The 72,089-nt window shown below is 33.9% G+C and overlaps 6 protein-coding genes and 1 non-coding gene across 7 annotated transcripts in view; all 7 read left to right on the forward strand.

The window, feature by feature from the left end:
* Nucleotides 1-698, forward strand: part of LOC115720541 (uncharacterized) — a 1,281-nt gene extending 583 nt beyond the window's left edge. The window contains exons 3-4 of the mRNA XM_061109440.1: nucleotides 1-255; nucleotides 364-698. The exon at nucleotides 1-255 is cut by the window's left edge and continues 66 nt beyond it. Coding sequence (XP_060965423.1) covers nucleotides 1-255; nucleotides 364-474 — 366 coding nt within the window. The 3' untranslated portion in view covers nucleotides 475-698. The remainder of the gene's footprint in view (nucleotides 256-363) is intronic.
* Nucleotides 699-13,571: 12,873 nt separating this feature from the next.
* On the forward strand, nucleotides 13,572-14,429 carry LOC133034369 (uncharacterized). Its single transcript, XM_061109441.1, has 2 exons — nucleotides 13,572-13,897; nucleotides 13,964-14,429. The coding sequence occupies exons 1-2, from the start codon at nucleotides 13,572-13,574 to the stop codon at nucleotides 14,427-14,429; spliced, it is 792 nt and encodes a 263-aa protein (XP_060965424.1).
* A 983-nt stretch (nucleotides 14,430-15,412) lies between these two features.
* Nucleotides 15,413-16,326, forward strand: LOC133034995 (uncharacterized). Its single transcript, XM_061110614.1, has 2 exons — nucleotides 15,413-15,902; nucleotides 15,999-16,326. Exons 1-2 carry the CDS (start codon nucleotides 15,439-15,441, stop codon nucleotides 16,093-16,095), a joined length of 561 nt encoding a protein of 186 aa, XP_060966597.1. The 5' UTR covers nucleotides 15,413-15,438; the 3' UTR covers nucleotides 16,096-16,326.
* Nucleotides 16,327-17,063: 737 nt separating this feature from the next.
* LOC133034370 (uncharacterized) lies at nucleotides 17,064-19,149 on the forward strand. Its single transcript, XM_061109442.1, has 5 exons — nucleotides 17,064-17,154; nucleotides 17,249-17,493; nucleotides 17,582-17,655; nucleotides 18,013-18,112; nucleotides 18,191-19,149. Exons 1-5 carry the CDS (start codon nucleotides 17,064-17,066, stop codon nucleotides 19,022-19,024), a joined length of 1,344 nt encoding a protein of 447 aa, XP_060965425.1. The 3' UTR covers nucleotides 19,025-19,149.
* A 20,030-nt stretch (nucleotides 19,150-39,179) lies between these two features.
* On the forward strand, nucleotides 39,180-40,828 carry LOC115720542 (spermidine coumaroyl-CoA acyltransferase-like). The gene has a single exon (XM_061110615.1). The coding sequence runs from the start codon at nucleotides 39,218-39,220 to the stop codon at nucleotides 40,550-40,552; it is 1,335 nt and encodes a 444-aa protein (XP_060966598.1). The 5' UTR covers nucleotides 39,180-39,217; the 3' UTR covers nucleotides 40,553-40,828.
* A 1,984-nt stretch (nucleotides 40,829-42,812) lies between these two features.
* LOC115718775 (spermidine coumaroyl-CoA acyltransferase-like) lies at nucleotides 42,813-44,315 on the forward strand. The gene has a single exon (XM_030647602.2). It carries the CDS (start codon nucleotides 42,837-42,839, stop codon nucleotides 44,127-44,129), a length of 1,293 nt encoding a protein of 430 aa, XP_030503462.2. The 5' UTR covers nucleotides 42,813-42,836; the 3' UTR covers nucleotides 44,130-44,315.
* Nucleotides 44,316-58,728: 14,413 nt separating this feature from the next.
* On the forward strand, nucleotides 58,729-58,835 carry LOC133035228 (small nucleolar RNA R71). The gene has a single exon (XR_009686506.1). It is a non-coding gene; the product is annotated as a small nucleolar RNA R71 (small nucleolar RNA).
* Nucleotides 58,836-72,089: the final 13,254 nt, after the last annotated feature.

Genomic DNA, 72,089 nt, shown 5'->3' on the forward strand with positions numbered 1-72,089 from the left:
GCGGAGCGGTATAGTGAGCGAAAGACGCTCAGACACAAGCATTTCAAACAACATTACAAAAAACCAGAAGATTGGGACACAGTTCTCAAATTCCCCCCTGACTACTTGAATACCGAGACTTGGAAACCGGTTTGCGAATTGTTCGTTAGCGAGGCATTTTTGAATCGTTCAACTAAAAATAAATCGAATCGGCAACTAATGAAATATCCAACAACGCAAGGCACAAAATCGTTGGCGTCCATACGCCACGGAATGGTATGTATTAATTCTTTAATTGTTAAATGTTTCATAAAAAAAATTCTTTAATAGTTAATAATATTTTTTTCTTATAATAAACTAATTTAATTGTTTATATTTGTATAGGGGGGTACTCCTGGAGAGCATGTAGTTGACGCATGGAAGGAGATCCATGTGAAAAAACCGTCTGGAACTTTCGTTAATGAATTAGCTGCAAAAGATTATGTAAGTGATTAAAATGATTTATTATTAAAATTTATATTTTATATTAATTACATAGTCTAATAATTTTGATTTAAATAGGAGGAATTGATCAAGGAGCTTGATAGGAAGCGACTGGAACGACAATCCCAGAGCGATACTGGAACTGAATCTGAATCTGATACTGGTTATCAGTTTGACGTTATGGAAACAGTTCTAGGCCAAAGATCTGACTATCAGAGAGGCGTGGGTAAAAGGCTCAAGGGCAAAGGAAAGAAACCAATCCCCCAAACTCAATCAACGGTGCCTCCCCAACCGACTACTGAAATGATGAGCACCATGGCAGATATATTCTCAGCTATGCGTGCCACTTGGGGGGGTAATTTGACGCCTGAACAACGTGCCCTAATATTTAACCCACGCTTTGACAATTTCGTTCAAACGTATAGTCAATCGCAGTCTCCTGGTGGTTCGTCTTCTCAGAGTCATGCCGCTCCTCCGGAACAGCAACAACAACCTCCTACGCAACCACAATTTCAGCCTTCCTCGCAACAACAATTCCAAAATTTGTCACAGCAGCAATTTGAAAATTTTTTGCAGCAGCAACCCCAATCTTTTCCTCAGCAATTTCCTCGAAGAATAACAACGGTACGCTCCGCCAATGGGAAATCAGTTCTTATACCGAACACCGTCAGAGTCTCCTCCGCTCGGCTCAAACTTTGCTGATTTTGGATTATTTGGGAGTTCATCGCAGGAGAACCAATTTTTTTCAACTCCCATTTTCAACCAAGCTGAGCTCGGTAATTTGACGCTGGGTTTATCATCAGACCAAGCGTATGTGCCTTCTCCGCCACAGGCTTCGGGGACTCGTACCGAAAATAATCCAGATCAAGACTTCATAATTAGAGACTTGAATGAAGATGTTAATGAATAATTTATTTATGTTTTGTAATAATTTAGTTTAATTTTGAGACAATATTTTATTAAGATTAATATGTTAAAGTTAATTACTTTGGAGACAATTTTAAATTATTAATAATATTTAATTATTAATGAAGATTAATATTTAGTTTAATTATATTAATTAGATTTATTTATTAAATATTTAATTATTTATATATATAATATAAATAAATTTATATATAATATAAATAAATTTTTAAAAATAATTATTATTTTTTTTTATTCTGGTGTGCTGTAGCGGCGGAGCAATAGCGGCGGGACCCCGCCGCTATTGCTCTGTGTCAGTCTCGAAACACGAAGTCTGACACAGGGCAATAGCGGCGGGGTCCCGCCGCTATTGCTCCGCCGCTATTAATAGTATTAGCGGCGGAACCAGTTTTTGGCCGCTAATACTATTAATAGCGGCCAAGCAATAGCGGCGGACCAATAGCGGCCGAGGTCCGCCGCTATTGCCCTTTAGCGGCCAAAAAATGGAGCAATAGCGGCCGAGGGGCCCGCCGCTATTGCTCCTGAATGTTGTAGTGTGTTGCAATCTAATATTCTTTCGTGTTTTGTACTTCTCGGCCATCTCAGCTATCGAAATAGCTACTAACTTTGGATGACTGTCCAACTGGTAATAATGCTGCATATGACAAAAATAAATTAAAATAACATGGTAATAATCACATTTATTAGTGTAGATAAATTAATAATTATTTACCCGAAGCTTGGTTAAGATGAGGTGTTCGTACTGCTCCGGGACATTTGCCCAACTTGGATGATGTCCAGGCACATGCAGTGCAACCTCTCGCCCTACCAATCGAGGAAAAGCTTTACTCTCCAAGTCTACTATTTTGTTCGAGACACTGTCAACTTCTAATGGCAACGGGCCAGTAGAGTTTTTTCTTCTCTCTTCTAACTTTACTAAAACATTCCTCCCACGGCCTTTTCTCGCGTCACCACCTATGTTATTTATAATTATTTAATTATTTATTATTATTTTTAATAAATATACAAAAAATCTTTTAAATTCAATTACTTAATTGTAGGATTTATTTCACAAATTTTGTTAAATAAATATTAATTTAAATAATTGTCTATTTAAAAAAAAAAACTTGTTATGTTAATAAATACTTTTAGCTAATAAGTCGGCTTTAACTTGATATTTATTAATTGGATAGAGTAAAAATGTTATGTTTTGTATTTGGTTTAATTTAGTTAATATAGTTATGATAGAAAATAAGTAGGTGTGATGATGTTAATTAGTACTGTTCAGTTGATAATTTGATGAGACAAGTTAGAAGAGTTATATTGGGCTTTTTTTTTTTTTTTTTTTTTTTTTGTATTAAGGTATTGGAAGGTTAGATTAGTATATTATGGAATAGTAGTAAGAGGTAGTGAAGGCTTGGCTTTTAGTTATTGTTTGAAGTGATTGATTCCTCGTTACATATCATTTTGGATACATTGAGAGCTACTTATTATGTGATAGCTAGAATAGGTGGTATATACCAATCCGACATTACACTAGTAGTAGATATTACATTTTTTGTAGATCATTCTAATCAACATTTTTAATATATACAACTAGAAGTTTCTACAATGAAAAAGTTCTAGAAATTCTATTACTATTCAACATATTTCCAAGAAATATTTAAATGTGTACAAATTTTAATACTTTTTTTTGGTACATATTTTTGTAATTCTCATCATATCTCGTAATAGTTTAAATTTGTTTCTTGATAATGTTTTTGTGAGTATGTCTATTAACTGCTCTTCAATGTAATACTTGAGTTACATTTTTTATTTGCTTCAAAGTTCAAAAATCTTTAATAAAGTGATACTTGATGCTATTATATGCTTAGTCTTTAGAAAAAATCTTTATTGATTCAAAAAAAAAATAAAAATTAATTATTAAATATTTAATTATTTATTATTATTTTTTAAACAAAATACAAATTTCATTTACTTAAATTACTTAATTTTAACATTAATTTTTATGAATAATTATTAACTTATAATTTTTCTTTCTAAATATCACTTTAATATTTTTTTTAAAAAAAATTACTAATTTATTAAAATTTATTAAGTTAACCTATTTTTTTTTATTATCTCAAAATTTTGTTAAAATTTGGGCAGAATAACATTTATACTTTAAACTATACCCAAAAATTTAATAACCTAATTTATACAATCTTAACAACTTTTAAATACATTACAAATTTTTAAATATTACTAATTTTCAAAATAAATCAAAAATTTATAACAATACAAAAAATAACAAAAAAAAAACACATATAAACACACATACTTTTTTCGGAATATTATCTAAAAAAAAATTCAGATTATTCACATAAATATTAAAAAGAAAAAAAAAAAGTTACAATCACTTATAACAACAAAATACATACATTGTTAAAAATACATACACATATCTCAAATACATATATCTAAAAAAAAAAGTTAAACATAAACAAAGAATATTGAACCTCAATACAAACGAAGATACTTTTTAGAAAAATTAAAAATAAATACAATGGCAGAAATAGAATAAACATTGGGAACGAAATTAAATTACATATTTCTTTTCACATACTTATATTATATAAAAGACAGAATTTTTATTGATTAAAAACATTATTACAAATAGGACATTAAAAACATTATTGATTAAAAACAAAGAATATTGGCAGTCATTTTAAATTACATAACACATTATAAAAATATTTACACAATAAAATTATATCTAAACATATAAAAACATATATAAATATAGAATAAACTATACATATTTAAAATGGAGTATATACCTCAAAAATGGCTGCCGGAGGTGTTCTGACGAACGGTGCTGGGCTGACGCGCGTGGCTTCAGGCAGAGGGAGGTGGCCGGACTGCCACCACATTCACAAACAAACACATAAAATTTATTATAATCACAACTTCACAATAATAAATAAAAAAAAAATAACACAATCTGTTAAAAAAAATTAAAAAACAAAATATATTTATTTTTTTTTTTGTAAAAAACCGTAAATGACAGATTATTTTTCTTTTTTTCTTTATCATATAATATATATTTAAACTAAAAATGTGGATTATTATTGTATTATAATATAAAATATGGTATGAATAAATTAATAAAAGAAGAACAAACACCTCAAACACAAATATAATCACACAACTTCTCATATAAATATATATATATAGATCTAGCAGTCCAGTCCACTCAGCCAAACAAACAAATTACAAAAAAAACAAACACCTCAAACACAAATATAATCACACAACTTCTCTTTATACAAATATTTTCAATCTTTTTAAACTAAAAATAATTTAAAGAAATTACCACTCCAGTCGAAGGTTGTGGTGACGACGACGACGACGACCTGCTCCACTCCAGTCGACGACGACGACCGGTGACGACGGGCGGCTGACGATGGGCGGAGAGGATGACTGATTAGGGGAAGAGGAATATGAGGGTTTCAGCTGGGGAAGAGAGGCTGATGAAATGAGGGTTTCGTGTGAATTTTTTTTTTTTTATACAAAACTGTCCCCAACGACATACCCCCAACGACTATGTCGTTGGTGACAGACTGACACGTTGCAGTGTCAGTCTGCCACCAACGACATAGTCGTTAGGGTATGTCGTTGGGGACAGTTTTGGGGGGAAAATTACCGCCTAATTCAACGGCTTCTTTTCAAAAACCTCTCCCACATTCCCAACGACAATGTCGTTATTGAATAGTTTTTCAATAACGACATTGTCGTTATTGAAAAAAATATTCGTTTTTAATAAATATTTTTTTTTAAAAAAAAAAAATTTAATTGCTTTCCCAACGACATTAAAATGTCGTTATTGATACCTTTATTTTTAATGAGGACTTTTAGGCGTTGGTAATAGTGGCGTTGGTATTGCCCATAATTCTTGTAGTGGATTATTTTTAGTACTTTTTGTTAGGGGTGTTCATCAAACTGCTCAAAGTGCTTAAATTGTCCGCACCGCAAAAAAAAATGCGGTTTGAAATTCTTTTTGGTCGCAGTTTGAAATTTTCTTAAATCGCGCGGTGTGGTTTTCGATTTTGAATTGTTAATATGCGGTTCAAACCGCACTGCACCGCACATTATAAAAATACCAATTTTTATATTTATTTAGGTCTAATATGTGAATGTCCAACCCAAAGCCCACTAATTATTGTATTATTAAAATTTCATTTTTTTTTCTATATTTATTTTCAAGCCTTATGATATTTATGATAAGTGTTGCTCAAACTTTGTTGTATTTGTGATAGTTTAATTATTAGTGATAGTCCAAACCGTAAAAACCACACCGCATTGCACTATTTTTTGCGGTGCGGTTTCCGCCGTTTTTTAGTTTCGAGGTGCGAGTGTGGTTTGAGAAATTGAAAAAACTACATGTGCGGGTTGGTTTGAAATGGTCAAAAACTACACCACTCCCACTGCGAACACCCCTGCTTTTTGTTATAAAATGTTCTAATAATAAATATTTTTAAAAATTATTAAAATAATATCATATCATTATTTAATATATATAATATATATTAAATGATTAAATTTTAAGAAAATTACTCCATATACTATTTTTTTATTCAAATTTACGGCTAGAGTTTCTAAAGTGGTTTCTCCGGTGATTTCTATGTGGGTTGCTATACGATTTTTTGTAGCGATTTAGGTTGCTCTGTTAATTGCAATAGGAGTTTTTATGTAAAATTTTGTAAAAATGCAAAAAAAAAAAAAAAAAAAAAAAAAAAAAAACACTATTTTAAAGTGTGAAAATGAAAAAGCCCTTAAATTGAGAAATGTTAAAAGATACTTCTAGTGTTTAATATTTCTTTTAGTGTCATATTACTATTAGTGTAAGTAAATATTTCTTTTAGAAAGTATCAGTAATGCTCGTTCATAATAAAAGGATGTTAGAGCATCTCTAATACTAGCATCCTTTAAGGATACTAAAAATTTACACATCATTTAAAAATATAATATTTTATTTTATCTATTTTTCACATTATTTTTGGCACTCTTACTTCTAAAAATACTCAAATGTATAGCACTCTTTAAAAATGTTATAATTATGATCTCACTCATTATTATTTAATATATATCTAATTTTTAAGTACAATAACTTTTTAGCCTTAATTTTTTATTTTAAAAAATGAATAGCATCAATGTTGGAAAAATTCTCATTACAAGAGAGAATAGGAGGATTACAATCAAAATACTCAAAATACAAATAAAAGTATTTCATCAAGATTACAAGAAATCTAGAGAAGAAGAAGGATAACACACAAAAAGCTTGACCAAGGCTCAAGGACCTTTGTCCTAAAAGTCATTTCCTCCCTCATATAAACACTTAGGGAAACTCTAGAAATGCTCTTAAGGATTTATCAAGTCTCATATGCTCAGCCTAGTGTCTAAGGATGAGCATATCCTCACAAGGTTCTAACCACAACAAATGGTTTCAACCACTTCTTTTTACAAGTGAACAATATGGCATCTATTTATAGAGTTTTCACTCTCATATGAACATGAATGACCACCATAAAGCCCTTGGATGTTACCAATCATAAATTGGGCATTTATGTTATTAATTTGGTGATTTGGAGGAGTTTTGGGCTGTTACAAAGGCTCTCAAACTTTCAAAAACGTGGGCAATAATATGCTGAAAAAAACAGTAACTAGTTACTAGTTACCATTTTTTCAGCTTTGGCCAATTCTTTTCCAAAGTGTTCCAAATCATTCCCACTTGATTTTGAACCATTTATACACCTTATAAATGAATAAATCAAGTCTCCAACAACAATATTTTCAATAACTATCATTCATTCACATTCATAAACAATTAGTAACATCTTTTACTAATTTAAGAGTGAAAAAGAGATGAGAGTTACATATTCAAGTGATCATCAATTTAAAGGATTTGCAACTCCTATTTTGTGATCATTCTACATACATTTTGTAACTCCATAATGTATGTTACAATTTGACAAAATTAATACTGTGTCATACTTAATTATTTACAACTTAATTATTTAATCTAAATATTATATTATATAAAATAATATAACATTCCCCCACTAGATTAAATAATATCTCATCAAATAATTTTGTAACACAACATTTTATTTAATCAATCAAACATTATATTATGGAGTAATATAATATTCCCCCACTTGATTAAATAACTTCACTCTAATAGAAACCATTGCATTTGTGCATAGTGTAAAATGTCTTTCGACTTGAATTTTACCTTAGTGTATTTACCACAAAGTTTATCGAAATTTTGGTTGCCGTAGCATTGAACCACTATTTCTTGATAACAAACCGGTGATAACACACACACATTTGCTATGCTCACTCAAGAACCTTATGGATTGCTTTTGCACCGTTAATGGCCATGTGCACAAATCCAATTCATGGACTTTCTAGAAAATAATTCCCAACTCTCATAAGAGGCGGCACCACCCCTAGTCCATATAGGTGGAGTTTTAGTGTCTCACAATACTTACACTTTCTTAAGCTTAAGTGAGTTTTCTTAAGCTTAAGCTCCATTAAAAAATCTTTCAGTTTTAACCCTCAATTTTCACCACATGTACTCATCCATAGATGGGACAATTGAGTACCACATTCACTCTATTGATTTGTTATTACCTATTGAACTTAAGACTAGATTTTTACTAGTGTTAAGATAGGTTACCATCAACGAGCAAATTACTAAGGGAGTTTAGGTCCCATCCCTCGAAATTCATGCTTTAATCTTGTATGAAGATTAAGCGATTTGTTAACCTCACACTTTTGATTCCAAACGAATCATGCTAGCCAAATATATAGTGTTCACTTTGTGACCACTTTTCTCCTTAAGTACTTAAGCTTGAAAATTCAATCATAAAAGATTAATTTTCACACAACTCAAATTCTCAATAATTTTGATATCAAGCATATCAAAATTAAACATTAATTTAGACACCAAGCATGTCTAAATTACACACTTAACTTTATACATCAAACATGTCAAAGTTATACTATATTTAAGACATCAAGCATATATCTCAAATATATACATTTTTAGTTTTAGACACTCAATATGTCTAAACTTCTCATATTGGAGTATGCACCCCCACTATCTTAAATTTAATTTCCTTCTTGAAATTATTACCACCAAATTTTGACACTAAATATGTCAAAATTTCACATATGCACATAGCAAAATATTAATTTAGAATATTAAATTCAAAACCACATATATATAATCAATAATTTCTCAATAAATTTGATTAAATTCAAATCTCACCCCCACATTTAACCATAAAGTTAAAATACCACATATCACTTTAAAATAAATCTCTTTATTTTATTTTGTTCTCTACACATTATCTTTCAAAATAATGTGCACTCAAAATTATCATGAACCTTTCGATATCACATGATAATCTCTCCAAATACCACTTACAAATTAATAGAATTATTTTATCCATTATTTGTCCTTTATTAACAAAATTATACTTAAAATTTGTTAATAGATAACACAAAATTCACATAATGATAAATTTGCTTCTTCAATTTTATGGTTATCTCCTCATTGAGATTAGTCCAAAGTTAATAAAATTACTTCTCATCAATTTTATTTCACCACTTTACTTTTTAAGATTCAAAATTGCTTCTCCAATTTTATAATCTTTTATCTCATTATTTGAATCCACAATGATCCACTTTCTTTGAGTCTAAAATTGTCCTTCCAATTGTATGAGCTCATTTCACAATATAGATCCACTTTGATCACTATGCTCTTGCTATAAAATGAACAAACACAAAAAAGTGTAACTCACATAGTTCACTTTTTCTTATCTCATAAAATGAGATGATTATCACCAAAATGGAACTTCATTTCCAAGTAACTATCTTTAATCATAATTTAGTTTCACAATAATAATGATAGAATGAACACATTTTTCTTATCATCATCTCCATTATCATACCATATAGTACATATATTAATATGATAATCTATATACATATATTAATACACAAAATTAATATATCTCCCATAAAATTATAACTCTCAAATAATTTTATATTAATTAATATTGTATATATGTTACCATACTATCATAAATAACATATACAAAATATCAATATTAATTCCACAATTAAATATATATATGTTACATATTATATATATTAACATACAAATACATTAATATGCATATACACAATATATATCATGTATGCATGTATATAGAAATCACTATTTCTACATATTTATTCTCACAAATATATATATGTAATTATATCTCATGCTCATCATATAATATACATATAACTCACATATGTCACATATTATATGATATATATATCTCTCACACATAAATACATATAATAATATGTTATAATCTCAATTATAATATTATATATCACTATACATAATAATATAATATACATATATCATATATATTAACATGTAAAAACTTTATACCAAAATATCATATCTCATCATATGAATATGTTAATATATATTACTATTAAATAAATAAGATATCACAAAATAAATCCACCACGCTTACCCATGGATGGCTTGAATCTCTTACCACATTATTTTTCTTCTCATGATCTTGATTGATGCTCTCCCTCATGGATAATTTTCTTTGATTGTTTGACCTCCATGGCATGTCTTTAAGAAAGAAGAATATGCCACATAAATGACTTTTAGATTGTTGGAAAAATTCTCATTACAAGAGAGAATAGGAGGATTACAATCAAAATACTCAAAATACAAATAAAAGTATTTCATCAAGATTACAAGAAATCTAGAGAAGAAGAAGGATAACACACAAAAAGCTTGACCAAGGCTCAAGGACCTTTGTCTTAAAAGTCATTTCCTCCCTCATATAAACACTTAGGGAAACTCTAGAAATGCTCTTAAGGATTTATCAAGTCTCATATGCTCAGCCTAGTGTCTAAGGATGAGCATATCCTCACAAGGTTCTAACCACAACAAATGGTTTCAACCACTTCTTTTTACAAGTGAACAATATGGCATCTATTTATAGAGTTTTTACTCTCATATGAACATGAATGACCACCATAAAGCCCTTGGATGTTACCAATCATAAATTGGGCATTTATGTTATTAATTTGGTGATTTGGAGGAGTTTTGGGCTGTTACAAAGGCTCTCAAACTTTCAAAAACGTGGGCAATAATATGCTGAAAAAAACAGTAACTAGTTACTAGTTACCATTTTTCAGCTTTGGCCAATTCTTTTCCAAAGTGTTCCAAATCATTCCCACTTGATTTTGAACCATTTATACACCTTATAAATGAATAAATCAAGTCTCCAACAACAATATTTTCAATAACTATCATTCATTCACATTCATAAATAATTAGTAACATCTTTTACTAATTTAAGAGTGAAAAAGAGATGAGAGTTACATATTCAAGTGATCATCAATGTAAAGGATTTGCAACGCCTATTTTGTGATCATTCTACATACATTTTGTAACTCCATAATGTATGTTACAATTTGACAAAATTAATACTTTGTCACACTTAATTATTTACAACTTAATTATTTAATCTAAATATTATATTATATAAAATAATATAACAATCAATGCTACAACATAGCATCCATGCAAATTTTTAAGATCACACACTACAAGAATTCCCCCCAATAGCGGCGGAGCTCCTCCGCCGCTAATAATGGGGCTATTAGCGGCGGAGCCCCTGCTTGGCCGCTATTCGGGGGCAGAATTTTTTTTTTAAAAAAAAAAATTAATAGCGGCGGGCTGTCCGCCGCTAATGCCCGCCGCTATTACTATTAGCGGCGGGGTCCGCCGCTAATACCCCGCCGCTAATAGATTGTGATTCAAACTATTAGCGGCGGGGTATTAGCGAGCGGACCCCGCCGCTAATAGTATTTTATTTAAAAAATAAAATAAAAAAAATAATTAAATGTTATTAGCGGCGGGGTCCGCCGCTAATACCCCACTGCTAGTAACACTATATATACCCCATCAGACCCCTCTTCCCCATTTTCCCATTTTCTCTCAATTTTAAAACCCTAACCGCCTCCTCCTTACCCTTCTCCTTTGCTGAAAATTCCCACCGCCTCCATCTCCGACGCACCACCACTCCGACGGACCACCACACCGACGCACCACCACCCCGACGTACCACCATCCCGACGCACCACCGGTTATTTTAGGTAAGTATTGTTTTTTTTTTATTATTTTATATTTGTTATTATATAGTTTTAGGTTTTAGATTGGTTTATATAATGTATATTTAAATTTCGAATGTTATATATGTTAGGTTTTAAATAATTTTTGAGTTTATAAATGTAGGTTTTTATATAGAAAAATCTGTGTGTATATATATTTTTGTATATAAAATTGGGTATATTTATATATAAAAATATGTTTATCTATATTTGTGTATATATAATTGGGTATATATATAAGTTTTGATTTTTTTTTATGTGTATATATACTTTATAAAAACTGTATATTATATATATATATTTGTATATAACAGATTATATATATATGTATATAACAGTGTAGTATATATATTGTATTGTATTATTATGTAAAGTATAAAAACTGTACATTATATATATATATATATTATACATAACAGTGTAGTGTATGTATTGTATATATTAATCTGTATATATATTATATTTATATAACAGTTTAAACATAATAGTGTAGTGTATATTTTGTATATATTTATTTTTTTTATTTATATATTTGTGTATATAAAATATATAGTATATGGTTTTTTTTTTGAAGAAAATATATAGTATATGTTAATGTATATATAATTTATATATTGTAACAATGTTGTATATTGTATTGTTGTTATTTGTAGGTTTTTTAATTAATTTTAGTAATTAGTAATATGTTATACTTTTTGTTTTCAGATTGGTATTATTAGTAATTTGTATTTATTTGTATTTGTTTATTTTATGTTAGATTTTATTGAAATTAAATTAATTTGTTGTTAAGTTTGCTAAAATTTGAAAAGTAAATTTAGCAAATTTAGAATATTGAAAAAAATTTAAAAAATTAGAAAAAAAAATATTAGTTTATAGCTTAATATATATATAAAATGATTTTTTTAATAATAATAATTAGTTTTTTAGTAACTTAATAAATAATATAAATATTAAAAGTTAAAAAGATTAATTAGAAGATTTGATTTATTTTTTTAATTTAAATTAAATGGATTAACTTTTATTTGAATTTTAAAAAATAATTTTTTTTGTATTTTTAAGGTGGTAAAAATTAATTATTTTATATTTATTTTAATTTAGAAAATAAATTTATTTTTATATAAATGATAAATAATTCAAAATTTTAGAAATTAAAAATTTAAAATTTAGTAATTTAATGAATTTTTATAGTGTAATATGCAAAATGAATTTTTTTTATAATATAATTAGTTTAAATTTTGATAACTAATTTTAAGTTTCAAAAAATAATAATTCATTTAATATTTAATTATTTTATATTTATTTAAATTTAGAAAATAAATTTATTTTTTTTATAAATAATAAAAATAACACAAAAAATTAAAAATTAATAATAAAGAACAATAATAGTTCATATTTATAATTATATTAAAAATATATCATAACTTTTGTACTCATAAAATTTCATAAGACTTTACAAAAATTTAAAAATTAATAATAAAGAACAATAATAATTCATATTTATAATTATATTTAAAAATATATCATAAAATTTGTATTCATAAAATTTCATAATACTTTACAAAATTCATATTTATAATTCTATTTAAAAATATATCATAACTTTTGTACTCATAAAATTTCATAAGACTTTACAAAAATTTAAAAATTAATAATAAAGAACAATAATAATTCATATTTATAATTATATTTAAAAATATATCATAACTTTTGTACTTATAAAATTTCATAAGACTTTACAAAAATTTAAAAATTAATAATAAAGAACAATAATAATTCATATTTAAAAATATATCATAAAATTTGTACTCATAAAATTTCATAAGACTTTACAAAAATTTAAATATTTAATACTTCATTTGTCGTCTAAATTGTAGATGGCGACAATCGATAAGTCTTGGACCAAAATCAGAAATCGTGGTTGCCATGAATTTTGGAATGGTCTACAAGCCTTTTTAGCAATGGCATCAGAACATAAGGATTGTGATGGACGAATACGATGTCCTTGTGTGAGATGTATAAATAGTAGGTTTGAAAAAATAGATAGGGTTAGAGCACACGTATTTGATCGAGGTTTTATGCAAGGATATGAGAAGTGGATTTATCACGGGGAGCCTGAGGATGCCGTCGTTGATGTAGCATTTGCCGATGTTGAATCAGAGGATGAAATGATTCTTATTTTAGAAGACTTCTTTCCCTCGACAACTGAGGAACCACAAGGAGAAGATGAACAACCAACCACAAACCCACAATTTGATGACTTATTTGAGGAAATTGAAGCTGAATTGTATCCCGATTGTGATTGAATTTCATCTCTTAACTTTTTAGCAAAGCTATTGCATTTAAAAGTTAGGGGAAAAATTCCTAATAACATCTTTGAAGAATTATTGAAGCTCTTAAAGTTTGCGTTTCCGAAGGAAAATAATATTCCATCAACTTACTACGAGGAAAAAAAGAGATTGAAGAAATTAGGCTTGGGTTATGATAATATCGATGTCTGTTTGTATAATTGTTGCTTATTTTATAAGGAGAATGCATCCAAGGAGGCTTGTCCAGTTTGCGGAACTAGTCGTTGGGTTACTTCCGAGAACGGGAAAGGAAAAAAAGTTCCTTGCAAAGTCATGCGATACTTTCCGTTGACACCTCGACTTAAAAGATTATATAGTTCGAGGATTACAGCGAAAAGCATGATATGGCATCATACTAGAAAATCAAAAGATGATGGGGTGTTGCGACACCCAGTCGATGGTTTAGCTTGGAAAGACTTTGATACAAAACATCCCGAGTTTGCAAGGGACCCAAGAAATGTTCGACTTTGATGGATTTAATCCATTTGGCAACATGAGTCTTGCATACAGCATGTGGCCAGTGGTGTTGGCTAACTATAATCTAGCACCTTGGTTATGTATGAAAGATAATTATTTTTTGCTATCTACCCTAATTCCTGGTGCAAAATCTCCAGGTAAAGACATGGATATATTTTTAAGACCTTTGGTGGATGAATTAAAGGAGTTGTGGAATAATGGGGTAGCAACGAGAGATAGTTCGACCAACTCGATGTTCACCATGCGTGCTGCGCTTTTGTGGACAGTGAATGATTTCCCTGCTCGTAGTAGCTTGTCTGGGTGGAGTGGTCAAGGTTATAAAGCTTGCCCTACTTGTAATGAAGACACGACGTCCATTCGAGTGATCGGGAAGACATCATATGTTGGTCATCGAAGGTTCTTGCCAAGTAACCATGCAATGAGAAGGGATACTCGATTTGATGGTAAAGTTGAAAGAAGACCTCCTCCAAGACGATTTACTTGTGAAGAAATATTATCACAAGTTAATGCTCTCGAACCCCAAATTCCCGGACATCATGAAAATTTTGGGGGCGTGAAACGTAGAAGAGTTGCAGAAAATTGTAATTGGAGGAAAAAAAGTATTTTCTACGAGTTGGAGTATTGGAGCACGAATATTTTAAAACACAACATTGATGTCATGCATGTTGAGAAGAATGTGTGTGATAGTCTCCTAGGAACCATCAATGGGAGGCTAATGAAACCGCATGCTCCTTATGTTTTGACTCGTGAGAAAAGACAACTTTTTTGTCAGTTTGTTAAAGGAATAAAGTTTCCCGATGGCTTCTGTTCAAATTTAAAGAGCAAAGTTTCTCCAGATGAGTCTAACATTATTAGGTTAAAATCCCACGATTGTCATGTCATTATGCAGCGAGTACTAGCGGTTGGTGTCCGTAAATTTCTACCTCGTGACACTGCAACAACTATTACTCAGGTGTGTAATTTTTTTCGATAGTTATGCTCTAGAACTCTAAATGTAAAAGATATGGAGGATGCTCAAAATAATTTAATTCTGTTATTGTGCAAGATGGAATTGATTTTTCCTCCAGCTTTTTTTGACATAATGATACACTTGGTATTGCATTTGCCTGAAGAAGCGATATTGGGTGGCCCGGTCTTTATGAGATGGATGTATCCTTTTGAAAGGTACATGAAAAAATTGAAGAATTATGTGGGAAATAAGGCACGTCCTGAAGGGTCAATTGCAGAAGGTTATGTTGCTGATGAGGCAGTAACCTTTTGTTCAATGTACTTTAAAGGGTGTGAAACAAGATTTAATCGGCTTGATCGAAATGAAGATGCGCCTTCTGTTTGTCGCTATCTCTCAGTTTTTAATTCTCAATCTCGTCCTTTAACTAGCGGACTTATCAAGCCTCTTGATCATATCAGTCGTGAAAAAGCTGAGTGGTACATTCTTCAAAATTCTCCTGAAATCCAAGCTTACTTAGAGTAAGTTTGTTACATTTTTATAAATTATTTTATTAAATTTTTAGTTTTTATTTTCTATCTCCCTCTATTGTATCTTGACATTATCATACTTCACAGTGAACATTTGGACAAGATCAGGCATGAATATCCTAATGGTAATCACGATATCTTGCATAGGCAAACTTTCCGTTCGTGGTTTCATAAGAAGGTATAACGACAAAATTGTAAAGTTTTAATTCAATCATTTATATTCCTCTCATATTAATACATTTTATGTATTTAGATATATGAGTTGCACAAGCTTGGAACTTTACAAAATGGTGATGAGTTACTCGCTCTCGCTTCCGGGTCCGATTACTTAGCAACATTTTACGAAGGTTGTGTAGTGAATGGTGTTCGGTTTATTGCATCAAAGCGAGACCAAAAGCGGAAGACACAAAATAGTGGTGTTATTCTTGTTCTTTGGAACTGAAGGGTTTAATTATTACGGCACACTTGAAGATGTAATCACTATATCTTATACTGGTGCATATACAGTGTCATTGTTTGAATGTAAATGGTATAACACTAATCCAATAAGAAAGAAGACAATCACTGAAAATAATATAACTAGTATAAATACTCGTGGATATTGGTATTAAGATGAACCGTACATCCTTGCTAACCAGGCGAAGCAAGTTTTCTATCTTGAAGATCCACTCAGAGGTCGCGATTGGAAGGTTGTTGAAGATATTAGCCATCGACAAATTTGGGACATTACTGACAACGAAGATGAGACTGATGTAGATGTTGTTAGTGATTCTAACTCTGCCAATTTTGTGTTGACGGTTGATCTTGGAGAGTTGATTATGCAATCGAATGAACCTCCAGTAATTGTTGAATCGTCCGATCAGTTAGTGGATTCTGAGATAGAGAATAATGAACTTGATGAAAATTATGTTGCTGAAGAAGTAGATGATTTACTAGTTGAACATGTGGAGGATGAAAATATAAACTTAGTGAATGATGGAAATGATAGTGATTCTTCAGTGTAACTTTTATTTTGTAAACATTTGTTACTAAAATTTTTTACAATTAAAGGACTATTTAATTTCTTTCGCATTAACATTTGTGTGATATTTCAATTATGTGTTTCACATTTGTGAATTCTTACATTTTTTTCCGTCTTCAAAGTAAAGTAAAATGTCAGCTACGTTAGCGACATACCACGGTGGGGATGGTGATGGCAGGGATCCCCCTGATCCTTCTAGGGTACCGTCGTCTTGCGAAGCAGGTTTTCATATTTTTTCAAATCTACAATTGTTCTGAATATAAATAGTGAATGTATGATTTACTAATAAAATTATTTTTCCCTCGAATATATATAGTTCCACCTCCGGTCAGAAAGGGTCGTGGGGTTGCCGCAAACGCTAATCTCGAAAAAAAAAGGAGAGAAGCTGGTAAGCCCTTACCGGTGGAGGTAGATCTTGAAACAGGCAAAGTTGTTGGCACTGAAGCAAGCAATTATGTTCGATTTCTTGGCCAACAAGTAAGCATGTTGTGCCCGGGTGGTCATCTAAATTTTTCTGATGTACCCCAACAATACAAGGATCAAGTGCTCAATCGAATTAGAGTGAGTGATTTTTAATTATTAAAAGTTGTAATAATTTTATGTCCTCATTTATAAATTAACATAATTTTAAATTACTTTTATTACATAGTACTACTTTGATATCGATGGGAATCCCCATCGAGACCTACTTATGGGGACTTTATACTCGGTGATGGCGGAGCGGTATAGTGAGCGAAAGACACTCAGACACAAGCATTTCAAACAACATTACAAAAACCGTAAGATTGGGACACAGTTCTCAAATTCCCCCTGACTACTTGAATACCGAGACTTGGAAACCGGTTTGCGAATTGTTCGTTAGCGAGGCATTTTTGAATCGTTCAACTAAAAATAAATCGAATCGGCAACTAATGAAATATCCAACAACGCAAGGCACAAAATCGTTGGCGTCCATACGCCACGGAATGGTATGTATTAATTCTTTAATTGTTAAATATTTCATATAAAAAAAAATTCTTTAATAGTTAATAATATTTTTTTTCTTATAATAAACTAATTTAATTGTTTATATTTGTATAGGGGGGGTCCTCCTGGAGAGCATGTAGTTGAAGCATGGAAGGAGATCCATGTGAAAAAACCGTCTGGAACTTTCGTTAATGAATTAGCTGCAAAAGATTATGTAAGTGATTAAAATGATTTATTATTAAAATTTATATTTTATATTAATTACATATTCTAATAATTTTGATTTAAATAGGAGGAACTGATCAAGGAGCTTGATAGGAAGCGACTGGAACGACAATCCCAGAGCGATACTGGGACTGAATCTGAATCTGATACTGGTTATCAGTTTGACGTTATGGAAACAGTTCTAGGCCAAAGATCTGACTATCAAAGAGGCGTGGGTAAAAGGCTCAAGGGCAAAGGAAAGAAACCAATCCCTCAAACTCAATCAACGGTGCCTCCCCAACCAACTACTGAAATGATGAGCACTGTGGCAGATATATTCTCAGCTATGTGTGCCACTTGGGGGGGTAATTTGACGCCTGAACAACGTGCCCAAATATTTAACCCACGCTTTGACAATTTCATTCAAACGTATAGTCAGTCGCAGTCGCCTGGTGGTTCGTCTTCTCAGAGTCATGCCGCTCCTCCGGAACAGCAACAACAACCTCCTTCGCAACCACAATTTCAGCCTTCCTCGCAACAACAATTCCAAAATTTGTCACAGCAGCAATTTGAAAATTTTTTGCAGCAGCAACAACCCCAATCTTTTCCTCAGCAGTTTCCTCAGCAGCAACAACAGTCTGCTCCGCCAATGGGAAATCAGTTCTTATACCGAACACCGTCAGAGTCTCCTCCGCTCGGCTCAAACTTTGCTGATTTTGGATTATTTGGGAGTTCATCGCAGGAGAACCAATTTTATTCAACTCCCATTTTCAACCAAGCTGAGCTCGGTAATTTAACGCTGGGTTTATCATCAGACCAAGCGTATGTGCCTTCTCCGCCACGGGCTTCGGGGACTCGTACCGAAAATAATCCAGATCAAGACTTCATAATTAGAGACCTGAATGAAGATGTTAATGAATAATTTATTTATGTTTTGTAATAATTTAGTTTAATTTTGAGACAATATTTTATTAGGATTAATATGTTAAAGTTAATTACTTTGGAGACAATTTTAAATTATTAATGAATTTTATTAAATTGTTTTAATTATATTAATTAGATTTATTTATTAAATATTTAATTATTTATTTATATATATAGGATTAATATATAAATAAATTTTTAAAAATAATTATAATTTTTTTTTATTCTGGGGTGTTGTAGCGGCGGAGCAATAGCGGTGGGACCCGCCGCTATTGCCCTGTGTCAGTCTCGAAACACGAAACTGACACAGGGCAATAGCGGCGGGGTCCCGCCGTTATTGCTCCGCCGCTATTAATAGTATTAGCGGCGGACCCCGTTTTTGGCCGCCAATACTATTAATAGCGGCCAAGCAATAGCGGCGGACCAATAGCGGCCGAGGTCCGCCGCTATTGCCCTTTAGCGGCCAGTTTGTGGACCAATAGCGGCCGAGGGGCCGCCGCTATTGGTCCTTAATGTTGTAGTGACATTCTTTTCTCTTTAATGGTATAACATCTCAATATTTTGCCACATAAGAACATCTCTAATGATAAAATTTTAGAAGATAGATGTTTTTGGTGAGGTGGACATATTATGTGGTAAAATATTGAGATACACAGTTTACACTTTTTTTTTTCAACAATCCCTTAATTAAAGCATTATTATGTTTTTTTTTTCAAAAAAAAAAAAGCATTATTATGTTAATAAGAATAGTTAAAATGTAGTGTTGGACTTTTCGAAGTGATTGGTCAAACGGTGGACACATTATGAAAGGGAGAAACCTACAAGTGTTGGAGACAACACTTCAACAATTACTGCGCTCTCTCTTGTCGTTTTTTGTCACCCTCACGTGTAACATATCCAATATACACTTGCTTGTCTCTCCAATGAATTTTTTCAATTTTTTTTTTAAAACGGGTCTCTTGAACGAATTGAAACACAAAAATTCACTCACTTATACTTTCAACATATTTTTTTTTCTTTAGTAAACTAATATCTTTAATGTAGATTTTTTAGGTGACATCTAAAAGGGAAAAGAACTACAAAGATATTTAAAATTAAATATAACGGCAACTCTATTTTGAACTTAATTTAGAGATTTGGCATACAAGTTATAACGATTTTTATAATAAAAAAATTATATCATGAAAATATATTGTTTATTAATATGAAAATTTTCACATATTTTGATACTACATCCATTCTTTTTATTTATATTTTGAAGTGGGATTAATAAAATGAGTTTATAAGGGTTATCTTTTCAAATTTAGCTTTCGAATATAGTTCTTTTCTATGTAATAGTCACAACTTTTTGTTGCGGATTAAAATATATCAAAACGGCAAGTTTATGTGGCGTTTGGTCGGAAGAAATAAAAATATAAGAATAAGAATGAGAATAAGAATTGGAATAGGAATAAAATAAAATTTAAAATGTATAAAAAAAATTAATAAAAGAATTATTAATTTTTTTCAAATCTCGCATTAGAATGGTCTTTCTTTATATTTCAAAATAGTAGAAAAGTCATTCCATTAGAATGATATTCTAATAGTTTAAAATGCAATCAAATAAAAAAAATGAGATAAAAATTATTTCCTTTTTCATTCTATTACCACCAACTAAAAGCCACCTAATTTTTATTAAAATATGGAAGAAACTGTTACATAACATTACTTTTTAATTTTTATCTTATAGCGTAGTTTCTACAATAATTAATTTTTGTTTTGGACACAGAAAAGTTTACGCAGGTTATGTGTGTGCGCCTTTGTTCTCTAACCCCTTCTGATTATAGTATTATTATGCACCATTTTTCTTGAAAAAATAGGTGAAATACCTTCTTTGGTCTCCACGTGACCGCCCAAAGAGAGATTACGTACGAAGGGCTTTTACTTGCTTTATACTCCAACACAGACAGGCCTATGGATTTGGATTGTACAACCATGACAACTTGGATCTCTGCAAGTTCTCATTCCAACTGACTACTAGGACTAATTAATAGTCTAAACTCTAAACCATCTAAAATCTTGTTTTATATCCCTTTCATTTACTTTTTTTAAAAAAAAAAATTTAAAGGCTATACATCGTGAAAAATGACAGAATTATGATGAAAAATGATGGAGCCCAAGCCCAAATAAGGATGAGCTTAAGCTGTAGCAGTGAAAACTGGGATTAATGGGCCTGTGGGCCTAGCATTGAGCCCGTAGCCAAAAAAATTAAGATTTTACATAAATACTTATTTTTTTTTTGGTCATTTTTACACGTTTACTGTTCTTCTTCTTCTTCTTATTTTTTTTTGTTTACATTTTTACAAAATTATTTTTTTTTCAAAAATATTGATTTAAATTTTTAAAGTCTCAAATTATAAAAATACAGTGTTCCAATTAAAAAATTTTTAAAAAATAACAAAACGGCAGCTACAAAATAACAAGACATCAACTCAATTGCAATATGCAAATTAATATCATCTCCTCAACTTAATTTAGTACTACTGTTTTTTTACTAAGTTTTGACATTTTGACTATCCTTTTGTACTATTAGGTTAATTTTTCTTGAAAGTTATTTGTTTTAGCTTCATATTTCTCACCATCTTTGTTTTTTTGGAAGGGGGAGGAGGGGGGTTAGTGACAGCTAAAATAACAACTTGTATTGTACAAGTAAAATGAAAGATTACATTAATAGTATGTTACAATTTTAAAATGGGATAATATAATATAATAATAATAGATAATGAAAAGGAATATTTACAAAAAAATATGAGAAAATAAATAGCAATTTTGATATATATGGCATGTAAAGTTAATGCCACTAAATATGATATTTTATAACCAAATCAACTAAATATATCGGCATTTAAATAAAAAATACCATAAAAAAATATTAAAAAAGATACTCAATTTTCTAAAATAGAATCACACTCTCTCTAGCCACACAAGATTTTTTTTCTCTCTCCTACGATTCAAATTGCTTAATTTCTCATGCGATCAAAATCAATCACCAAAGTTCCTTCATCAAGAAACTGTTTTTTTCATCAAGAAATCAGTTTCTTCATTAAGAAACTGATTTCTTCATGAAAAAACTGATTTCTTCATGAAGAAACTGATTTTGATTATATAAAAGTAAAATTTATAAAAAAAATAAACTTATAAATCCAGTTTTGACCATGTAAAAAGATAATATGACAAATTTATAATAATAAAAAAAAGACAAAACTCAATAAAAAAATATAGCAACCCCATTACAGTAAACACAGAGGTGCTCAAAAAAACACAAAAATCAAACTACTCTCTCCAGCCACATAAGATTTTTTTTTCTCTCCCGCGATTCAAATTGCTTAGTTTCTCATGCGATCAAAATCAATCACCAAAGATCCTTCATCAAGAAACTGATTTTTTCATCAAGAAATTGGTTTCTTTATCAAAAAACTGGTTTTTAATTTCTTCATTAGGAAAGTGATTTTGATTATATAAAAGTAAAATTTATAATAAAAAAAAAGATAAAACACAAAAAAAAAAATCTTGAAAATATAAAAACAAATAAAAATACTATAAAAACAAATAAAAACATTAAATATGGGCTTTGAAAATCTAATTTACATATATATGACATATCAAATACTATAAAAATACCTAAAAATAAAAAAATGCTATATAAATTAGTCAAACTTAAAAGTGCCATATTTAAGTAAACAACTTTTAAAATTCTTAATTGAGTGTAAATTCCTCTAATTATAACAACAAAAAACCAATTAGACTACAATCCAATTTAATGTATCAATATTTATAGGGGAAATGACATTATATACCTATTTTATTTTATTTATTTAAATTTTTATTTTTATTTTCATATTTTTTAAATATACCAACTTTTATAGATGATGTCTTCACCCCTTAAGTTAATGTAAATTATGTACTAGACTTAGGTAAAGAGTGAGGGTATATTGGACAACTTCATTACTAAAAAATAACCTTTTAAAGACTTTTTTTTCTACAAGTTTTATAATAAGGAAAGCTAAAGGGTGTAAAAATACCTATCTATTGAAAATTGACATTTAGAGGCCTTTTTTTTTTTTTTTTTTTTTTTTTTTTTTTTTATAAAAACCGTAGGTATAGAATTGGACTATACCATTTAAAGTCAGTTCGGGGATTTTTATTTTTGAAGGTTTTTATATTACCCTATCCCGTCGGTTATTAGGAAATAAACGACGACATAGGGTTCACGCGATAATTGACACGTGTACCCTATGCCATCGGTTATTTCTTAATAACCAACAAGATAGGATTATATAAGAACTCTTTTCAGCTTCGTCTTCTTCATCTCCTTCTTCCTCACCAAACTATAGCAGCAGACTTTCAAACCCCAAACCCTTGCCACCTTCGCCAACTTCTCCCACAGCCAATATCTCTCCTATTTTTGTACCATTTGAGCCTATTTTTTTTTTAAATCTTCTATTTTCGATACCTAAACTCATACACCCAAAAGTTACGATTTTTCCCTATTTCAGAGTCAATCGAACCTATTAAAAAATAGTGGTGGGTATAACTCCGACCACCGATTTTAGTTGAGAAAACATTGAATCTCAATGTCCATTATCAAGATATAAATATGATTTCTATTCATTTTTGTAATGTTTATTACTTTATTTTTTGTTTTTGTAATTTTTTTAGAATTTTTTCGTATTATTAACATTGTTGTCGTGTATGTGCATGGTATTTTGTATACATGTTAATAATATAGTTTACATGTATGTATTTTGATTTACATGTACAAGAAGCTTGTATAGTAAAAAATGATAAATCATCAATGGATAATTTGTTGGGTTTTATGCCCTAAATAAAACTCATTTCAATATAATCAGATTTGTTTATTAATATAGATCAGAAATAACATTTAATGTTGCATGGTTCACATGATTTATTTCATGATTATATGTACATAATGTATAAATTCATCTGAAACCCTTTTCACATACTTGATCCTGTTTATTGTGCCGTCAACACATTGGAAAGTAAACATGACTATGTGAATAAAGTTTCCTAGATTTATCAGACATAGGGTTTTACTGATATGATAATCTACAACAAGAGTTTACTTGTATTTGGAGAAATACTATGTTCTTTCCAGAACATTGGTTAAAGTAAAGCTCAGGTTGGATGCATGGAGTATGCATCGGAAGGGACCGATATTGAACTTTGACTTAGATTTAATTAAACTTACCGTAATATCTATTCAAGTCAATATCGCCTAGTTGATCCTAGATCAAATGATCTTAATCCTGATATGATTAGGCTCAATCTCGAGAGGCTATTCGTGTTCTTTGATTTGTTAGTTAAGCCTACTTTTAGGTCAGGGTGATACGTACATTTTGGGAACACGGTAGTGCAATTGAGTGGGAGCGCTAGCATAAACATGGAATCTATAGCTTCTATCTGGCGAATAGTAAGCAAAGGATGATCTCCTTCGAGCTTGACCAAACGAACATAAATGGTGGAGTACTCATTTCACATAAGCTGAAATATCATTTATACGGGGTCAAGTGTTTTAAGGAATAAATACATTGTAGGGTGTAACGGTAATCTAATCCCTTTACATTGTAGATCATTCATATAGAGGATCATTGATCACATTAGGATTATAACAATGGATAACTAATGATGTGTCTATATGGTGGAACATATAGAGCATTCTATATACTGAGAGTGCAATTCTAAGTTCTATGCGTGGATTCAACGAAGAATTAATAAGTTAGTGAATTTTAGTGCTAAATTCTTGATCTACTTATTGGAAGCTCGGTTATATAGACCCATGGTCCCCCCACTAGTTGAGATAATATTGCTTGTAAGACTCATGTAATTGGTTTTGATTAATCAATTATAATTCTCAAATTAGACTATGTCTATTTGTGAATTTTTCACTAAGTAAGGGCGAAATTGTAAAGAAAGAGTTTATAGGGGCATATTTGTTAATTATGATACTTTGTATGGTTCAATTATTAAATATGATAAATGACAATATTATTTAATAATTATTTATAGTTATTAAATAGTTAGAATTGGCATTTAAATGGTTGAATTAGGAAATTGGCATTTTTGAGAAAATCAGATACAAAAGGTGTTAAAATTGCAAAATTGCAAAAAGCAAGGCCCAATCCACTAAGTTTAGGGCCAGCCACTTTTGTAGGAAATTTAAACTGATTTTTTCATTATTTTAATGCCATATAATTCAAATCTAACCCTAGTAGGAATGCTATAAATAGATAGTGAAGGCTTCAGGAAAATTACACTTTTCTTCTGACTTTTTCTATTCAGAAAAACTGAGCCTTCTCTCTCCCTATCTTTAGCTGACCACTCACTCTCTTCTTCCTTAGAATTTCGAAATCCTTAGTGATTTGAGTAGTGCCCACACACATCAAGTGATACCTCAATCATAGTGAGGAAGATCGTGAAGAAAGATCATCAGCAAAGGAGCTTCAGCATCAAAGATTCGCAGAAAGAGATCCGGGTTCGTATATTGATAATGCTCGCTACAGAAAGGAATCAAGGGCTAGATATCTGAACGGAAGGAGTCATTATATTCCGCTGCACCCAATGTAAGGTTTCTTAAACTTTATATGTGTTTATTTCATCGTTTTAGAAAGTTCATATTTAGGATGTTAATAAACATACTTGTGAGTAGATCTAAGATCCTGGTAAAATAATTTCCAACAACTGGCCTCAGAGCCATGGTAATTGATTTACTTACATGTAATTTGGACTTTAAAACGATTGTTTGTATGTTCTTTGGATGGTATCATGTTGTATTGAGTGTTATTTGATGATTGATTGATGATTGTGAAATTTTCGTGAAAAATAATTGTTATTTCGGTTCTGGCATTATTTTTATTGGATAGTATGGAAAAAATTAAGCAAGTTAGCCTTTTACAAAACTCAATTTGGATTTTATTTGAATTAGTTATGATTTTTTGAAGATTTGACAAAATCGGGGTTTGATAGTTTCCTGCGATCGCAGAACTGTCCGTACAGTTTCGAATTTTTTCAATTTTCTTCAATTTTTCATACTTTTTCATGGAATTAACTTCCAATTTTTTGTATGGTTTTGTATATATACTATTACTATTCCTAATTCAATTCTAATTATCATTTTGAATTAATTTAAATTTTTTTAATTTAATTCAAGATATTAGTGTAATTTGAATTTGAATAGAATTAGTATTTATCTTTTTGCTTAAAAATCTATCTTATTTTTAAATTTGATTATATTTTTTTAAATTTAAGGTCAGATATTTTAAGATATTTATAATATCTTTTAAAGATATTTATAATATCTTTTAAGATATTTTAAAAATATCTTATCTTTTAAGATTTTTTTAATTAAATTTTTTTTAGATATTTTGACCATATTTAAATTTAAAATAAGATATTTATAATCATGTAATTTTAAATAGATATAAGATATTTTGCTAATTTTTTAAATTTTGTTATTTTATTTATTTAAATTACATTTAAAAAATTTGAAAAAGATATTTATTTATCTTTTCTAATTTTTTATTTAATTTTTATTTATAAAATAACATTTAAAATTTAAAAGTAGTTAGCAAATTTTTGAAATGATATTTAGGTTGGTTGAAACCTAATTTTTCAAAAATTGTAGGTTTAATTTTAAATTTTTTTTTAAATTTCGAATTTTTTTAAATTTTTTAAAAATTTTCGAAATTTTTTATTTATTTTTTTTATTTAATTAATTATTTTCGAAATTAAATATTTATTTAAAATTAAATAAATCCTACATCCAACTATCCAGCTAACCTTGTTGCAGGAGTATGTGTTTTAGCTTCTGTGTAAGTTTTTAAAACCTATTATTACTTGATTGCAAATAGCCATGGTTACTTTTTGCCAGATCTAATGATCTGATGGCTCCCTTGGTCAAGATAATAATTTGTAACAGGTATATTTACAATCTTCTTTCATCTGTGTATGACCTAGCAACATGATAGGACCCATCCAAAGTGTGCCTGTGTGAGCCTATGTGTTTAATTTTATTATAGATGCATATAGGTTAATGTTGCTAAATAAAATGTCATAGTCATTGATAGATTTTATTTAGGCCCATTAAGTTTTGGGCTTATTCAATTAATAACGATTGTTCTTATTAAGGTTAAATTCCTCTCTTTTGGGCCTTGTGTGAGAGTTGGGAGCCATAGAAGTGGGTACGACATACCGAACTCCAAGACCCCCTCACACAAACCACCCCAATTGTGAAGGCCCATTTGCTGATTTGAATGATCAGTACTAGGTTAATTAAACTAGTTTAACCTAATAAAATTGATTAGCAACATAATTAATTTCATTTATTTTGAAATTAATTTAAGAAAAATATAGTTTAAGGAATTTTATATTCTAAGCTAAACTATATGTATTTTCTTGTATTTAATTAAATATAGAATTATAACCATCTAGATTCTTTCTGGAACTTAATTTAAATTTTTCATTAAATATTCCTATTTAAGTTGATATTTAGTTATCTTCAACTAACCAACTTAAATGCAATATCTTTTGAATTTCAAATTTCAAAATTAAGTTGAGGAATTTTAGGCATTGGTTATTAAGATTCTTTAGATATTTTTTAAGTTAATATCTTTTCGAATATTAACTTAAAATGGAATATTTTCAAATTAAGTGGTTACAACTTAATTTTTGATATTTAATTAAATTTAAATTTGAAAAATATTTAGGTTCTAGATTTTTTCTAATACGACTTAAATTAGATATTTTTTCAAATTTTGTGGAAAAGATACTTAGTCAAATAAGATATTTTCTAGATAGTTATTTCTAGACTACTTATTATTTCTAATATTAAATAGGAAAATATTATAAATTGTGAAATTAATTATTTATATAATTAATTTTGGTACAATTTATTTTAAGTATATTTTTCCTAGTATTAAACTAGAGATTAATAATTAAGCCTTCTCTACACTTAATTATTTATTTCTTGAATTTAATACATTTAATTAATTTGAAAATAAAATATCTAAGTTGATTTAATCATCATACTTAAATATTTCTTTTTCATGACATTTAATTAAAAAGAAAATTATTTTTAGTTGAAATTTAATTTTTCAACTAAATTTAAATAATTTTCAAAATATATTTATTTTTTATTTTATTAATCAATTTTCGAAATTGCATTTCTTAAATGCTAGAATTTCGAATTTTATCTTGAAAAATAGATTAAGTTGTAAATTAATTATTTATTTTAATTAATTCTTGGATCAACTTAAATCAATGATTTTTTTCATTTATTGATTAATTTAAAATAAATTAAATTAAAGTATATTATTAGAAATTGAATTAATTAGTCAAAGAAAAATCTAGATAGATTATATTTTTGCTTGAAGTATTTTTCTAGTGTATTTAATTAAATAGAAAATTAATATTTAAGTTGATTTTCATCATCATACTTAAATATTTGAAATTTTTCTTATATATTTAATTAAATAGGAAAATTATATTTTTTGTTGTAAATTAATTTTATTAATTAATTTTGGGCCAACATTAAATTAGAATAATTTTTCCAGGATTTATTTTTTTATTTTAATATGCATTTTTCGAAAATTGTATTCTTATATACTTTAATTTTTCGAAATGCAATATATATTTATAGAAAATTAAATTTGAGTTGTAAATTAATTTAAATTAATTTTGTAACAACTTAAATTGAATATTTTTCTAAATATTTATTGGAAATTATTACTAAGATGGAAATAATTCATATTATTTCATATCCATCTAAGTAAAATTTATAAATATTAAATTAAAATTTATATTTAGAATTTTTCATTCTAAATTGGAATTTTTAAATAAATATATATTTAAAATAAATAAATTAAATAAAGAGAATCAAAGAAAATACAACTCACTTTAAATAATGAGCTTGATTATTATTAAGATATTCGATCTCCATTGTTGGTCTTACAAAAGTTAAATGTTTTCAATATAACCTCGAGACGCTAGACTTCGTCCCCCTATGGATGGTTATTCGTTGAACGCATTTAACACCGTAAGATTTCATTTGATAAGTGTTTTGTAAGTTTTCGTCTCTATTAGACTCTCCCCTACGGTGACTACTTAGAGATAAACTTATGAAACATGAAACAATGGTAGAGGCTCATGAAATGAGAATAACCTTGACTCTCGCCTACCGGGACAACGTTGGATTCTTATTTTGATCGAATAAAAGGTTGCTAGAATGGTTTCTATTTTAGATGAGCTGACAACTCTATTCAATAAATGATGCTTTGACTCTCGCCTACCGGACCTTTGTATCAGTTTGTTGAAAACCTTAGAAATTATTTAGGATTGTAAGTTTTAGTATTTTCACTTGTCATTCCTACTTGCTATATGCTTATAATTTCTGAATTGTGTATGAATTTATATTGAACCATGTTATTTTCTGTTATTAAGTTGTAGTTTAATTTCGAATCTTCATTGTTGGTCTAACTTGGCTTGTTTATCTAATGAGATAAATCCCTAGTGGATTTTCACCATTAGACATACATAATAGTGTTAGATTTCGAAAGATAAATATTGTACATGCGACATCTAGCTGTTCATCAATTGATGACACCTTAGACTAGTATTTTTACGATATGAAACAAGAAGATTATATAAATAAGATTACTTTGACTTTCGCTAATCGAAGCATCGTTGGATTCTTATTTTAAACGAAATTATCCTAATTCCTCTTAGCTTATTCATTTCGAATTAGCTTTCAAAACATATCATTGGATGAATGGTCTATAAATCATTTCATGTCATTTTATATGACGCATACGATTATAATCCCGAAATTCTATTCCCAATTGATATAAATCCTCAATCTTAGAAATCTCCTACTTGTATGGGCAAATCTGACTTAGAGTTTGTATTAGTAGTCGGTCCAAGATAGAATTACTCATTATATTTGGTATAAATTTAAGTCTTTGACTTTAATTTTAGATTCCAAATAGAAATTTTCTTAAATTTCTAATTCCGAATACAATACGCTTACACTTTCTCAAGTGTTTAATATCCATCTTTTATTAATGGATTAAAAGCGTATGGAATGTGAGTTAGGTATTCCGTGACCAGGATCCACTTGAAGTATTCTAAGAACTCTTTGATGTAACTAAACCTATATCATCCAAAGACACTACCACATTTTTTTTAATCTATGGCATTTGTATCTTGTTCATAGTGGTTTTGACAAGATCAATCTCTGCAAAGAGTTAATATGCCTATATCCACTGAAAGTAGTTCATCTCATTCGCAGATGGATGTACATTCAGGGGTGGATATGAGTTTTTCGTTGTATTCTTAAAACGATAACTCTAGATTATACCTTATGCAAAGAAATTTGAAATGTTTGAAAAAATTTCATCAATTTCTAGCAATGGTTAAACACCATTAAGGTATGTGGTTAAAGATCTTGCGAACTGATAGGGGTGGAGAAATAGTTAGTAGATATGCAGTTCAAAGATCATTACATTGATTTTTGAATTATATCCAAACTTACCTCCCCAGAAATTTCGAGTTGCATGTTGATGATTAGTTACTAGTCGTTGCCTAATTCCTTCTATGGTAATACAATTTCAGAATGATGTAATGGTTGTATACTTAATGTAAATCATTACTAGATTCATGGATGACCTAATCAAAATCTTAAGAAAAGCTAGAACCATTAACCATGGTTTGTTAGCTATTCTAAGTGATTAGGGGTGGACCATCCCATTGTCAATAGATAAGAAAGTTTTTGTTCAAACAAATACTACTTTTCTAAGATAATGACTAAGTCTGAAAACAAGTAGCAAATAAAGGAGATATTTAATTCTTGATTCCAAAAGTGTTCTATCATCTTATATAACATATGATGATCCCACTGCCTCTGTTGTCTTGTCACAACCGAAGAGATCAATACCATTTAGTTTTCTTAGACATAATTCACGGTGCCTTGTCGTAGTGGGAGAGTTTCTAGGAACTCACCTTCTTATGACTTGGGAGACACTAGTGATTAAAATCCATTGTGAGTTTAAACAAGTAATGGATTGTCAAGATAAGAAACTAAGAAGAAAGCCAATAGAACTATGGTTTAATCCATTCACATGGAGTAACCTAAAGTTTTCTATTACAAGGACATAAAAGGAAATTTTAGTTAATAAGTCTATTCTATGGACTTAACAAACTTCCTGTTCCTAGCATTATAGGTTTGAGTTTATCTAAACCTATGGCTTATGGTATACCTAGTAATTACTTACTCTAATGCAAGCAACTTACTTTAGTAAAATGCTGAAGCATTTTCTTTCTAATGGCAATCTATAGAAGCTTCACAACTTCTTAGGTATAGATTTTATTTATCTAAGGAAAAGTCTTAACTATTCCAGAAAAGATAAAGCCATGAAAGAATTTCTTATATCAACAGTGAGAGGTCTTAGATATGCTTTTGTATGCCTTAGACCAGACATCTGCTGTTGAGTGGGAGTAATGAGTAGGTATCAGATTAATCCAGGAGAAGAACATTGGAAGACAATCAAGTAAATTTTAAGATTAAGAAGAGGAACTATATGTTAGTCTATAAGGGTGTGTTTAAAACTCTTAGACTACACCATATCAGATTTCGAAATTTGCCTATGTGCTAGTAAATCTTTCTGATAAGATGGTGGTTACTCTGGGGGTGGAATAGTGATTTTGGAGAAGTGTAAAAACCTATCTGAATTCTCTAAGTCTACCAGAGAGAGACTGAATGTTAAAGCTGCAGGAAAGTTACTTATTCAGTCTAAGGAAAGTTCTATACATCTTTGGCACCATTCCAAATTGCCTTAAACTACTAGTGTTAATTTCCTGATTAACCAAAAGTAGTTGCCAAAGGTATAGAATCCAGTATCCCAAGAGAGTAGACATATAGAGAGGAATTTCACATTATCAATGATTTTGTGATTAAAGGAAGAGTAATGGTGGAGAAAAGGTTGTGGTTAATTCAACCTTTCAGATCCTATTACGAGGAGTTTACTACTACTACACTTGATTTGCATATCAAGGTGTTGAGATTATTTGAAACGCACTTTTTGTTTTATATTAGTGCAAGTGGGAGTTTGTTGGGTTTTATGCCCTAAATAAAACTCATTTCAATATAATCAGATTTGTTTATTAATATAGATCAGAAATAACATTTAATGTTGCATGGTTCACATGATTTATTTCATGATTATATGTACATAATGTATAAATTCATCTGAAACCCTTTTCACATACTTGATCCTGTTTATTGTGCCGTCAACACATTGGAAAGTAAACATGACTATGTGAATAAAGTTTCCTAGATTTATCAGACACAGGGTTTTACTGATATGATAATCTACAACAAGAGTTTACTTGTATTTGGAGAAATACTATGTTCTTTCCAGAACATTGGTTAAAGTAAAGCTCAGGTTGGATGCATGGAGTATGCATCGGAAGGGACCGATATTGAACTTTGACTTAGATTTAATTAAACTTACCGTAATATCTATTCAAGTCAATATCGCCTAGTTGATCCTAGATCAAATGATCTTAATCCTGATATGATTAGGCTCAATCTCGAGAGGCTATTCGTGTTCTTTGATTTGTTAGTTAAGCCTACTTTTAGGTCAGGGTGATACGTACATTTTGGGAACACGGTAGTGCAATTGAGTGGGAGCGCTAGCATAAACATGGAATCTATAGCTTCTATCTGGCGAATAGTAAGCAAAGGATGATCTCCTTCGAGCTTGACCAAACGAACATAAATGGTGGAGTACTCATTTCACATAAGCTGAAATATCATTTATACGGGGTCAAGTGTTTTAAGGAATAAATACATTGTAGGGTGTAACGGTAATCTAATCCCTTTACAGTGTAGATCATTCATATAGAGGATCATTGATCACATTAGGATTATAACAATGGATAACTAATGATGTGTCTATATGGTGGAACATATAGAGCATTCTATATACTGAGAGTGCAATTCTAAGTTCTATGCGTGGATTCAACGAAGAATTAATAAGTTAGTGAATTTTAGTGCTAAATTCTTGATCTACTTATTGGAAGCTCGGTTATATAGACCCATGGTCCCCCCACTAGTTGAGATAATATTGCTTGTAAGACTCATGTAATTGGTTTTGATTAATCAATTATAATTCTCAAATTAGACTATGTCTATTTGTGAATTTTTCACTAAGTAAGGGCGAAATTGTAAAGAAAGAGTTTATAGGGGCATATTTGTTAATTATGATACTTTGTATGGTTCAATTATTAAATATGATAAATGACAATATTATTTAATAATTATTTATAGTTATTAAATAGTTAGAATTGGCATTTAAATGGTTGAATTAGGAAATTGGCATTTTTGAGAAAATCAGATACAAAAGGTGTTAAAATTGCAAAATTGCAAAAAGCAAGGCCCAATCCACTAAGTTTAGGGCCAGCCACTTTTGTAGGAAATTTAAACTGATTTTTTCATTATTTTAATGCCATATAATTCAAATCTAACCCTAGTAGGAATGCTATAAATAGATAGTGAAGGCTTCAGGAAAATTACACTTTTCTTCTGACTTTTTCTATTCAGAAAAACTGAGCCTTCTCTCTCCCTATCTTTAGCTGACCACTCACTCTCTTCTTCCTTAGAATTTCGAAATCCTTAGTGATTTGAGTAGTGCCCACACACATCAAGTGATACCTCAATCATAGTGAGGAAGATCGTGAAGAAAGATCATCAGCAAAGGAGCTTCAGCATCAAAGATTCAGAGAAAGAGATCCAGGTTCAGATATTGATAATGCTCTGCTACAGAAAGGAATCAAGGGCTAGATATCTGAACGGAAGGAGTCATTATATTCCGCTGCACCCAATGTAAGGTTTCTTAAACTTTATATGTGTTTATTTCATCGTTTTAGAAAGTTCATATTTAGGATGTTAATAAACATACTTGTGAGTAGATCTAAGATCCTGGTAAAATAATTTCCAACATAATTTATCCTAGCTAGTTTCAATAATCATATTTTTTTTCTTGTTTATAGATGCTTGAGGTCCCAAAGCAGTTAGAAGGAGAGGTGACTATGAGAGTGGGAAGTTGAGTGCTTGTTTTAGCTGAGACATATATATGGGATCGTTCGTTAATCTTTTTTAGATTTTTTTTTAGTTTTGAATAATGTTTATTTTATTCTTAGATTTTCTAGAAACATTGTTTCTTTATCTTTGTTGCATGAACAAAATATTAGTATTTCTTTTAAATAATAAAATTATTCTTATTTCAAAGAATGAAAACAATATTTTGTCATGCAAAATAAAAGAACGGATTGTATATGCTTGACCCAATAAAAAGAACACTTAATAATTCTAAATTATTTAAAGTAGCTAATCCACAAAGTAAGAAAAGACAAAAGGTTTCTATAGAAGACGATACGTATCTTAAGCACTTAAGGTTAGGTCATATTATTCTAGATAGGATAAACCAGTTAACCAAATATGGATCTTTGAGGGAACTAACAATTGGAACCCTATCGATTTGTGAATCTTAAAAGGAAAAATGACCAAATGACCTTTCACATCGAAAAGAAATAGAGCTAAAGAACCACGAGAGCTTAAACATAGTGATGTGTGTGGTATAATTAACATTCAAGCTCGAGGTTGTTATGAGTATTTTGTCTCATTCATTGTTAACTACTATAAATATGATCGCGTTTACCTAATGCTTAGAAAGTCTGAAATCTTTGATAGGTTTAAAAATTTTAAAGCCTTAGCTGAGAAGCAATATAGGTATATCTCTAAAGACACCTCGGTCTGACAGTGGTGGTGAATATTTGGATTCTAAATTTAAAGATTTTCTGTTGGAGCATGGTATCCTATCCCAACTCACAGCACCTACAACACCATAACAAAACAAAGTTTCAGAAAGAAAAAATCGAATCTAGTTGGACATGGTCCATGCTAAGCTACTCTTCATTACCTTTATTATTTTTGGGGATATGCACTTCATGGTGCGAATTACATTTTGAACGTAGTTCCATTCAAAGTTGTGAGTAAAATACCACTAAAATTATAAAATGGAAGTAAAGCGAGTTTATGATATTTTTCGTATTTAAGGTTGTCCAACTTATGTGCTTAAACCTAAATTTAGAAATCTTGATTCAAGGTTCAAAATGTGTATTTTTGTGGGATATGCTCCCAAATCAAGAGGTGCATATTCTTATAGTCCAGGTGATAAGAAGGTGTTTGTTTCAACAAATTCAACCTTCTTAGAACATGACTATATATATATATATATGAATAACTATAAACCTTGGAGAAAGGTAGTTATAGAGAAACTAATGACAGATAAGATTTGATCTCCACCTTTCTTCATTAGTTAATGATAAATCAACCAGAGAAACCAAAATTCCTGCAAAGGAAAATCTGGTGCAACATCGTAATGGGAAGATTGTGAGACAACTTGGTCGCTGCGAACTAGAGGCACATGTTCTTGTACTAGATACAGAAAAAGACAATTTATTGACTTTTAAAGAAGCAATATAAAACCCTAAAGTTGGTAAATGCAATAATTCCATGGATCAATAACTGGAATCAATGCATTATAATAAATCCTGGTATATTATAGATCTACCTGAAGATGTAAAGCCCATTGGATGTAAATGGATATACAAGAAGAAAAGGAATGCATATGGAAAAGTAATGACTTATAAAGAAAGGCTTGTTGTCAAAGACTACACTTATTGATTATGAAGATACATTCTCCCCTATAGTTATGCTTAAGTCCATCCGCACACTCTTGTCCATATCAGCCATCTATAAATATGAGACCTGGAAAATGGACATCAAGATGAATTTTGATCTGAATTGTAAAATTGACTGTAACGTCCCCGCTTCAAGCCTCCATTGGGTCCTTACACCCACGGAATGAATGGCTCTTATACACGAGTACGTCACTCTGGCTGCTTCATGGACTGATGACTGACCCTACAGACCAACACGAGTGTTTCCAGCGTGCTTTGTCCTCACTCGCACGCTTACTGGGAAAACTTCCCAGGAGGTCACCCATCCTTAAATTGCCCCAAGTCAAGCACGCTTAACTGTGGAGTTTTTTCGAGATGGGCTATCGAAAAACAAGATGCACCTTGTTGATATAGGTAGTACCAATCAATCCATTTAAGCTCTCTTCAACTATGTAGTCCCATACCTACACAGTCTCAGAATCATCACACTTGACCATCCCCAGGCGATGTGGGATTGCACAGCTTACCCGGTATTTTCCCTTACGGATCACGGGACTACTGACTGTCACAATCACCCCCCTTATGGGGTCCGACGTCCTCGTCGACCACACTTCCGGCTGGGTCAAGGCTCTGATACCATTTGTAACGTCCCCGCTTCAAGCCTCCATTGGGTCCTTACACCCACGGAATGAATGGCTCTTATACACGAGTACGTCACTCTGGCTGCCTCATGGACTGATGACTGACCCTACAGACCAACACGAGTGTTTCTAGCGTGCTTTGTCCTCACTCGCACGCTTCTTGGGAAGTTTTCCCAGGAGGTCACCCATCCTTAAATTGCCCCAAGTCAAGCACGCTTAACTGTGGAGTTTTTTCGAGATGGGCTACCAAAAAACAAGATGCACCTTGTTGATATAGGTAGTACCAATCAATCCATTGAAGCTCTCTTCAACTATGTAGTCCCATACCTACACAGTCTCAGAATCATCCCACTTGACCATCCCCAGGTGATGTGGGATTGCACAGCTTATCCGGTATTTCTCCTTACGGATCACGGGACTACTGACTGTCACATTGACGAAACCATATTCATGGAACAACCAGAAGGGTATAAAAAGAAGGATCAAGAGAAAAATCCATATATGGATTAAAAGAGCCATCAAGATCTTGGAACGTAACCTTTGATAAAACTATGAAAACATGTGGATTTGGAAAAAAAAATTGACAAATCACGTGTTTATAAATACATCAAAGAGAAAGTTCAGGTTTTCTTAGTTCTATGCATTGATAATATCCTACTCATTAAGAATGATATAGGAATTATCAAATGTAAAGAAATGGTTGACTGACAAATTTAATGCATTAAAATCCTAAGAGATATGAAGAATAGCTCTTGGAACTTTCCTAAAAAAATTATATTGATAAAGTACTTGAAAATTTCTCTATGCAATATTCTAAGAAAGGCCATATCAAACATGGAATTAATCTTTGCCAGGATCAGTGTCCTAAGATACCTCAAGAGCAAGAGGACATGAGAAAGTTCTCTATGCATCAACTGTAGGGAGCCTAATTTATATTATGTTATGTACTACATGACATATGTTATGCAGTACTCATTGTCAGTTATCAGTCATATTTAGGTTTGGAACACTGGATTGCGGTGAAGCACATTCTCAAGTATATTAGGAGAAAGATAGTAGAAATTCTTCTTCTGAATTAGTGTTCACTTTTGGTGGTGGTGCAGTTGTTTGGAGGAGCATTTATCAATCCAACATAGTTGATTAAACTATGGAAGCTAAATACATAGCAGCTCAAAGCAGCTAAAGAAGTGTAGTTTGATCAAAAAAAGTTCTACACAAATCTAGAAGTGGTTTCAGAAATGGAAAAATTACTTGTTATTTACTGTGACAACAGTGGAGCAATGACTATCAAAAGAACCAAGAAGCCACAAGAGAAAAAAATACATAGAGCGCAAATACCATATGGTCAAAGAAATTGTACATAGAGGAGATGCGTCCATTTTGAAAAATTGTATTAGAGTACAACTTGACAGATCTATTTACGAAAATGCTTCCAGCAAAGCAATTCGAGAGTCATGTACGTAATATAGGATTAAAGCACATGCCTCACTTGCTTTAAGTACAAGCGAGAGATTGTTAGGAGTGTGTCCTAGCTAAAAACATGTAAAGAGATTTATTATTTTAATTAAATAAATAAATATAATAATTTATAGTTATTATTACTATTATATTTGAATTGTTAAATTATTAATTGAAAATTTACATGAATATTATAAAACTTCATACTTATTATTGAGAATGTGCTTTTGTATTAATACGAGAGAATTAAAATCACATCAATGAATAAAATAGTGAACAACTAATTAAAAATTTGAAATTCTTTAATTAGAATTGTAAGTGCGGTTTACTTGAGTATCATGTTGGTATATAAAATATATATTTTAAAAAATACTGATATATATATAATGCATTTCAAATATTGATGAAAAATAAACAAAAAAATTTATAATTTTTTTAAAGTATTTTTTCTCTATAAAAACATTATAAATATTTTATTAAAATTAACACAAAAATTTATAAAAAAAACGTTGAACAAAAGTGTTTAGAATAAATTAGGAAAAAAAATTTAATATCATTTTTTTTTTAAAAAAAAAATATTGCAGTGATTTTATATATTTTGAGATACAAATATAATCCATTATTATAAATAAAAATAATAAAATGTGGTGAATTGATATTCTTTGGAGTGCAAATAAAATTTACTAAAACTTTGAAAGAAAATATCATCTCTGTCCCTACATATATATATAATAAATATATTTTATCTCTTGGTGACATGCAAAGAAAGTGGGGATAGTGTCAAATGACTTGGAATCAATTTATATGTAACTAATAATCTAAGCTAGAAATAAAATTCAGTTAGTTAAGTGAAAGTGATTATCAGCCAGCCACCCACTTTCCCAGAAATGATATCCCTTGTTCAGTTTTGGTTTGTTTTTCCATCCATTTTTGACCATAAGTACACACAAATTGTAATTTGTGATAAAAACACGTTTGAATTGACTTGTAAAACATATATACATATCTAAAATATTCTTACATAAATTCGATTATTATATCTCAGTCTTCAACACAAGTCCAGTCAAATAAAGAAATCTATAGCAATACCATAACAACTAAAGCCACCAACTAAAAGGTATTATATGATTAGAATATCATATTCCCAAAACCATAGGATATATAAGAGAGGCTACTCCTCCATCCAAAACCCAAATCAATACTCATACTACCCTTCAGTACTACCTTGAGTATAATTGACCCACATTTAATATTATAATTCTTAATTATCATCTTATTTTTAAACGCTACGTACAGACATGTCTCCTCAACTCAACACCACTGAATTTTCGGTTGTGAAGGAGGAAGTTGAGCTTGTGAAACCATCTAAAGCCACACCTTTGGATGTTCTGTCTTTGTCCACTCTTGACAATGAGGCCAACCTCGAATGCTTCTCCAAAGCCATCTACGTATACAAGGCCCAACATGATCACACTGCTAACAGTGTTGACCCGGCTGAGATGATCAAGCAAGCTCTCTCCAAAGCTCTCGTCTATTACTACCCTCTAGCTGGGAGGCTCAAACGGTTAGACCACGACGGAAGGCTTCAGCTCACTTGTGACGCTACTGGTGTTCCCTTTTTGGTTGCCACGGCCAACTGTCGTCTTTCCTCGCTTAATTACTTAGATGACATTGATTTCGAGATGGCCAAGAATTTTGTTTTCCCTTCTCCCACAAGCGACTGCCCTTTTGTTCTACAAGTCACTCGATTTGCTTGTGGAGGTTTCACCATTGGGTTCGGAATATCTCACATGGTCTCCGATGGTTTCGGGGCTGCTCAGATCTTCAAGGCCTTGGCTGAGCTCTCCAAAGGAAAAGAACTCTCGGTGAAGCCTGTATGGGAAAGAGAAAGACTTGTGGGAACACCTATCAAGGAGCCTCTCAAGCTCAACACATGTCCTCCTGCTAAGTCACCTTACATGCCCTCTTCTGACATTGTAGATGAGATCTTTTACTTGAAGAGTGATACCATGAAGAGACTCAAAGAGGAGATCATTAATGGTGGTTCTCCAAGTAATGTTACTACGTTTGAAATACTTGCAGCCTTTGTTTGGAAAGCAAGGTTGAGAGCCTTAGAGCTCAACCATGATGGAAAAACATGTCTATACTTCGCCACAGGGCTAAGGAAGTTGATAGACCCTCCTCTACCTGAAGGGTATTATGGAAATGCATTTTTGACATCTGCAGTGGAACTCACTGGTAGAGAACTCGAAGAAAAATCTTTATCTGAAATAGTCAATATGATAAAAGAGAAGAAGAAGGACGTTTTGGACAACAACTACATCAAAAAATCTATTGATATTTGTGAGACAAAATTAGCTCACGGTGATAATCCAAAGATTAAAGCTACGGGAGCACTCATGGCATTGACTGATTGGAGGAATTTGGGGTTGGTTTCGGATGAGTTTGGATCAAGATGGAACATTGAGAATGTAACGTCGTTGCCATGGGACTGTTTTGGATCAGTAGACTTGTGCACCTTCTTGCCTGCTCCAAAATCTGATCCTTCATTGAAAGGTGGAGTTGGGATATTGGTCTCTCTTCCAAGGCTTGCCATGCCCAAGTTCAAGCAAGAAATTTATTCTCTTCACTAAATACTTTACAACTGCTACATGATTTATTGATTTTATGTTTGGTTTTTCTTTTTGTAGATTTAATGTTATTATTGTATACGATCGATTTAGAATTCATCTTTAATCTTATGGATGATTGATTATTTCTTGCACAATCTTAAAGATGATTACTGAAATAATGCACATATGATGAATAATTAATTGATTATGAATTATAACTTCGATTTATGTTGCTATCCTTATTCTCTACTTATTATTGTTTTACTTAAATTACAAAATATAAGCTATTTCTTCTCACATGTATATTACTATTAATAAATAATCAATTAATATGTGATATATATTTATAGGAAACTACCTAATATATTATTTTTTTTTAACTTTTATTCCGTTAGTTTTAATAGGAATTTTTACGTAGAATTCAGTAAAATTGTAAAAAAAAATAAAAAATAAAAACTATTTTAAGGTGTAAAAATAAAAAGACCGTACCTTTATTTATAATATATACGGTCATTTTTAAAAAATATTAATCATTTCCATTTTTAATTAATTTAACTAAGAAACATAATGTGTTTTAGGGCTGCAAATGGAGGCTCGAAACTCAGCCCACCCATGAGGTTCGAACCCGACACACCCAATAGCTACTATTATAAAAAGAGCCTTTAAGTATGGGTTTTTCGACCCTTTAGCTTCGATTTTTGAAGAACTCGCAACCGCAGGCATTGTATGTGCAGCTAAAAGGATTTGAAAAAACTGAAAGTAAAGACCCCCTATGGCTTCGATTATTTCACTAATAACTGAGGTCATAAGATAGTGTATGTCTTCGGTTATAAGCAAAATAACCAAAACTATAAGGTAATTTTTATATTTACATATATTTATTTAATTTCACTTCGTTTTAAGTTAGATGGAGATGATTAATATAGAGAGAAATTGTGTCTGATTTAATACAAACAATCAAAAATATGTCAACAGAGACACTTGGAAACAAGAAACAAAAATTGTGAGATCATAGAAAAATTAATAGAGAGAGAGAGAGAGAGAAGGGGCAGTGGAGCGTTCTTCGGAGTTAAGAAGGTGTTGAGTTGGTTGATGCTATTTGAAGTTCATTAGATATGACTTTTATTTTTGGGTTGTGCATTTTAGGGTACAAACAAATTTTTTTTAATTTGAATATTAACTGAGGTGTTGTTAACCATTTAGTTAGAGCTTACATAATTAAATATTAACATGATACATCCATTTTTTATATGGCACCGGTTAACCTAACGTGACAAATTTATAATTTATATAGTACTACTCACAATTATATTTGTAGGGATAAGCTAGGAAAGTGAGTGTGAAATGACGTGGTTTCAAATTTCAAATGGTATCCCATTCAAAATAAACTAAAACACCTCTTTTTATTAAGACCAACAACTATGCCTTATTTTAAAAAAAAAAAAGAAAAGTAAGGGAAACTTTCTCAGAAATTATCCAAAAGGCCGCGCCTACCTTTATGTCTAGTCTTTTTATATCTTTCGATTTAGGAGACACAATTTGTTGACCATAAGTACCTACAAATAAATAATATAATATTCATCATAAAAATAAATAAATAATAAAGAAATAATTCTGTTAATTTGTAGAAAGAAATCTGTATAGGTATGTTTTAAATAAGTCAAAAACAACAAGTCGGAATAGTTGTATGATATAAATACAAATCTAATAATAATTAACTAAGACTTATAAATATAAATTTGTTTTACATAAATGAGAAATATATAAAGTTATGTGATATATTGGAGTCAATTAAGTCAATTCAAATAAAGAAATGTAGCACGCCACACAAACAAGAACCCACCAACCAAAGGCAAAAACACACGTGCAAGAATCTATACTATAAATACGAGACACCTCCACTTCAAATTCATTCATCACTAACTAGCTACTACAAGAAGATCACACCTTCATTCACTAGTATTATATATAATCCCCTCAAGCTACGTACCACCCTTATTAAGCTTAGCTTGTTCTTAAATAATCATCAAATTCATTTCAATACTACGTACTTACTGCAATTAATATGGCTCCTACACTCAGGGCCGGCCCTGAAACAAAGTGGGCCATAGGGAAAGAAAATTTTTTTGGGCCCTTATGTTAGAAAAAATATGGTATTTTTCAAAATTGATTAAAAAAAATGTATAATTTTAAAAGAGAAAAAAAAAATTTGGGCCCTTGGGCTGGGTGGGCCCTAGGCACAGGCCTAGCCCGCCTATGCCCAGGGCCGGGCCTGCCTACACTAAACACAACTGAATTTACTGTTATGAAGAAGGAAGTTGAGCTTGTGAAGCCCGCCAAATCTACACCTTCTGAAGTTCTCTCCTTGTCCACTCTTGACAACGAGGCCAACCTCGAATGCTTTTCCAAAGCAATCTATGTATACAAGGCCCAAGATGAGACTAATGGAGTCGACCCAGCTGAGATGATCAAGCAAGCTCTCTCCGACGCACTCGTCTATTACTACCCTCTAGCCGGGAGACTCAAACGGCTAGATCATGATGGAAGGCTCCAGCTCACTTGCGACGCTACTGGTGTTCCTTTTTTGGTCGCCACCGCCAACTGTCGTCTTTCCTCACTTAATTACTTGGACGATATCGATTTTGAGATGGCCAAGAATTTCGTCTTTCCTTCTCCCACGAGTGACTGCCCTTTCGTCCTACAAGTCACCCGATTTGCATGTGGAGGTTTTACCATTGGGTTCGGAATATCTCACATGGTCTCCGATGGTTTCGGGGCTGCTCAGATCTTCAAGGCTTTGGCTGAGCTCTCCAAAGGCAAAGATCTCTCGGTGAAGCCCGTATGGGAAAGAGAGAGACTTGTGGGGACACCCATCAAGGAGCCTTTGAAGCTCAACACATGTCCTCCTGCCAAGTCACCTTACATGCCCTCTTCTGACATTGTAGATGAGATTTTTTACTTAAAGAGTGATACCATGAAGAAACTCAAAGAGGAGATTATCAATGGTGGTTCTCCCAGTAATGTCACTACGTTTGAGATACTTGCAGCCTTTGTTTGGAAAGCACGGTTGAGAGCCTTAGAGCTCAACCATGATGGGAAAACATGTTTGTATTTCGCTACTGGGCTAAGAAAACTCATAGACCCTCCTCTGCCTGAAGGGTATTATGGGAATGCATTTTTGACATCTGCAGTGGAACTCACAGGCAGAGAACTCGAAGAGAAATCTCTATCTGAAATCGTGAATATGATAAAAGAGAAGAAGAAGGACGTTTTGGACAACAACTACATCAAAAAGTCTATTGATATTTGTGAGACAAAATTAGCTCACGGTGATAATCCAAAGATTAAAGCTACGGGAGCACTCATGGCGTTGACTGATTGGAGGAATTTGGGATTGGTTTCAGATGAGTTTGGATCAGGATGGAATATAGAGAATGTGACATCATTGCCATGGGATTGTTTTGGTTCTGTGGATTTGTGTACCTTTTTGCCTGCTCCAAAATCTGACCCTTCATTAAAAGGTGGGGTTGGGATATTGGTCTCTCTTCCCAGACAAGCCATGCCTAAGTTCAAACTAGAAATCGATTCTCTTCACTAATTAGCTTGTATATATTATTATTTTTATATTTTCTTTTTTCTTATTATTTAATTAATATAGTAAATGAATGTAATTTTTTTTTCCCAATATATTCTCTGCTCGATCATTAACTTTGTAAGTTGTATCAATATTAATAAAATATTCATATTTCAATCGTAAATGATATGCCTATTTTTTTCTCTTCAACTACGACTGTGCTAATTTTCTTATGTTTTATAGGCCAGATTATGTAGTCTTGTTGCTGGTCCTTTAAATACATCTTTTAAATGTATTCGCTCTCCTTTTACTTTCTGTTTCCTTGGCGCTTGTTACAATTAATGTCTAAGTATGTAGCTCAACTAATCAGTATTGTGTAATTTATATGTTCTTATTAATTTCATCATGAAGCACATAACAGGTCACGAAAAAGAATTTATTGTGTGTATAACAGGTCATGAAATAAGGTCTCAATGAAAAAATTCATATATGAAACACGGGTAGCTATCTTGAAATGAGGTGCCTAAAGACTAATATTTCATCAAGCATGCGGAATGACCTAAACCAAAATCACAATATAATAAATACAATTTATGGCACTGAACTACATTTAATAAAAAATCCCAAAGTGCACTGCATTTAATGAAAAATTTCATGTTTCATGGGAGGTCCAAACATATAGACATTAATTAAACTACATTTCATAAGAGATATATCATAGCTGAAAAAAGAAGTAAATGTAAAAACTTACTAAACATTCTCAAATGCTAGATGAGAATTCAAGACTAGTTCAACCTCAAATCTCAATGATCATGGTGGACAATTATTGTGATTGGTCTTTAAGTGAGTTGTCTGTTACTCACTATAGGCTCGAGAAACAAAAAAAAAAAAATGTGTACGAATAACGAGATATAAAAATAAAATTTATAATAAAAAACTTATAATAATATAAAATAATATAAGACAAAACACAAAAAAAAAAAAAAAATGAAGCAACCCCATTACAATAAAACAGAGGTGCTTGTAAAATTACTAAAAATTACCCTATAAAACTGCCTAAAAATAAATAAAAATATTAAATATGAGCTTTGAAAACTTAATTTATATATATATGACATATCAAATACCATAAAAATACTGAAAAATAATAATAAAAAAAAAAACACTATATAAATTGGTCTAACCTAAAAATGCCATATTTAAGTAAACACCATTTAAAATTCCAAATTGAGTGTAAATTCCTCTAATTAAAACAACAAAAAAACCAATTAGACTACAATCCAATTTAATGTATCAATATTTATAGGGGAAATTACATTGTATACTCATTTTACTTTACTTATTTTAATTTTTACCTTCATTTTCATATTCTTTGAATATACCCACTTTTATAGATGATGTCTCCATTAAACCCCTTAAGTTGATGTAAACTATGTGCTAGACTTAAGTAGAGGGTGAGGGTATATTGGGCAACTTCACTACAAAAAAATAACCTTTTGGAGGCTTTTTTTTTTCTACAAGTTTTATAATAAGGAAAGCTAAAGGGTGTAAAAATACCTGTCTATTGAAAATTGACATTTAGAGGTAGGTTTTTTTTTTTTTAATTTTTTTTTATATATAAAAATTGTAGGTATAGAATTGGAATATACCATTTAAAGTCGGTTGGGGGATTTTTATTTCTAAAGGTTTTTATATTACCCTATCCCGTCGGTTATTAGGAAATAACTGACAACATAGGGTACACGCGATAATTGACAAGTGTACCCTATGCCGTCGGTTATTTCCTAATAACCGATAGGATAGGATTATATAAAAACTCTTTTTAGCTTCGTCTTCTTCATCTCCTTCCTCACGAACCTATTTTCGATACTTAAACCTATACACCCAAAAAGTTATGATTTTTCCCTATTTCAGTGTCAACCGAACCTATTAGAAAATAGTGGTGGGTATAATTTCGGTCACCGATTTTAGTTGAGAAAATGTTAAATTTCAACATCTATTAAGGTATAAATATGATTTCTATTCATTTTTGTATTGTACATTGCTTTATTTTTTGTTTTTGTAAATTTTAGGATTTTTTCATATTTTTAACATTGTTGTTGTGTATGTGCATGGTTATATGTATTTTGTGTTTTATTGAATATGTATGTATATATTGTGTATTTTATTTATGTAAATATAATATTGTAGTTAAGTCCCAAACAAATTTCCCTATTGTAGCAATGTTTTAAGTAACAATGTCTCTAAAACCCAATCCACCCACTGACTTTGGGGTACAAAGTTTACTCCAAGCAACATTACCTGGTCCAATTGATTCTACTTCTCATTTCCACAAGAAACTCCAACAAATAGCATTTATCTGTTGGAAATTATTTTACCAGGATCTAGATTTACTAACAAGTATGTTTGATTAACAACCTAATATGAATTCTAAAACAATGAAAATAAACACATATAAAGTTTTGAAAACCTTACAGTGGGTGCAGCGGAATATTATGACTCCTTCCATTCAGATCTCTAGCCCTTAATTCCTTTATGTAGCAGAGCATAATCAAGATCTGAATCTGGATCTTCTTTTCTCCTTCTTTGATGCTGATTTTCCATAGTCTTACACACTATGATTGAGATACCACTTGATGTGTGTGGGCACTACTCATTCACTCAAGTGTTTCGAAATTTAGAGAGAAGAAAAGAGAGAGAGGGGCGTGTAGCATTTTCTGAGAGAAATCAATGATCAAAGTTGTGTGTCAGTTGTATGTTTCCTGAAGCCAACACTTTCTATTTATAGAAAACCCTCTAGGTTTAGGTTAGAATTGTATGGCATTAAAATAATAGAAACTACAAATGGTATTTCTTGTGCATAGTGGCCGGCCATACAAAAAGAATTGGGCCTCACTTGGCAACTTTCCCATTTTGTTATTTTCCATTCCCATTTTCTCAAAAATACCAATTTTCCAATTTAACCTTTTAAATGCCAATTCTAATTATTTAATAACTTGAAAATAATTATTAAATAATATTGCCATTTAATATATTTATTAATTTAGACATGTAAAGTCTCTTAATCAATAAATAAACCTAGAATCTCTTTTCTTTACAATTTCGCCCTTGCTTAGTGAAAATTCATAAAGTAGACATAGTCTAACTTTAAAATTTTAATTGATTAATTAAAATCAATTAACTGAGTCTTACAAGTAGTATGGTCTCAACTAGTATGGGGAGCATGGGTCTATATAACCGAGCTTCCAATAAGTCGAACCGAATTTACGAAGTAAATTCCCTAACTTATTAATTCCTCATTGAATCCACACTTAGAACTTGGAATTGCACTCTCAATCATATAGAACGCTCTATATGTTCCATGATATAGACACGTCATTAGTTATCCATTGTTATAACCCTAATGTGATCAATGACCCTCTAATAGATGATCTACATTGAAAAGGCACTACTGTTACCGCTACACCTTCAATGTATTTTATCCTTAAAACACTTAGCTCCGTATAAATGATATTTTAGCAAAGTGAAATGAGATCTCCACCATTTATTTCTGTTTAGCCAAGCTCGAAGGATATCATCGTTTCACTTCTAAGTTCCTATAGAAGTTATAGATTCCATATTTATGGTAGCCCTCCCACTCAATTATACTATCATGTTCCCAAAATGTACGTATCACCCTGACCCAAAAGTAGGCTTAACTAACAAATCAAAGAACATGTATAGTACTCTTGAGATCGAACCTACCCATATCAGGATTAAGGTCATTTGATCTAGGCTCAACAGGTGATATTGAATTGAATAGATATTACGGTAAGTTTTAATATATCTAATCAAAGTTCAATATCGGTCCCTTCCGATGTATACTCCATACATCCGATACTGGTAAACTTTGCCAATGTCTTGGAAAGGACATAACACTTTTCTAAGGTGTAAGAATACCTATCGCTGATTATACCATGTCAGTCTAAATCCAGTGTTCTGACAAATCAGGGAATAAACTTTTGAACATATAATTAAGATTATATTCCACTGTGCTGACAACACTATAATCTTTAACAAATTTATATGTTCTGGACTTAAAAAGAATTCATACATTATATACATATAATCATGAAATAAATCATGTGAACCATGCAACATAAAATGTTATTTCTGATCTTTATTAATTAGTAAATCTGATTATATTGAAATGAGTTTTATTTAGGGCATAAAACCCAACATTATCTTCTGCAGAATATGATGCTTAGATCCAATCCAATAACAAGGTAAACTACTATGCTCGTAAGCATGAATGATGTCTTATGAAGAAAGCATGAAACCATGGACACAACTTATGAAATACTGGAATCTCTTAAGGAAATGTTTGGACAATAATCAAATGAAAGTTGTCATAAGGCTACTAGAACCTACATGAATGCTAAGATGAAGAAAGGATAAACTGTGCGTGAACATGTTTTGAACATGATTAGTACGTGTTCTACATGAAGCTTAGATGCACAGAGTAATCATGGATGAAAAGACACAAGTAAGCATCATACTTGAGTCTTTAACCCTTTCCTTTTCTACATTCACAACAAACTATGTCATGAACAAATTAGATTTCAACATGACACAATTGTTGAATGAATTGCAAACTTTTGAATCTTTGAGCAAGATTATCTCGATTCATCTTGAAGTAAATGTTACTGAGGATAAGCCTTCTTCTTCAAAGAATAAGAAAAGAAAAAGTAATGGCTATGCACTTGAAAAGACTATCCGAAAAAGGCAAAGAAGTCATCCAAAGCATTTGAGAACAAAAGATACAATGACCTCAAAAAGAAAGCACCTAAGGAAAATATTTCTACTGCAATGTTGATTGTCACTAGAAGAGAAACTATCCAAAGTATCTCGTCGAGCTGAAAGAAAAAAAGAAAGATAAATTTGATTTACTTGTACAAGAAGCTTGTATAGTGGAAAATGATAAATCAACAATGGATAACTGATTCTAGTTCCATTGATCATATTTTTTTCTTGTTTATAGATGCTTTAGTTCCCAATACAGTTAGAACGAGGAGAGGTGACTATGAGAGTTGAAAGTGGAGTGCTTATTTTAGCTGAGGCATATGGGACCGTTCACTTCTTTTTTTAGATTTTTTTTAGTTTTGAATAATGTTTATTTTGTTCCTAGATTTTCTAGAAACATTGTTTCTTTATCTTTGTTGCATTAATAAAATTTGGGTATTTCTTTTAATAATAGAATTATTCTTATTTCAAAGAATGAAAACAATATTTATCGTGCAAAACAAAGGAACAGACTCTATATGCTTGACCCAATTGAAAGAACACTTAATAATTCTGAATTATTTAAATTAGCTAATCCACAAAGTAAGAAAAGATAAAAGGTTTCCATAAAAGACGTATCTTAAGAACTTAAGGTTAGGTCATATTAGTATAGATAGGATAAACTGGTTAACCAAAGATGGATCTTTGAGGGAACTAACAGTTGGAACCCTATCGATTTGTGAATCCTATTTAAAAGGAAAAATGACCAAACAACCTTTCACATCAAAAGGAAATAGAGCTAAAGAGCCACTAGAGTGTTACGAAAATTCTGTTTATCACGCAAGTGTACGTATCAAGTAGTATCTCACGCAAGTGAGGTCAAACCACAGGGAATTGGATTAAGTACTACTAAACTATACTTATGATTCTATTTGGTAAAATAATAAGTTTGCAATTTTAAAAGTAAATAACTCAGAAATTAAAGAGAAAATAAACGAAGATTAATCAAGATGAGAGATTAGGGAGGTGAATCCTGTTGATAAGCTACCAATGTTAATACCTAATTGCTATCCTTATCTCAATGTGAAAGACAGATTATAAATTAACCTAACTCTTTTAAGATCTTTTAGGTTCTAAATAATATGTTCTCTAATTAACTTCTTAATTAGATCAACACAAAATCAGCATTAAGCAATAATCTATTAGTCACTAAGGCTATGTAAATACTTTCGTTTTACATCAAAACCTAGACTATCCAAATTTTAGCATTCCCAATTCTCACTTTTCAGATTTCGAATTAGGATCATAGAACATGTAAAAGGTGATCAGGCTTGCACATGAAATTAAACACAAATAAAGATAGTATTCACACATAAGATGAAGGAATGGTAAGTATTTATTAACTAGGCATAAACTTAAACAACAATCATCATCCTCCCTTATTGGGAAATTTAGTTCATAATAACTCTAAAAACATCCATGATTAATTCTGAAATAAAAACAAACATAAAGAAGAATAAAAAGGGTAAAAGAAAGAAACTAGAAGGTGGTATCGCTCCGGGTCTTCAAGATAGCTTCCTCTCCACTTGCCTCCACTATTAGGTCTGTTTTTGCTTGCTTTCTGACCTTCAATGTCGTATTCCTTATATAGGGATGAGTGGTGTGCCTCCAATTGAGTGAAAAATCAAAATTAGGTCAAATCTGCGATTTCCGTACCTAGTCGCGACTAGCATTTAAGCTGGTCGCGACTACAGGCAAAACTCGAAAAACTGAGTTTTTGCCAAACTTACGAAGTCGCGACCAGGGTCGCGACCAGGAAAAAGGGTCGCGACCTGGCTCTTTGGAGGTCGCGACTACTGATGCTTCTGGAACCGAATTTTCCAATTTTTCCAAGTTTGACCCAGTTTTTCGCCATTTGACTGAATTCGAACTTTAACACCCCGGGAACCTGAAATAATGAAAATCAAGCGTAAAACTGCTCCAAAAGACACCAATAGACGAGATAATGCTAACTTTAAAGACCCGAAATATAGGTTAATTATAACCTAACAAAATCCCCCAAACTAGATTCTTACTCGCCCCCGGGTAAGATAAAAAAAAAACTAACTACGCTATCAGATAATCACTATGCTGCTGACTCATGCTCTGTTTACTTCCTTGCAAAAACTTTAGGATTATGGCTCAGATATTCAGAAATGGACAAAAGAAAATTTTTGGCTCAAGATATCATAAGCACACAAACAGAACCCACAAACTTCTTACTCTTTTTTTTTTCAAAACCCCATAGTGTTCTCACATATACCAAGATTGAGAGAAGATATCTCTATTATTTTTCCCAACATCACTGAATTTTTTTTCAAACACATTCTTACTTTTTATTGTGTTTTTTTTTTTTTCATCATTCATATTTCATCATCATTTCAAAAAAAAATTTTCAGTGACATTGAATTACACATTTTTTCTTTTCTCAATCTTACAAGTTCTTCTCCCTCTAACTATTTTCTCACACTAAATATTTCTCTCCCCCAAACTAATTATTTAGCTTATGATATCATGCATATAATGGTGAAGAAAAATGAATAGTATGGTTAAAATTTTTCGGATCAATGGGTGAAAAACATAACGGGTTTAGGCTCAATAGGGTTAACTAGGGATAAACATTATTATGGTAGGCTTGAAAGGCTCAAACTATCCAACAAATGCCTAAGTCATATTCCAATTGAACACTATCAAGGATTTCGCCTCAAAAGAATAAACATGCAAGTTCTAAGCTATCCTGTCAATCTTACCACAAACCATAGTAAAACAGTTATAACCATTTTCACAAGTTGAGTATTTGCAGAAAACACAGGTTTCTAAGCATCCAAACTAATCCAAAGAGTTAACAAAATCAAGCACACAGTTATTTTACAGTTTCAGATCACATCACACTAATCAGCAGTATACAACTATCATCAAGCTTATTGCCATTCCTTGACTAAAACAAAAACTAAAACAGAAAATTAAAATGCAGAAATTAAAAATTTTTTAAGCCTCTCCCCCCAAACTAAATATTACATTGTCCCCAATGTATACAGTAATATGCAGAGAGAAGAAACTTACCTGAGACCCTTTCAGAAAGGGTTAGGTGGTGGCGGCTGGTCATAGGGATAGAACCGAGGAGGTTGTGCCAAGTAGTTCGGGTCATCAATCCCAATGTTCATTCTGTTGATGAGAGAGTTGAGTTGCTGAACTTGTCCCTCATCATAGATACTCCTCTGCACCATGTATTGTTGCATGTGGTTGTTCTGCTGAATTATGTAACTCAGCTGTGCATGAGTATATTGTGTTGTAGGATCGATGGGCCCAGGCAATTGTAGTGGTTGCTCCTCTTCTTCTTCTTCAACACTAGGCTCACGTTGCCGCCTACGCCCTTGCGGTGCATCAGGTGGTGGCTGACCATAGGGGTGTGGCTCTTTCAGCCTGTTGACAAAGGCGATGTCCATCTTACGAAGTGGCAACACCGTGTTGTCAAACTCTAACTGGGGAACTTCATATGCCCCGCAGAGTTCTGTGATAACTCCCGCCAAACCGAAACCACCTCCCGTGGCTCCCTGCACGATTTGGTCAATGCTTTGCCTTATGACTTGTCCAATGTTAATGTTGTACCCCTTCATTATGGCGTACACATATTTTAGGCGATCCATTTGGACATCGGAAAAGTGCTTGTTGGGCACTAACCGAGCACTCACAAAGTACAGCCATGTCTTTGCCACCGGGTTCAGCTCACACCGGTATAGAATATTGGGCGACCCCTCGGTACCATCATTGTCATGGAACCTCAACCCAGGAAATCCCACTGTCTCCGCGACATCCACCATATCAAACTGCTCTTCCTCCTCAATAATTCGGAGGCGTTGTTCCTCCCTAGTGTAATCTGGGACAGAGAACATCACATTGAATGCGACAGCAGTGGCGGGAACTTTCTTTCCACGAACCTTCACTTCCCCATTCCGGCGGTCGGGCCAATTCGCAAGGAATTCACAGGCCATAGTAACATTAGCCCGACCCCGAGTATCCACAAAACTACCCCATTTCATTCTCTCAATTTGCGCTCTGATCGTTTCAAACTGAGGTTGGCGCCTCAATGGATTTTCCGGGAATTCAATACCCCTATCTTCAATATAAGCTCTATTCTTCAACCTTACGAAGCGATTGTGAGCCTCGATACTACCAAAGCGGGTTCTGTCAAAACCCGTTGGCGGTGGGTTCGAAGACGAACCTTCCTCAACATTCCTAGTCCTCTTTGGTGCCATTTTTTTTTCTCTTTTTTTTTCAAATTTGTTTTTTTTCGAATTTTTTTTTTTTCCTAAGAAAAATTGGGCAGCACCTCCCCTTAAATTTTCTCTATCCCAACGATACAATTTCACTCAAACAATATTCCCAAACACTCAGTACCACAATACAATAATAACAAACCCAATATCATCAATATTTGTGCACCACACACATTTATATCACTCAAAATCTAAAAGTAATTAATCAAATTCTTGAGAGAATGAAGAAAGTGATACTTACAAACCCGAAAAAGCTTTACTCCACCTCCATTGTTGAATGTTCTTGAAAGCTTGAGGTTGAGGGTGACAACAATGGTGATTTTTTTGGATTTGGGTAATTTTTTTGGTGTGGGTTTTGATGATATGTGTAGATTGTTGAGTGAAATTGGGTTTTTGATTAGATTGGGTTTAAGGAATTTGAGAAAAGATGAAAAGATTGAAGATTGGAGATGAAAAATTGAATTTTTGAGATGAAAATAGGGTAGGGTCGGCTGAAAGGATTTGAAATTTGAATTTGGTTTGTGTAGGGTTGAATGAGGGGGAAAGTGTGAATTTATAGAAATTTTGGTCAGCAAGTCGCGACTTGGCCTAAGGCTAGTCGCGACTTGCTAACGAGGAAAATTCAGGCCTTTCTGGAAAATCAGCAAGTCGCGACTGAGGTCGCGACTTGAGAAATAGGTCGCGACTAGGCTTAATGCTAGTCGCGACTACTGGGTTTCAGGTCGAATTTTTTTTTTTTCACGCTTTTCACGATTCATTTAAAAAGAAATAATGTTTGGTACTAATCTAAAAATTGAAAATACTAACAATATTAAAGCAGACTAAAACATAATCAAAAGTTTAACACAATAATACTTTGGTTGCCTCCCAAAAGCGCTGTGTTTGTCGTCATACAGCTAGACGCTGAGCCTTGCACTTCAAAGTGGCGCCAAGATCATGGCGGACTTGGCTTGGTCAAACTGACCTCCCAAGTAGAGCTTTAAACGCTGTCCATTGACTTTGAAAGTTGTTGGACTTTCACCTTTTAACTCCACCGCTCCATAAGGAAACACCTTGACCACCGTAAATGGTCCCGACCATCTTGATTTCAACTTTCCAGGAAACAGTTTCAGCCTTGAATTAAAGAGTAACACTTGCTGCCCTGGTTGAAACTCTTTCCGTATTAGACCTTGATCGTGCCACTTTTTAGTTCTCTCCTTGTATATCTTTGCGTTTTCATAGGCTTCGTTCCGAAACTCATCTAGCTCATTCAGCTGTAACAGTCTTTTCTCCCCTGCAGCTTTTAGTTCCATGTTAAGAGTCTTCATGGCCCAAAAAGCTCTATGCTCTAACTCCACCGGTAAATGACAAGCCTTTCCAAACACCAACCGATATGGGGACATACCAATCGGTGTTTTGAAAGCTGTTCTGTATGCCCACAGTGCGTCATCTAACTTCCTTGACCAATCTTTCCTTGATCTTTGCACTGTTTTCTCCAGAATCATCTTAATCTCTCGGTTAGAGATTTCAGCTTGGCCATTACTTTGGGGATGGTATGGTAAAGCAGTTTGATGTCGGACACCATATCTTGAAAGAAGTGCTTCAAACTGCTTGTTACAGAAGTGGCTCCCTTCATCGCTTACGATTGCTCGAGGAGTACCAAACCGAGTAAAAATGTTCTTTTGTAAGAAGCGGAGAACTGTCTTTCCATCATTTTGAGGTGTAGCTGAAGCTTCGACCCATTTAGACACATAATCAACAGCCAAAAGAATGTACTGATTGCTAAAGGATGAAGGAAAAGGACCCATAAAGTCTATTCCCCATACATCAAACAATTCAACTTCTAAAATTCCTGTTAAAGGCATCTCGTTTCTTCTTGAGATATTACCTGTTCGTTGACAACGATCACATGCCTTTACAAAAGTAGTAGCATCCTTGAATAACGTTGGCCAAAAGAATCCACTTTGCAACACCTTTGCAGCTGTTCTATTTCCACTAAAATGTCCCCCCTTGGTAAAGCATGACAGTGATTTAGGATAGAATACATCTCCTCTTCAGGAACACATCTCCTTATGATCTGATCAGCGCAGTGCTTGTAGAGGATTGGTTCTTCCCAATAGTAATGTTTCACCTCAGAAAAGAATTTCTTCAATTGTTGACGCGAGAGCTTGGGTGGAGTTATTTTTGCAGCCAAGAAATTAACATAGTCAGCGTACCAAGGTACCATCAGGTTTTCCCTCACACTAAAGAGTTGTTCATCAGGAAATTGCTCATTTATTTGTACCTCCTTTGTATTCTGACTCTCTTGCAGCTCTAATCTTGACAAGTGGTCTGCTGCCAGGTTCTCGGTGCCCTTTTTATCTTTTATCTCTAAGTCGAACTCTTGAAGTAAAAGTACCCACCGAATCAGTCTTGGTTTTGCATCTTTCTTGGTCATAAGGTATTTGATTGCTGAATGATCTGTGTAAACAATTACCTTATTTCCAATTAGGTAGGGTCGAAATTTGTCACAAGCAAACACTATTGCCAGCATTTCTTTCTCTGTATTGGCGTAGTTTAATTGAGCATCATTCAGAGTTCTACTAGCATAGTAGATTGTGTGGAATACTCTGTCAACTCTTTGACCCAGAACCGCTCCAATGGCATAGTCACTAGCATCACACATCAACTCAAACGGCAGTTCCCAATTTGGTGAAGTTACTATCGGTGCTGTAATCAATTTCTCCTTTAAAATCTTGAAAGCTTTTAAACAATCTTCTCCGAACTCAAATGGAACTCCATTTACAAGTAAGCTTGATAAAGGTTTGGAGATTTTAGAGAAGTCCTTGATAAATCTGCGGTAAAAGCCAGCATGTCCCAGGAAACTCCTCACTCCTTTTACAGAAACTGGAGGTGGCAAATTTTCTATTGTTGAGACCTTTGCCTTATCCACCTCAATTCCTGCCTTTGAAATTTTGTGCCCAAGAACAATTCCTTCTGTTACCATAAAGTGACACTTCTCCCAATTTAACACCAAGTTAGACTTCTCGCACCTTGTTAGTACTTTTTCCAGGTTTTCCAAACAATGATCAAAGGAAGAACCAAACACTGAGAAATCATCCATAAAAATTTCAATACAAGATTCAATCAAATCTGAAAAGATAGCCATCATACACCTTTGAAAAGTGGCAGGGGCGTTGCACAAGCCGAAGGGCATTCTTCTGAAAGCAAAGGTACCATAGGGACATGTGAAAGTAGTCTTCTCCCCGATCTTCGCGTGCTATAGCTATACGGTGGTATCCAGAATATCCATCAAGAAAACAAGAATATTCTGCCCCGCTAATCGTCTAGCATTTGATCAATGAAGGGCAAAGGGAAGTGATCTTTTCTTGTTGCTTTGTTGAGTTTCCTATAATCGATGCATCCTCCAACCAAAGGATCGTTCTTGTAGGAATCAACTCATTCTTTTCATTCTTGATCACCGTCATTCCACCTTTCTTCGGGACCACTTGCACCGGGCTAACCCACTTACTATCGGAAATAGGATAGGCAACTCCAGCATCCAACCATTTAACTACTTCTTTTCTGACTACTTCTTTCATGGGTGGATTGAGTCTTCTTTGAGCATCAATAGTTGGTTTGGCGTTGTCTTCCATGAGAATTCGATGGATCACTGTTGAAGGACTGATTCCTTTAACATCTCCTAGTGTCCAAGTGATGGCCTTGTTATGAGCTCGAAGTACCCTCAAAAGTCTATCAGTTTCCACATCAGAGAGAGAAGCTGAAACAATAACTGGCAGCTTTTTATCTTGACCCAAAAACTCATACCTCAAGTGACTAGGAAGCACCTTCAATTCAAGTTCTGGGGGCTTTTCAGTAGATGGCTTTAGCTCTTTTGGAACCGCTCCCAATTCCTCAAAATATCTTCTGTTCAAAGGCCCATAGGAATCAAGCCACTTCACATACCCCATGACCTCTTGTCCTTCTTGCTCCGTCAATTCATCTTCAGTTAGACTTAGTTCAAGAGGATCATCTAGCAGCTTTTTCTCACTCACCATTTCATCAATCAAATCAATGAAGAAACAGTTATCACTTGCCTTTCGGTACGTCATAGCCTTGAGCACATTAAAGACCACTTCTTCTCCTTGGACTCTCAGCTTTAATTCACCCTTCTGAATATCGATTAAGGCTTGGCCAGTTGCCAAGAATGGTCTCCCAAGAATAATTAGGACATTGCTATCTTCTTCCATATCCAAAACGATGAAATCAGCTGGAAAGATGAACTTATCAACCTTAACTAACACATCCTCAATGACTCCTCTAGGATGGGCTAGTGATCGGTCCGCCAATTGGAGAGTTATTGTTGTTGGCTTTGCTTCACCCAACTGCAGTCTTTTAAACACAGATAGAGGCATCAAGTTAATGCTAGCTCCCAAGTCACAAAGTGCATTTATTCCCTCAATTTTTCCTATAGTACAAGGAATAGTGAAACTCCCTGGATCTCTGAGTTTAGGAGGGAGTTTCTTCTGTAGGATGGCGCTGCACTCTTCAGTTAGAGCAACTGTCTCATAATCCTCCATCTTTCTCTTCTTTGACAGGATTTCCTTCATAAACTTCACATAACTTGGCATCTGCTCTAAAGCTTCAGCAAAGGGAATGTTAATGTGAAGTCTTTTGAACACTTCCAGGAATTTGGTGAACTGCTTGTCTAAGCTTGACTTTCTAAGCCTTTGAGGGTATGGTATTTTTACATGGTGATCAATATTAGTTGGTGGAGACTGCTGTGGCTGTGTTTGACTAGTAGCCTTCGTTGGAGTGGGTGTTGGGGTCGACATCGGTTGCTCTTCATTCTCCTTTTCTCCATTCACTAGTTGTGGTATTTCAGGACCATCATAATTTTTACCGCTTCTCAGGGTGATTGCCTTGCAGTTTTCCTTGGGGTTTACTTCTATTGTGCTAGGCAAATTCCCTTGAGGACGGGTTGCTACTTGAGTTGCTAGTTGGCCCATCTGTGTCTGCAGGTCTTTGATTGAAGATCTAGTTTCAGTCATGAATTGAAGCAAGAATCTGTTCGCAAACTAGAATTTCCACCGCAGGTTTGCCGCCGATTAAACCGTTGATTCGATTCGGTTCGATTTCGTAGCTGATAGAACCCACTGTTTCTTCGGTTATTACCCTGGTTGAACCCATAGTTGTTGTTGTTGTTCTGTGAATAGTTTCCAATGGCTTTAGCTTCATCCATTGGCAAATCATCCACATCAGCTTGGCATTCTGAAAAGTGATGGCTTCCCCCACATAACTCACACACAACTTGGGCTTGTTTAGCTTGCCCTGCAATTATCTTTGTCAATGCCTCAACCTGTGCTGTCAACTTGGTGATGGCATCGACCTCTAACACACCAGCTACCTTCTTTGATTGACTCCTCTCAGTTGGCCACTGTTGATTGTTTAGAGCCATCTCCTCCAATAGATCATAAGCCTCATTAGCACTCTTCCTCATAAAGGCTCCTCCAGCTGCAGCATCTATCAAAGTTCTTGTGTTTCCTACCAACCCATTGTAGAAGTTGTGGACCAGCATCCACTTCTCTATACCATGGTGAGGGCACTTTCTGATCAGATCTTTAAACCTCTCCCAAGCCTCATGGAGAGATTCATTATCTTGTTGGCAGAAGTTATTAATTTCTCCTCTCAGCTTTGCAGACTTGGCTGGAGGAAAGAACTTTGACAAGAATTTCGTTGCCAGATCATTCCAGGTGGCGATAGAGTTGGGTGGCAAGGAGTTTAGCCAACTCTTGGCTCGCACTCTAAGAGAGAATGGGAACAGTCTCAGTCGAATAGCATCATCACTAACTCCATTAACTTTAAAGGTTTCACAAAGTTCCATGAAGTTAGAGAGATGCAGATTAGGATCTTCAGAAGGAAGGCCACCAAACTGAACTGAAGACTGCACCATCTGAAGTATGGCAGGTTTGATCTCAAAGTTATTTGCATCCACTGCCGGTGGCCTGATACACGACTGCACTCCCGTTAGAGTAGGGAGAATGTAATCTCTCAAGCTGCGGCCATTAGCTTGATCTTCTACTGCGCCACCATTGTTACCGTTATTGCCTCCATTATTTGTAGCATTGGCAGCCATGATGTCTGAAGTTTCGGCGATTCTTTGAAACTCCCTCTTGCCTCTTGTTCTTTCGGTTTCTCCTACAAGTTTTCTCGATTTCGGGATCAACTGGTAATATCACTGCTTGTCCTTGACGGCGCATACACTTATGATTCCTGAAATAGATCACGAAAATATTGCAAGAAAAAGGTTAGAAAAATCAGCAAGAGAAAATATACCAAAGTAGAAGTTAGTATAATTTTGTGTAATATTAATCTTTAAACAATTCCCCGGCAACGGCGCCAAAAACTTGTTACGAAAATTCTGTTTATCACGCAAGTGTACGTATCAAGTAGTATCTCACGCAAGTGAGGTCGAACCACAGGGAATTGGATTAAGTACTACTAAACTATACTTATGATTCTATTTGGTAAAATAATAAGTTTGCAATTTTAAAAGTAAATAACTCAGAAATTAAAGAGAAAATAAACGAAGATTAATCAAGATGAGAGATTAGGGAGGTGAATCCTGTTGATAAGCTACCAATGTTAATACCTACTTGCTATCCTTATCTCAATGTGAAAGACAGATTATAAATTAACCTAACTCTTTTCAGATCTTTTAGGTTCTAAATAATATGTTCTCTAATTAACTTCTTAATTAGATCAACACAAAATCAGCATTAAGCAATAATCTATTAGTCACTAAGGCTATGTAAATACTTTCGTTTTACATCAAAACCTAGACTATCCAAATTTTAGCATTCCCAATTCTCACTTTTCAGATTTCGAATTAGGATCATAGAACATGTAAAAGGTGATCAGGCTTGCACATGAAATTAAACACAAATAAAGATAGTATTCACACATAAGATGAAGGAATGGCAAGTATTTATTAACTAGGCATAAACTTAAACAACAATCATCATCCTCCCTTATTGGGAAATTTAGTTCATAATAACTCTAAAAAAAATACATGATTAATTCTGAAATAAAAACAAACATAAAGAAGAATAAAAAGGGTAAAAGAAAGAAACTAGAAGGTGGTATCACTCCGGGTCTTCAAGATAGCTTCCTCTCCACTTGCCTCCACTATTAGGTCTGTTTTTGCTTGCTTTCTGACCTTCAATGTCGTATTCTTTATATAGGGATGAGTGGTGTGCCTCCAATTGAGTGAAAAATCAAAATTAGGTCAAATCTGCGATTTCCGTACCTAGTCGCGACTAGCATTTAAGCTGGTCGCGACTACAGGCAAAACTCGAAAAACCGAGTTACTGCCAAACTTACGAAGTCGCGACCAGGGTCGCGACCAGGAAAAAGGGTCGCGACCTGGCTCTTTGGAGGTCGCGACTACTGATGCTTCTGGAACCGAATTTTCCAATTTTTCCAAGTTTGACCCAGTTTTTCGCCATTTGACTGAATTCGAACTTTAACACCCCGGGAACCTGAAATAATGAAAATCAAGCGTAAAACTGCTCCAAAAGACACCAATAGACGAGATAATGCTAACTTTAAAGACCCGAAATATAGGTTAATTATAACCTAACATAGAGCTTATACATAGTGATGTGTGTGGTATAATTAACATTCAAGCTCAAGGTAGTTATGAGTATTTTGTGATATTCATTGTTAACTACAATAAATATGGTCACGTTTACCTAATTCTTAGAAAGTCTGAAATCTTTGATAGGTTTAAAGATTTTAAAGACTTAGTTGAGAAGCAATAGGTATATCTTTAAAGACACCTCGGTCTTAGAGTGGTGGTGAATATTTGGATTCTAAATTTAAAGATTTCTTATTGGGGCATGGTATTCTATCCCAACTCACAGCACCTGCAGCACTATAACAAAACAAAGTTTTAGAAAGAAGAAACCGAACCTCGTTGGACATGGTCAGGTCCATGCTAAGCTACTCTTCATTCCCTCTATCATTTTGGGGATATGCACTTCAAGGTCTGAACTACATTTTGAATGTAGTTCCATCCAAAGTTGTGAGTAAAATATCACTAGAATTATAGAATGGAAGTAAAGTGAGTTTATGATATTTTCGTATTTGGGGTTGTCCAACTTATGTGCTAAATTTAGAAAACTAGATTCAAGGTTTAAAGTGTGTATTTTGTGGGATATGCTCCAGAATCAAGAGGTGCATATTTCTAGTCCAAGTGATAAGAAGGTATTTGTTTCAACAAATTCAACCTTTTTAGAACATGACTATATATATGAATAACTATAAACCTCGTAGCAAGATAGTTATAGAAGAACTAATGACAGATAAGATTTCATCTCCACCTTCTTCATTAGTTAATGATAAATCAACCAGAGAAACCAAAATTCTTGCAAAGGAAAATTCGGTGCAACGTCGTAATGGGAGGATTGTGAGACAACCTGGTCGCTGTGAACTAAAGGCACATGTTCTTGTATCAGATACAGAAAAAGACAATCCATTGACTTTTAAAGAAGTAATAGAAAACCCTAAAGTTGGTAAATGCAATATAATTCTATGGATCAATACCTGGAATCAATGCATTCTAATAAATCCTGACATATTATAGATCTACATGAAGATGTAAAGCCCATTGGATGTAAATGGATATACAAGAAGAAAAGGGATGCAAATGGAGAATTAATGACTTATAAAGCAAGGCTTGTTGCCAAAGACTACGCTTAAACACTACTACAAAAATGGGTTTCAGTTACACACTTAGAGTGACTCTAAAAATTTTTAGTGACACTTCAATGCGCGTCAATAATGTGGGTAACTGTAAAAGTATAATTTAGTGACTCTGCATACGTGTCACTAATACTTTTTAGAGTTTCTCAAAGCGTGTCACCATACTCTTTTACAGTCCCACTTAAAGATAACAGCTACACACAAATTGTGTCACTGTATGTAAAGCCTGCTTAGTTTAATTTGGAAATTAGCAGTTAATTATGATTATTTATGAAATTATTTATAGCTATTTAAATAATTTATTATACTGTTGTTTATGGAATTCAGAAATGCATGGTTATGTTATTCAGTAGTTTTCATATTTTTCATTTCCGGTGCCCGGTATTTTGGAACTCGGCGTTTGGCTCAGTAGAAATCACAACTTAGCATGTTATTAGTTTGGGACGGTTTATTAGACATTCGGAATGTCGGGATTGGCCGGGAATTTAGAATTTCCCAAAAATACCCCTTTAGTATGACTTATGTGATTTTTGTGTGGAGGGGCAAAATGGTCTTTTTGCCCCAATGACTTTTGTCTTTTAGTGACTTGATTAAATTGAAAAATAAATGTTTATTGTTTAATTAGTGGCTGAAATAAAATAGTATATGTGGCATTTATTCTTTTTTCTTCTCATTCTCAACACTTAGCAAAAAAATTAGAAAAAATTGGAAAAAGCTTTCTCTCTCTTTTTCTCTCTATTTTGGCTGGGCATAAGGGTGCTTGAAGCTGGATTTTTGCTTTGATTTTCAGCTAGTTTCAACCTTTATTCAAGTAATCCTTTGTTGTGGTAGGTCTCTCTAACTTTATTTCTTTGTTTCTTGGAAAAAAATGATGAGTATTGTTGATGCATGCTTAATTGTTAGTTGCTGTGGCTGCTGTAAGTTTGTCTTGATTTTTGTAGTTTAAAGCTTGTTAGATTAGGGTTATTTAAGTGGTTTCGGAAGCATGTTAGATAGGTTGTGCAAAGCTTTGAGTTTTCTATGTAAAATATGTGATTTTGAAGAAATGTTGTGTAATCTGTTACTGTGTTGTTGCTGTTGTTTTTTGTTTGTTTTCAGAAGCTTAATCATGCATATTTAAGTAGAATTAACCAGGTTTGAATGCATGTTTGTGGGATTTGCTCAAGTTTTAGTTTAGAACTCAAAGCTTGGAGCTTTAATGGTGGATTTTGATTTCGTGCATGAAGCTTTGTTTTATCACTTGAAAAATGTTTATGAGGGTCTAATTAGCAGGTCTGGAAAGTTTGGTTGAGTTTGGAAACGTTTTGGTTGGAGAATTGAATTTTGTGGTTTTTCTGGGTAAAACCGGCTAACCGGTTTTACACTGCTTGTAAAACCGGTTACCCGGATTTTGCAGTAGGGTGAGAAACCGGTTTTTCTCAACTTGCCGTTTTGTGCTAGTTTCGGGTTTTCAGACAGTTTGTTCTCTGCTAGTTTGGGGGTATTTTTGTATTAAGTTACAGTAGGTTAAGTTTGGTTTTAAAACCTTTGTCCCCGTTGTGATTTAGCGTGTCACTTATCGGTGCTGTAATTTTTACGGTTTAGGAGCCTGTAATCCGCCGCTCAGCTAAAGTTCCAGTCAGGTTGACCGGCACACCTGAATTCGGAATCCAGGTAAGATTAGTATAACAGTATGCATATGTAGATTACATGTTTAGCGTGCATGTAGGAAGCCTATTAGTTTACATTAGTTATGTATGTTGGCTTCGAACCATCCAACCCTGTCACGTCGGTACAGGCTGGAGTATGACCAGCAGCCGGAGTATGACCGGTTCGACCGATCAGGCTGACACTTGGTTGGTGGTTCCGTACTATTGACGTATACCGTCGGTACAGGCTGGAGTATGACCAGCAGCCGGAGTATGCCCGGTTCGACCGATCAGGAGGATATAGTAACACGTTGGTACAGGCTGGAGTATGACCAGCAGCCGGAGTATGACCGGTTCGACCGATCAGGTTGTTACGTGTCAATAGTACCGTCCCTATGAACGTTCAGAACTCAGTACCATGTTGGACATGGCAGTAGTGGCTCAGTACCGTGTTGGACACGGCAGTAGCGGGACTCAGTATCGTGTTGGACACGGCAGTTAGGGTTATGATCAGGGGTATGGGCGTCTGATCATAATCAGGTTTATGTATGAGTATTATTATGCTTTTCTTACTGAGTCTGTCGACTCACAGTTTTATGTTTATGTGTAGGTAAAGGCAAGGCTAAAGCTGATGGGCCGTGAGCGAGCTTGTGAAGATTGTACATGTCGAGGCGGTTAGGCCTGGAGCGTACGATCATCGGGACAGCGAGGCTGATTTTTGTAACTGGTCGTTAGACGACATTTATTTTGTGTATCAGTTAAACAGTTAAATCTTTTGTAAATGATTTTATAATCGGGATCCCGAGTCTTTTGTAATATTATTTCATAAGTTTAATTAAAAAGCAAAAATTTTAATTAGTCACGTTTTTCCATAAACCTCGTTGATTAGCAACGAGCTGCACAGCATGTTTAAAAATCACGTAATACGCCTATGTTAGTTAGGGTGTTACAATTTGGTATCAGAGCCGCCAGGTTGTCTTCCGAAGATCGTCACGACATGTACAATCATCATCAGCAGTTAGCTCGTTTCACGGTTCAGTAAGCCTTTATTGCTTTAGTAGTTTATTTTATTCAGTTATAAAAAAAAAAAAGCATGTTAGTAGTCTGATAGTAGAATAGGCGCATGTTTCGTTTTTAATTTCTAAGTTAAGCGGCATTAGTAAGCTCTCCTTGAATACGACCTGATATGCCAACTCTTGGTTTCGCAGGCGGTTCTAATCAGATGGACGCCAGGTGGACTACCAGGAGTCAGGGCAACTCCGTAGGGTCGAACCAAGGACAGGGAGCTCAGTTTCCCCCACCTGTTAGGGGCCGAGGTAGAGGTCCCCGAGGCAGGGCTCGTGGTCGGGGTGATGAGAACCCGCCACAGGCTGCCCAGGCTCCCCCAGCCGATCAGGGAGCCCAGAATTGGGAGTTACGGTTTGCGGAGATGCAAGCCCGGATCGAAGAGCAAGACCTCGAGATTCAGAGGTTGAGACAGCAGGGTGCTCCTGCAGTTCCAGTGCCCGTAGTTCCAGTGGCACCTGCCCCTGCTGCCCAGGCCGAGATAGTGGTGGCGGCCCATAGATTGGAACCTCTGTATGAACGGTTCCGGAAGCAAGCACCTCCGGTTTTCCTAGGAGGTCCGGACGTGATGAAAGCCGAGCAGTGGCTGACGGTGATCACCAAGATTTTGAACTTCATGGGTGTCACCGGTAACGACAGAGTGGTGTGCGCCACATTCCAGTTCCAGGAGGACGCTCTGGTCTGGTGGGACATGGTGTCTCAGATCCATGACGTCACCACCATGACCTGGGAAAGGTTCCAGGAACTCTTTAACGCAAAGTACTATAACGAGGCGGTCAGAAGCGCCAAGAGGAAAGAGTTCGGTCACCTGACCCAGCGTGAGAACATGAGCGTCACTGAGTATACTACTCAATTTTATCGGTTGGCGAGGTTAGCCTCGGGAATTGTGCCGACCGACTTCAGCAAGAAGGAGAAGTATCTGGACGGGTTGAATGCCAAGATCAGGCATGACTTGATGATTACCACGGACGACAGCACCACCTATGCTCAGATGGTGGAGAAGGCACTGCGAGCTGAGGGCGCAGTTGGGTGTATGTCAGAATCAGCCAGTACTCCGGTGAGTGGCGGGGCTCCTACCCCTCCTGCATCAGGCTTTAGCAGGGGGAGTAGCGGTTCGGCCATTGACCAGAGGAAGAGAGCACCCACTGCTTCCGGTGGCTCGAGTCAGAACAAGAGGTTCCGGGGGAACCAGAACAGAGGGAGTCGTCCTGGTGGTACTGAGACCCGCTTCTCCTATCCCGAGTGCCCTAGCTGCAAGAGGCACCATCGGGGTGAGTGCAAATGTCAGGGATGCTTTCACTGTGGCATGCCCGGACACTTCAAGAGGGACTGTCCCCAGCTCCGATCAGAGGCACCGAGAGCTCCAGCGATAACCACTCCAGCCAGGGTGTTCGCTATTACTCAGGCTGATGCAGATGCCAGCCCATCAGTTGTCACAGGTCAGCTTTCTATTAACAACTCGCTATATTCAGTGCTGTTTGATTCTGGGGCTACACATTCTTATGTGGCGGCCAGAGTCTTTAGTAAATTGGGTAGACCGTATGATAGATATGAATCAGGGTTTGGAACCCTGTTACCTGGCGGAGAATTGGTTATCTCCAATAGGTGGATTAGGTCTATGCCGATCAGGATAGATGGTAGAGAGTTAAGTGCTGATCTGATAGAGATGAGTTTAGTCGAATTCGATATTATTTTAGGAATGGATTTCCTATCTAAATATTCGGCGAGCATTGATTGTAAAAGGAAGATGGTGATCTTCCAACCGGAAAGTGAGGAACCATTTGTGTTTGTTGGTTCAGTTCAGGGATCTCGGATCCCGGTGATCTCGGCTATGTCAGCTAGAGAATTGTTGCACGGCGGTTGCTTAGGGTTTCTGGCCGTGGTGGTGGACACCACTCGGCCAGATACCATTCGGCCAGAGGACATCAGGGTGGTTCGGGAATTTTTGGATGTTTTTCCCGAAGAACTTCCAGGGTTACCACCTCAGCGGGAGATTGATTTCGTGATAGACTTGGCACCAGGGGTGGAACCGGTTTCCAAAGCCCCATATAGAATGGCTCCAGCTGAACTTAAGGAATTAAAGATTCAGCTCCAAGGGTTGCTTGACATAGGGTTCATTCGGCCCAGTGTGTCACCCTGGGGAGCCCCGGTTTTATTCGTCAAGAAGAAGGATGGATCTATGAGGATGTGCATCGACTACAGGGAGTTGAACAAGCTGACGGTGAAGAATAAATATCCATTACCTAGGATCGATGATTTGTTCGATCAGCTTCAGGGGAAGACGGTCTTTTCTAAGATTGATCTCCATTCGGGTTATCATCAGTTGAGAATCCGAGAGGAGGACATTCCGAAAACGGCTTTCTGCACTAGGTATGGACATTACGAATTTCTGGTTATGTCATTCGGACTAACCAATGCTCCTGCAGCATTCATGGACCTGATCAATAGAGTATTCAAGAATTTCCTCGATATCTGTGTGATTGTGTTTATCGACGACATCCTCGTGTACTCTCAATCAGAAGAGGAGCATGAGTTACATCTTCAGATGGTACTGCAACGGCTTCGAGAACATAAGCTTTATGCCAAGTTCAAGAAATGTGAGTTCTGGCTATCTCAGGTGTCTTTCCTAGGGCACATTGTGAGCAAAGATGGGATCAAGGTGGATCCCGGGAAGATCGAATCCGTCAGGGATTGGCCGAGACCGAAGACAGTGATAGAGATCAGAAGCTTCTTGGGTTTAGCTGGGTACTACCGTAGGTTCGTCGAAGGGTTTTCTAAAATTTCTATGCCCCTAACCGAGCTTAGAAAGAAGAATCAGCGATTTATTTGGTCAGACAAATGCGAAGCTAGTTTTCAGGAGCTGAAACAGAGGTTAATTACCGCTCCGGTGCTAGCTTTGCCTTCAGACAGCGAGAAGTTCGTAGTTTATTGCGACGCATCCAAACAGGGTTTGGGGTGTGTATTGATGCAAGCCGATCGGGTTATCGCTTATGCCTCCCGTCAGTTGAAGGATTATGAACAGCGATACCCGACTCATGATCTAGAATTGGCCGCGGTGGTTTTCGCCTTGAAGATTTGGCGGCATTATCTTTACGGGGAAAAGTGTGAGATCTATACCGACCATAAAAGTCTCAAGTATTTCTTTACTCAGAAGGATTTGAATATGAGACAGAGGCGTTGGTTGGAATTAGTGAAAGATTACGATTGTGAGATCCTCTATCACCCTGGAAAAGCCAATGTAGTGGCCGATGCCCTGAGCAGAAAGGGTCCCGGGTAAGTAACTAGTATGGTTCAGATCTCACCTCAGCTAGCAGAGGATATGGTTAGATCCAGCATTGAGTTTGTGGTAGGTCAGCTTCACAACTTAACGCTGCAATCTGATCTGTTGGAAAGAATAAAAGTCGCTCAGATGACGGATCCAGAGTTAGTAAAAGTCCGAGATGAGGTATTGGCTGGTCAAGCCAAGGACTTTTCAGTGTCAGACAGTGGGATGCTTTTGTATAAAGCCAGGGTTTGTGTTCCGAATAGTGTGGAACTTAGGAATGAGATCTTTGAGGAGGCTCATTCTACCCCGTATTCTTTGCATCCCGGCACCACTAAGATGTACCAAGATTTGAAACCGTACTTCTGGTGGAGCGGTATGAAGAAGAATTTGGTAGAATTCGTATCGAGATGCCTCACTTGTCAGCAGATTAAGGCTGAACATCAGAGACCAGCAGGGTTGTTGCAGCCTCTAACCCTACCAGAGTGGAAGTGGGAGGATATCACGATGGATTTTGTGGTCGGGTTACCGAGGACCACGGGTTTATTTGATTCCATCTGGGTAGTGGTGGATCGATTTACGAAATCTGCTTATTTTCTGCCGGTTAGAACAACATTTTCAGTGGATCAGTTGGCAGAATTGTATGTTTGAGAGATTGTGAGACTTCACGGAGTACCGAAGTCTATAGTTTCGGACAGGGATCCGAAGTTTACCTCCAAATTTTGGCAAAGTTTGCAACGGGCAATGGGTACAAGGCTGAAATTTAGTACAGCATTTCATCCTCAGACAGATGGTCAGTCCGAAAGGACAATTCAGATATTGGAGGACATGTTGAGAGCCTGTGTTATGGAATTTGAAGGCTCATGGAATAAGTATCTACCATTGATAGAATTTTCTTACAACAACAGTTATCAGAGTACGATAGGGATGGCTCCCTACGAACTGTTATACGGTAGGAAGTGTAGATCTCCCATCCACTGGGATGAGACAGGGGAGAGGAAATACCTAGGTCTAGAGTCGGTGCAGCGGACCAATGAGGCAATAGAGAAGATAAAAGCTAGAATGCTTACCTCACAGAGCAGACAGAAGAGTTACGCAGATCCAAAACGCAGAGATGTTGAGTTCCAAGTAGGGGAACATGTGTTCTTACGGGTATCTCCGATGAAGGGGATCAAACGTTTCAGGGAAAGAGGCAAGTTATGCCCTAGATTTACAGGACCTTTCGAGATTCTCGAGAAGATAGGTCAAGTGGCATATCGGTTAGCATTGCCTCCAGCCTTATCAGCAGTTCACAACGTATTCCATGTCTCGATGTTGAGAAAATACGTTTCAGATCCCTCTCATATACTCAGTTATGAGAGTCTTGAGCTACAGCCAGACATGACTTATGAGGAACAAGCCCGGCTGCGCATCCTGGATAGAAAGGATAAAGTCCTTCGGAATAAGACCATAGCATTGGTCAAGGTTCTCTGGAGAAACAGCAAGGTGGAGGAAGCCACCTGGGAGCTAGAGTCAGATATGAGAGCTCAATATCCAAAGTTATTCAGGTTAGATTTCGGGGACGAAATCCTTTTAAGGGGGGAATAGTTGTAAAGCCCGCTTAGTTTAATTTAGAAATTAGCAGTTAATTATGATTATTTATGAAATTATTTATAGCTATTTAAATAATTTATTATACTGTTATTTATGGAATTCAGAAATGCATGGTTATGTTATTCAGTAGTTTTCATATTTTGCATTTCCGGTGCCCGGTATTTTGGAACTCGGCGTTTGGCTCAGTAGAAATCACAACTTAGCATGTTATTAGTTTGGGACAGTTTATTAGACATTGGGAATGTCGGGATTGGCCGGGAATTTAGAATTTCCCAAAAATACCCCTTTAGTATGACTTATGTGATTTTTGTGTGGAGGGGCAAAATGGTCTTTTTGCCCCAATGACTTTTGTCTTTTAGTGACTTGATTAAATTGAAAAATAAATGTTTATTGTTTAATTAGTGGCTGAAATAAAATGGTATATGTGGCATTTATTCTTTTTTCTTCTCATTCTCAACACTTAGCAAAAAAATTAGAAAAAATTGGAAAAAGCTTTCTCTCTCTTTTTCTCTCTATTTCGGCTGGGCATAAGGGTGCTTGAAGCTGGATTTTTGCTTTGATTTTCAGCTAGTTTCAACCTTTATTCAAGTAATCATTTGTTGTGGTAGGTCTCTCTAACTTTATTTCTTTGTTTCTTGGAAAAAAATGATGAGTATTGTTGATGCATGCTTAATTGTTAGTTGTTGTGGCTGCTGTAAGTTTGTCTTGATTTCTGTAGTTTAAAGCTTGTTAGATTAGGGTTATTTAAGTGGTTTTGAAAGCATGTTAGATAGGTTGTGCAAAGCTTTGAGTTTTCTATGTAAAATATGTGATTTTGAAGAAATGTTGTGTAATCTGTTACTGTGTTGTTGCTGTTGTTTTTTGTTTGTTTTCAGAAGCTTAATCATGCATATTTAAGTAGAATTAACCAGGTTTGAATGCATGTTTGTGGGATTTGCTCAAGTTTGAGTTTAGAACTCAAAGCTTGGAGCTTTAATGGTGGATTTTGATTTCGTGCATGAAGCTTTGTTTTATCACTTGAAAAATGTTTATTAGGGTCTAATTAGCAGGTCTGGAAAGTTTGGTTGAGTTTGGAAACGTTTTGGTTGGAGAATTGAATTTTGTGGTTTTTCTGGGTAAAACCGGCTAACCGTTTTACACTGCTTGTAAAACCGGTTACCCGAATTTTGCAGTAGGGTGAGAAACCGGTTTTTCTCAACTTGCCGTTTCGTGCTAGTTTCGGGTTTTCAGACAGTTTGTTCTCTGCTAGTTTGGGGGTATTTTTGTATTAAGTTACAGTAGGTTAAGTTTGGTTTTAAAACCTTTGTCCCCGTTGTGATTTAGCGTGTCACTTATCGGTGTTGTGATTTTTACGGTTTAGGAGCCTGTAATCCGCCGCTCAGCTAAAGTTCCAGTCAGGTTGACCGGCACACCTGAATTCGGAATCCAGGTAAGATTAGTATAACAGTATGCATATGTAGATTACATGTTTAGCGTGCATGTAGGAAGCCTATTAGTTTACATTAGTTATGTATGTTGGCTTCGAACCATCCAACCCTGTCACGTCGGTACAGGCTGGAGTATGACCAGCAGCCGGAGTATGACCGGTTCAACCGATCAGGCTGACACTTGGTTGGTGGTTCCGTACTATTGACGTATCCCGTCGGTACAGGCTGGAGTATGACCAGCAGCCGGAGTATGACCGGTTCGACCGATCAGGAGGATATAGTAACACGTCGGTACAGGCTGGAGTATGACCAGCAGCCAGGAGTATGACCGGTTCGACCGATCAGGTTGTTACGTGTCAATAGTACCGTCCCTATGAACGTTCAGAACTCAGTACCATGTTGGACATGGCAGTAGTGGCTCAGTACCGTGTTGGACACGGCAGTAGCGGGACTCAGTATCGTGTTGGACACGACAGTTAGGGTTATGATCAGGGGTATGGGCGTCTGATCATAACCGGGTTTATGTATGAGTATTATTATGCTTTTCTTACTGAGTCTGTCGACTCACAGTTTTATGTTTATGTGTAGGTAAAGGCAAGGCTAAAGCTGATGGGCCATGAGCGAGCTTGTGAAGATTGTACATGTCGGGGCGGTTAGGCCTGGAGCGTACGATCATCGGGACAGCGAGGCTGATTTTTGTAACTGGTCGTTAGACGACATTTATTTTGTGTATCAGTTAAACAGTTAAATCTTTTGTAAATGATTTTATAATCGGGATCCCGAGTCTTTTGTAATATTATTTTATAAGTTTAATTAAAAAGCAAAAATTTTAATTAGTCACGTTTTTCCATAAACCTCGTTGATTAGCAACGAGCTGCACAGCATGTTTAAAAATCACGTAATACGCCTATGTTAGTTAGGGTGTTACACTGTATCTATTTTTAAATTTATTCTTTTAAAAATATATTCAATCAAATTAATAATTATAAATTTTAAATAATAATATTCAAGGAATTGGATTAATTTTTTTTTTATACTAAAAGGTGAAATACCAGTCCAATTTTCCAAACAACTTATGATTCATTCTTAGAGTGGTACCAAAAAAATTAGAAAAACTCATTTATATTTTTACAAGTTAATCTATGCATTTCAGATTGGTGAAATTAAACAAAATTATTAAGTGTAAATCAAATGTGGAATAAGTTACA

The sequence above is a fragment of the Cannabis sativa genome, chromosome 2, assembly GCF_029168945.1.
Source record: "Cannabis sativa cultivar Pink pepper isolate KNU-18-1 chromosome 2, ASM2916894v1, whole genome shotgun sequence".
NCBI classification, from domain to species: domain Eukaryota; kingdom Viridiplantae; phylum Streptophyta; class Magnoliopsida; order Rosales; family Cannabaceae; genus Cannabis; species Cannabis sativa.

What these genes read in the sequence shown, in the direction of transcription:
- LOC133034369 (XM_061109441.1), top strand. Translation starts at nt 13,572, where the DNA reads ATGGCATCAGAACATAAGGATTGTGATGGACGAATACGATGTCCTTGT. An exon ending in GAGGAAATTGAAGCTGAATT is followed by an intron (nt 13,898 to 13,963) that starts GTATCCCGATTG and finishes TTTAAAAGTTAG; the next exon opens with GGGAAAAATTCCTAATAACA.
- LOC133034995 (XM_061110614.1), top strand. Translation starts at nt 15,439, where the DNA reads ATGGAGGATGCTCAAAATAATTTAATTCTGTTATTGTGCAAGATGGAA. An exon ending in GAAATCCAAGCTTACTTAGA is followed by an intron (nt 15,903 to 15,998) that starts GTAAGTTTGTTA and finishes CATACTTCACAG; the next exon opens with TGAACATTTGGACAAGATCA.
- LOC133034370 (XM_061109442.1), top strand. Translation starts at nt 17,064, where the DNA reads ATGTCAGCTACGTTAGCGACATACCACGGTGGGGATGGTGATGGCAGG. An exon ending in AAGTGCTCAATCGAATTAGA is followed by an intron (nt 17,494 to 17,581) that starts GTGAGTGATTTT and finishes TTTATTACATAG; the next exon opens with TACTACTTTGATATCGATGG. An exon ending in TACTCGGTGATGGCGGAGCG is followed by an intron (nt 17,656 to 18,012) that starts GTATAGTGAGCG and finishes ATATTTGTATAG; the next exon opens with GGGGGGTCCTCCTGGAGAGC.
- LOC115720542 (XM_061110615.1), top strand. Translation starts at nt 39,218, where the DNA reads ATGTCTCCTCAACTCAACACCACTGAATTTTCGGTTGTGAAGGAGGAA.
- LOC115718775 (XM_030647602.2), top strand. Translation starts at nt 42,837, where the DNA reads ATGAAGAAGGAAGTTGAGCTTGTGAAGCCCGCCAAATCTACACCTTCT.